The sequence below is a fragment of the Thermobia domestica genome, chromosome 12 (genome assembly GCF_964235325.1).
Source record: "Thermobia domestica chromosome 12, izTheDome1.hap1.1, whole genome shotgun sequence".
Lineage (NCBI taxonomy): Eukaryota > Metazoa > Arthropoda > Insecta > Zygentoma > Lepismatidae > Thermobia > Thermobia domestica.
In genome coordinates this window covers 117906299-117978387 of record NC_137465.1, presented here as the reverse complement: position 1 = coordinate 117978387, position 72089 = coordinate 117906299, and the positions used below count along the sequence as shown (strand labels likewise).

The window sequence follows — 72089 nt, the reverse complement described above, 5'->3', positions numbered from 1 at the left end:
AAATTTGGAAATTTAAGTCTTATTTAATAATAAAATAATGATTTTCCTTCAATTAGTGTCCCCATGTAAGTTGGAACAAGTCAGATTGAAATTTTCGTATGTTTAAAGCAAAAGGTATTTGGTTAGAATATAGATTTTAATTAAAAAACTCAAGTTTACATATCTAAATTAAAGTTTATTTATTAAATTTACAAAAAAAAATATATAATCTGTATTCAAATAACTTACAAAAGACTTACACAACATTTTCTTAATTTTGTTGAGTGTATAAACAGATTGTGACTATGGAAGCTTATGTAAAATTTACTCCATCGAGAGGCTATTCAAAAATAATGAGTAACATCTTAAAAATTGTTTTTGATAATGATTGAACAAATGCTGTACAGTAATAAATAGAAATGGTATTGAGAATAACCAAAGATATTTTTCATTGCGGAAGTTGTCTTTTGGTAATAGTAATAGAAAATTTGCGATCGTTAGGATTTTCCGCTTCGTTATCAGAGCTTCTTTTCCACTTGAAGGTGTTCTTCATATGAGCAGGGGGCACAAAAATATGTTCTGCGTAACCAATCACTGAAAGTTCACTCCATACCTGTCTCCTTTTCAGTTCGTACTGGAAATAATAAGCTTTTTGGTGTTTACCCAAGTACTGGACAAAGATATAACTGATCACATTTGAGTTATCCTCAATGCTGGGACAGATTTCACGGAATAAAAAAATCCCCCATTCTTTAACACTACAAATAGAAAAGTAATCATCATGTGGCTCCTTTGGAATTGTCACCTCCCAAGAGATTGAATCAGATTGTGACGATTTTTCACACTTGTTAGCTTTATGGACATTTACTAAGTGATCTATAAGGGTTTTCGGTTCAACAATGGTATTACAGTATTCTCCTGGACATCTAAAAGTTGGAAACTTCTTCTTTTTGGAATTCGGTTGTTTGCGTTGCTTAGGTTCTCTAGCTTCTCCGGGCTCCTGGTCTTCCACTTCCATCATCATTGTTCTTTTTTTATTTAAAGAATACAGTCCTATTAATAAAAATGAAGTAAAATATAAATTTCCTTTTTTGGTGATATAATAACTGTCTAAATAACATTAGTTACTTAAAAAGAAATTTTGTAAAGTAACATTTGTTACTACGAAATAGAGCTTGCAACTAATTACACTGAGTTAGGTAGTTCCATACGTAGCATCAATCACTAAACTAATTCCATGAAATTACTGGGAGGACGCCATTCTAAGGAACTGTTTTAATTTGATGCTAAGTACAGAAGACAGTTATGGTGCCTCAGCAATATAGATGTAACTTCAGATTAGCCAAATTTACACACTCTGTGGAAAGTTATTACCAACAAAGATTTGCAAGATATGCGACTTATTTTGTGTATTATTCCAGAAAAATATAAATATTTAGTTTCTTCAGTTATTAAATAGCTTTATTTTTAATAAAGGGAAGCGTCGTAAAGGGGAGGGCTCACCAGACAGAGTGGTTACTCAGCAGACTAGTCAATCACTGATAATATCTTCTTAATATTAAGGTACTGTACATTCGTGAAGTGTCCCCAAGGGATTTGTGCAAAGTTGATTCAAATCGAGAGTTCTCCACTGCCCAATGTATGTTGTACTAATTTTAGCGGCCCATACTGGTAATTTCCATATTTAAGAGCGTTCATATTGTAAGGATCCCCACGTTGCCGTACCAGGCAATAACCACGTGTGAGGCAATAACCACGTGTGAACTACATGTGTTGATAATAAACACAAACAAACAGTCGACGTTCCCGAAGAGGAGTCGATCACCATCGCCAACAGTCGGAAGGACGAGTACCCACGATGGAAGCCGACAAGACAGAATAAAAAGGACCTGCACACCTCGACCAACATCAATCTTTACGGATTGATCACAACACCTAAAACCCCTCTCACGACGCTTGGTCACCGAGAGGTACCTATCCTTATACCCACGACGCTTGGTCACCGGGTTCCTTTCCTCTTTCTCACGACGCACGGTCACCGAGAGAGAGATACCTAATCTACACCCCTCTCACGACGCTTGGTCACCGAGAGTACCTCACCTCAAAGCCCACGACGCTTGGTCACCGAGAGAGAGATACCTAATCTACACCCCTCTCACGACGCTTGGTCACCGAGAGTACCTCACCTCAAAGCCCACGACGCTTGGTCACCGGGCTCCCACCTAATCTTACCTAATATTAGTGGAATTTCTTATTATTTGTGTACATAGACTTTTTATAATAAAAGGTGAAGGGAAAAGTCCAAATCCCGAGTACATTTATTGCTCTACCCGAGAAATCTTTACAATATATATATATATATATATATATATATATATATATATATATATATATATATATATATATATATATATATATTATATATATATATATATATATATATATATATATATATATATAATATATATATATATATATATATATATATATATATATATATATATATATATATATATAATTCAATTGTAAACTACTATAACGCGCAAAAAATAACTTTTAATTTCTTTAGATGTAACTGGACATGAATGGATCAAGTACTGCTTTTCTGACACGTTACACATCCCAGCCACCATTTTGGATTCGGTACATTGGACTCAACTTTCAGTTTTGCAAATGGGAATAGGTGCAAATGATGCATAAAAAAATGTACAATTTTCTCGAAAATTCACTGGAGTAGCGAATTTTACCGTACCTTGTACTGTTTACAAGATATTGCATGTTAAATGTCAGACACTTCACGAATATTGGACGAAATAGAAAGTTGTTCGGGTTCCCATGCGTATTGTGCTAATTGCTGCAGACTATACAGAGGAATTATACATGCTTGTGAGACTTCATGAACCAATTCTGTAAGCACTAGTATACACGACAATAAGCACACTGGATGAATAAATCATTTGTGTCGTTGGGAGATTAACAACTCGAATTTTCATTTTGCCGGAGAACATTGTCGAGAGCATCAAAGAAATCACAAATAACGGGAATGCAGGTTCTTTCCAGGCATGCCTAATCATATTGTTGAATATTGGAGCACTGATCTCATTATGGATAAGTGCACGAAGCATTACGGATCTGGAGGTCTATATGAATGTGATCTATCACAACTCGCTCTCAAAATCGCTTGGCAAACCTTTTCCATTGACGGAAAAAGTATACATCTAAACTTGGCAAACCTTTTCCATTGAAGGACCACTGACGTATACAACTTGACGATCAGTATACAATAGATGAATAAATCCTTCCGAGCACTTCGCGAACAGGCATCGTAAAGCAACATCAGTTACGCTGGTGTTTTAGGTGTTGACACATGAAAACAAATTCTAACTGGAAAAATACAGCAGGTATAAACAAACTTTTTACAATATTGGTGTCATAATTCCTAATACATTTCTGTAAGTGATAGTTATTACTTCCATGTTATACTATAACACGCAAGTATTGCATTATGGTCAAAATGTCTAATGTATGGAAGATCCAAGATGGCGGCCGGGGTGTGTAACATGTGTGAGAGAAACAGTATTTGATCAAATTCATTTATTTTACATATGCCCACATGCATGTCCAGTTACATCTAGAGAAACTAAGAGTAATTTTGTGTGCGTTATAATAGTTTATAATTGAATTCCGGATACATGAAGGCTCATAAATATGGAAATTACTTATATGTGCCACTAAAATTAGTGCAACACACATTAGCCTGTGGAGAACTCTGCACCTGCATTAATTTTACACGAATCCTGAGGGATCACTTCACTAATGTACCTTGTTAGTGGAAATTATTGTGATTTGTTATCTAGTATATCTCCAATTCATATCAGGCAAACTTCGAAATAGGATTTTAAGTTGGAAAACAACCAATTTATTTCTCTGTATGTGTGCTCTTAGAATGATATATATATCTCAAGAATGATGGGAATGTGGATGAATTTCTATCGACTATTGTATATAATAGTTGATACTGTATTTCAGTTAAGAAGCTTTAGATCGGCAAGGGGATGCTTTGTGTAGTCACCCCATAGTGGCGAAATCGTAATTTAGCTCGAGATAAATCGCTTTCTAGCACCAAAACGATAGATAAAATAGACCCTATGGGCTGAACATAATCAGAATGGAAGAAAGAATAGCATGCACACTTTGTAATACAATGGACCCACGAGTTATGAATCCCTGTTCCGTAGCGCTGTTAGTAAATCAAAATGTTCCTATTCAAAATATTTTTTGACATTTTAAATTAGAATGAGAATCCTAGCTATATATAAAAATACATGAGCTGACAAATTATTGAGCACTTCTGTAGGGATACAATGATTAAATCTGGCAGGATTGTAGCTTTCAGGAACTAACCCACAGGAAAATTGCCAAAAGTAAATATTTTTAATTTTTAGAGGGTCTAAAGAGGGGATGAAGAATTTCCCTATGTTATTTAAATGGGTCTTTTTTTTTACCTATAATCTCATGTTTTAGGTACTTACAATTAGAAGAAAAACTTGAAATTTGTTATGCTTGTACGTTTCCATTAGCACTACCTAAGTAAATCAGTAAAAATGAAAAATCCAATTTTAGAGTGGTTTTACAGGGAACTGAAAAATCTTTCCCATGTTGTTTATATGGAATACATTTACATCCCCAAATTATCGAACACTTCCTGTAAGGCTACAATGATTCAATTTGCCATGATTGTAGCTTTTCTGGACAAACCCACAGGACAATTGCCAAAAGTGAATATTTTTAATTTTGGGGGGGGGGTCTAAAGGGGGATGAAGAAATTCCTATGCTATTTAAATGGGCGTTTCCTTGGGATACAAAATCTTATCTTTTAGATAGTTGAAATAGGAAAAGAAACGATAGAATTGTGGGTTCAAGAGGTGCGAGGCCGTAGGTCGAGCAAAGACAGTGTGTGGTGGCGAAGCCCCGGATGGGCAGATTCAGGAAATGTGAAGAGCAATTTCACGAAATTCACTGTTGATGCAAAGGCCGATAGATAAGAAATGCGAGGGTCTAGGGGCGGAGCCCCCAGCTTGCCAATATATATATATACATATATATTTAATCCGTTCGAGACAGAAATATGATATTGAATTATTTTATTTAAAACGTTTTTTTAGTGTTTTTCTGTGATGAAGAATATAGAATGGAGAAAACTTTATTCAATTTGAAGATAATAAGCAACATCAAATTAAGCAAAACAATATGAATGATAAAAATTTGCTAAAGAGAAAAACATAATTTTTGAACATAAAGCTCTATTAGATAATGTTTACGACTAACGTGTAAAAATATTGCTAGGTACGTTGAATTGTCGGTAGAAACGTGCATGTGCGACCGTATCTCGAAATATTGTTCAGAAGTTGAAGGAAAAATTGTTCATAAATCTTGTTGGTAAGCTGTGTTGTTCGCGAAGCGAGGGGTTCGTTTATTGTGTATTCACTGTATATAATTTTAATAAATGTGTTATTCTCCTTCAATATTCTATAACGGAAATGTTAAGATAGCAACCAGAGCCTAGAGCTGAATGACACTCACCAGGCTATGATCTATGCTAATTATGTAAAGCTGATAGGAAAGGAAAATGATATATGAATAAACAGAAATGCAGAGTTTTATAGACGCTTGCAGGGACGCGACTTTAGAAGTTAATGCGGAGAAAACTTAAATATTTTTCTAGATGGAAATTCGCTGTATTGTAATACAGCAACTTATGGATACATTAAAAATTAAATAATAATTTCAAGAAAGTAGTTACTTTCAAATATCTAGAATCAACATTAACAAAATAAAACCATATACACGAAGGAATCAAATATCACTGAAACCTGGGAATTCATGTTATTATTCAGTCCAATCTCTTTGTCTTTGCGAATCCTGCCGAAGAATTTGAAGCTCGAAATACATAAAGCTACAATTATGCATGCTGTGCTGTATGGTAGTGAAACATGACCACTTAGTTTGAGGAAAGAACGCAGAGTAAAAGTATTAGGGAATAAAATCCTGAGGTGAATATTCCACTCCAAGTGAGACGGGAGTGGAGAATGGCGGATAGCTTATAACGAGAAACTGCATAATTTATACCATTTACTTAACATTGTTAGGATCAAGTGGACGGGCATTTCAAGTAGCCTTTCATGTCAGACGTTTCTCGCATACAAAGAAGTCACTTACAACCACCAAGGTTTCTACACAGCTTGATTCGCACCAGGCCTAATCGCGAACGAAATCATTTTATGATTTTTCAGGCCGGAGGGATTGACGAGGGATTGAAAATGTATATATATTCTTGGCTGCGCTTTACAATTCCCTGTCATTATGCAACCCACATTACATATTTGTTATGCAGGCTTACATAAAAGGAGAAAATAAAGGTGTTGCTCCATATTTATTTATTTAATCATACTTTCAGATATTTTGCATAAATCTTGTTCTTTCTGTGCAATAAATCTGAGTACACAAGACACTTCATAATTCTCTTAATCCTGACAAGTGGACTGACACCACATTCGGAAAAACAATTCCATACTATCACGTGGCTGCCGATACTATCAGCCTCAATTTGCTCTCATTTATCCGCTGGACCCTGTGGTAGCTCTGAGAGATGGACCTCATATATGTAATTTAACTGTATTTTGGTCCTTTGCTTTCATTAATGTCTTCTTTATTAGTGAAGTAATTCGAAACCTCTTATCTTAGAATAACGAGAATTCATTCCGTTTGATATAAGCTAGTACCCACAAAGAGATTGTGGAAGTAGTTCAAGATCCCATTCGTTTCACATTTAATTCATTTTTGTAATTACACCTATAGCCACTATATGTTTTCGCATGTGGACAACATCGATTCCATAGGTTTTCTCTGGATTCATCAGTTTCCTCCCACATTCCCAATCCATCAATATATATTTCATAATAATTCACTTAGCTTAAAGGGCATAATCTGGCACATAAAGCTGGAAACTTAATTTCGCGTAATTTTACATAATTTCTCTACTATATAAAAGAACTCGTGACTGACGGACTGATTAAGCTTAATCAACGCCCAGGGGAAACCACTTAAGCTAGAATCTTGAAATTTGGACAAAGCATAGGATTTGTGATGTAATGTCCCAGGGAAAAAGGGTGGCAATTATTATCTTCAAATGTTCACATCTAAGAATCTCTGAATGTTGAAAACATGAAATTTAATATATGAACTTCTCATTTAAAATAATTAAGCAAATCTTTCATCATTTTTTTTTTTTGACATTTGCCTTTTTTTCCTTCCCTTCTAAGGGAAACATCAATAAACGCTTAAACAGGTCTTTAGTTATTTTAAACTAAAACCCTAACTCCAAATTTTCATGCTTCTAACTTTATTTGATTTCGAGATATGACCATCATATTTGAACAACTACAACCTCGACTCTTTTTTTCTTCCCACTTTTTTTCTTCCTTTGCAGTCGAAATATCCAGAAACGCTGCAACACGCAAAATCTAAATACTAAATCTCATTTATCTAACCTTAAAGGATTTCAAGGTATCTTCATCCTGTTACAACAATTGAAACTTAATCTTTTTTTACCCTTCCTTTATAGGGAAAATATCAGTGAAACTCGTGTCTAACTATTTTAAATAGGCAGCCCATAACACAAAATTTAATGTATCTACCCTTCAGGTGATTGATTTATTATGGCTGTTTATGTGATTACTTACAATCAATACTTACAGTAATATCATGCTTACATATTATTTTGACTAATTAATCGTATTTATGCTACTAACAGAATATACTGTAACTATGTGGGTGTTATTTATTTATTTATTTATTTTTAATACCAATTTTCTGTATAATTTACTGACAATGCAAGTCAGTAAATTACACAGAAAATATTATTGATAGCAGTGGCGTACGGATGGGTGGTTTCGATGTTTGTCTCTTGAGGAAGGTGATTATGGAAAAATAAACATATACGCTCTCTCTCTCTTTCTTTCTTTCTACACAACACAAATATATACATTGAAGAAGTTACAATGGCAAAACTTTGAGTTTTATCGCTTCAAACTAACGGAATAAAGAGCATTTAATAATTTAATTGTTGTATGTTACAGTTAGTACATTGATGACATTTCCTTTTTTTAAGTTTTAACTGAAAAGAACTTTCATTTTACTGGTGTGACTTCCCTCATGAGCCACCTCAGCTTGTTGCCGACATGACGAGAAACTTCATTACTCGAGTCGAGATGAAAAGTACCTTCTTACATTCGAGCCGAGATTAGAAACATAAAAATTCCCATTTAGTGATGAGAAATACGAGACCAAGACCAAGGCTCTCGTGGTTTTGGTTTTGCACTGGAGCCCTTGGCCTTGATCTTGCACACTCAGTCTTAAGCTAGGTTGCCACTTTACAAGAATCTTGTAGCTGTCATTAAAAAAATCTTGCAACCGCACAATATTTCTCCATGTAAACATTGTCTTGAAAGGGACAAACAACATTTTTTTTTCATCTTGCAAGGAGACAAATCTTGTGCAACTTCCTGGGTCCTTTTGTTTACTACCAGCTATCCCCCCCTCCCGCTGACATAAAGAAAAACGCAGTTTCACCACTTCCGAAACAAGGGATTCTTTCTGACGGGGAGGGAAAGCAGACTAAAATACACGTTTTTAATGAAGAGCTTCACTATTTGTCCACTAGAATGCAGTTCTGCATGGGTGAATATATCTTTCTTGCTTTCAGAAAGTTAAACAGTAAATAGAAAAGTCGGGTTACAAGATTTTTAATAACAGCTACAAGATTCTTGTAAAGTGGGAACCTAGCTTTAGTCTTGAGCTGGGTTGTCACTTTACAAGAACCTTGTAGCTGTCATAAAAATCTTGCAACCCTACAATATTTCTCCATGTAAGCATAGTCTTGAAAGAAACGTTTCTTCATCTTGCAAGAAGTCAAACCATGTGCAACTTTCTGGGTCGTATAGCTTGCTACCTGCTATCGGCTCTCCTGCTGACATAAAGAAAAAAAAAACGTTTCACCACTTCCGAAAGAATGGATTCTTTTGGACGGGGAGAAGAAGCGCACCAAAATACACGTTTTTAATGAGAAGCTTCACTATTTGTCCACTAGAGTGCAATTGTGCATGTGTGGAGATGTCTTTCTTACTTTCAGAAAGTTGTAATGTGTAAACAGAAAGATAGTGTTACAAGATTTTTTAAATGACAACTACAAGATTCTTGTAAAGTGACAACCCAGCTTTGTTCTTGGTCTTGCTTGCAAGAGTTTTAGAAGTCTTCGTTTTAAGATATCTTAAGCTTTTCAAAGGAGAATTTTACACTCTGGGTAAAAGAGATAATAAAAACAGAGATATCATTGTCCGTCTTAATGTGTCAATAGTAACAGAAATGTATTTTATAAATGTCATCTTGTACACCTTCATGTGAATATGATATGATAGTGTATTGTCTGTCAAACAAATAAATGGATGTCTCCCGCGGGATAGTATCTTGCCCCTTGCTGTTAGGAAAATAAAATACTACACATTACCCCATATCATTTCGCCAGTAGTTTCCTATTTTCTGATCAGTTCAAACAGTACTTCTGGACATCGTGGCAAAATATGTATTTGCTTTTTCGTGCATTATACGAAAAACACAGAGTGAACGCAATAAAAACGAAACAAGGAAAAAAATACAATGCGATGTAAAGTGCTTGGACACTCTCGAGAAATCACTCAATGTAGCGCTTTCCTTGCAAGCAGGTCTTGATGGTGTAATCGGTAACAGCGTGGGCTCAAGTTCATGTGGTTTTAAGATCGATTCCCCCTGAGGAAATTCTTCTTATTTTCTTTACAAGAATTTATTATTTTTTAAAAAAATTATCCAGTCATCCGAGAAAAGGAAATTGTGTAGAAACACAACATTTCACCTTTGTATCCACATTATCGCGAAGAAATATGATCATTTCTTGTAGTTCAAACCGTAGATAATAAGTTAGTGATTAATGTTTTTCAGCCTTTTTATAAACAATTTCCAGTGTGCTGTCGTCGGCAGAGTTCTACACTGTAGATTTTAAAGTCGCAAGTTTTTGAGGAAAACATTGTTCATCTATTATTATTATTATTATTATTATTATTATTATTATTATTATTATTATTATTATTATTATTATTATTATTATTATTACTATTACTATTACTATTACTATTATTATTATTATTATTATTATTATTATTATTATTATTATTATTATTATTATTATTATTATTATTATGAGAAAAGAAGGAAAGAAAAAGACACATACTCGAAGCTATTGATAGGAACAGAAGAGACTTTATGTCAGATTCTTTTTAGGTTTACATATGAACGTAATAATATTATTACACTTATGGATAGACAGATACAATTCTTATTTTATGAGAACAAGAAATGGAGTATAAGTATTTGTTAACTGGTAGCAGCAATGAATTTCGTTTCACTCTTCTTCTAGATAGGTTGAGTTGATTTTGAGTTTAACGTCCCTTTCAGCAGCAAGGCTATATGAGAGGGGACCTACTGATTAACGCGGAATGTGAAACACATGAGCTCCTGCCGGGAATCGAATCCGGACCTCTTTCTAGATAGGAAGGTGAGGTGACACCTTGAATATAATCGTTCTTGTGACTGGAGTTGTAAGTTCGATCACTATTTGTAATTTGTGTTATTTCTTTAATGCTTTATCAACGTTGCATGTAGTGTAAAATTTAATAGTAACTTGTTGGTGAAATCACGTGTAAAATTTGAAGACCGAGCTACTTGTATAAATTCGCACACAGATCGAGGTAACGAAGGTAGAGTAATGTGCGTATGTCTCTTGAACAAAGAAGTCAGTTTCTCTCTCTGGCCATCCTCCCTCGTAGAGCATTCTATAGCAAGGTTGTCTGAAAAACTTGTAGTCCACGGATCGATTCCCTAACAGAACCATTTATAATTCTTGAGCACAAGTATAAAAGGCAAAAAAATCAATGGAGATGCATGAAATTTAGAACTAATAAGTAAGACCGAACCAAAGGTATGGGTCATTACGTGATTTGTTTAAGAACAATAAAATGGGGGAAAGTTGTTTTGTCTGTGTCTAGGAATGGAGTATAAATAAAAGAAAAAAATACACTTCTGTCCAGAATTTTTGTCTTTCAAAATTACATAAATAGAAATAACTGTCTTTCTTATGATAGAAAATGTTAGATGTCTTCTTAGAAATATGCAAAAAAAGGAAACCACATATTTAAAAAAAAATCTGTAAAAAATAAGAAATAAAGAAGTTATCATTTAATGTTATGTATAATTTAATAAAGAAGTTTGTGTCATTTAATCACCGTGACTCGATAACTGATTGCGAGGGTGAATATAATGAATATTACTACAAAGTGTTACAAAGGTAGGGGCCGCAAGTGGCCAATTGGAAGCCGGTGTATGTAGCAGAGCAGCCTGAGGTGTTAAATGTAGTGTTGTCAACGGTTCGGCTCACGGCTGAGTCACCACCGAGCCGAACCGAGTCCATATCTCACACTACTGAGCTGGCTCGAGTCCCACAATCACGGTGTTTGTCCACCACAAAGTCCACACGACGCGATCTGCGATCCATCCCGGGACCCCAAGTACCGGAGATGAACACTCTACCACTGAGCCACCGCGCCCGAGAACTTCAATAAGTTGTTTTGTTAGTTTAGTTTTAGTTTACCTCGTGTCTTAGGCACACAACTATTTTTCGTGGGATTTAACAGAATCCGGCCATGTGCTATCGTAAGTGAATCAAATGATGGTCAACATAAAATTAGACACTGAATTTCTTACCTATTATAATTCATAGAATTGTGCTCCCTGATGTCTTCTACACACCGTTCTGGTTCATTATCATTCTCCTTGCTCAAGGTAAGTTTGAAAGAAAGACCAAAGACACATGGAGATTGCATCTGACTAACATTTACTCCAGTTTCTTGCTTTTATTAAGGAGGACTCGTGCCCAAACTCCATACACCTAGTGATAATGAAACTAGTCATGGCACAAGAAGGTTCTGGCAGCCACAAGCGAGCGATGGAAAATAAAATTACTTTTGAAATTGTGTTGCAATATTTTGCTGTGGAACGAATGTCTCAATGTAAACCTTCTGAATTTGAAGCCTTTACACTCATTTGTACCAAATAAACTTTTGTTTTCATTGTAAGTTTAGTGTAAGAATCTAAAAAGGGCAGTAAAGAGCAAGCAGGGAATGAATTTTCCAGAGTTGTATTAAGTTAAACATGAACCTTTAGAAAGTAATTATGTATGTTGTATAAATCGAAAAAAATTCTTCTACAGTTTAATGAGATTTGTATATTTTATATTTAGTTTTGGTTGATACAATACATTAAAGTTTAAATTCGCACTTCTTATGGCCAAGAAATTCAAGTGAAGGAAATAATGATTTTTTCCCCTTTCCTTCCATGTTCTAAACATTTTTCATGTAATACGGGTGCAAGACACTTGCGGGCACGATCTTGATCTTGGTGTTGAACCCCTAGGTCTTGGTCCTTTTCTTGCAGCAGGATTCCTGGTCTTCGTCTCGGTCTTTCATGCAAGACCAAGACCAAAACTCTTGTGTTCACCACTATTCGCGTTTCGTTTTCGACACCATACGAGACGAGAAATTTTTACTATTCTCATGCGGAACACTAGCAAGCCCAAGTGTTAGATCTCAGATTCTGTTCTAGTGTTACATGATCCATAGGCAAATATTTGAAAGTAGGGAAATGAGTGAAATAAATACATAAATAACAAAGAACAATATCTTAGGCGTTGCCTTATCAATGTCAGTGAAAGCAAATAAGTAGCAAAGAGTAACGCCTTTAATGCTAGCTAGCCCTGTCAATATGAGTGAAATAATTAAATAACGAGGACCAACTAGTGTTGGTAGGTTTCCTTAAGAAAATTTCCCTCCACTGACACAGAATTTTCTCTTCCCTTATAAAAATTTCCCTAGTTTGTTGAGTGTTCAATACCTGATAGAAGTTATGTGCTAATATTAATTCAGCTACAGTATATTAAAGGAAGTGCCAGATACATTTGTTTTATTTATTAGTATTTCCCATATGTTTTTTAAACAAAAAAGTAAAAATAAATACACCCAGCTAACAATGAGTACAAATTATGCTACTTTGAACATACACACATTGCTATTGTATTGGTTTATTTCTGAAAAAAACAAAGAAAAATGTGCGCATTTATATTGGCCAATCAGTCAGCACGAGCAGTTTCCTGGATTTTCAAGTTTTATCGAAAAATTCCCGTTTTCCCTTGTTGATAAATTTACGCATGAAATTTCCCTCCTCAAACTACGAACACTGGGAGCAACGTCTTGCCCCTGTCAATTCCTGGACCAACTGACATGTCCCTTCTCGCTTCAATGTCATCCTTGTTGTCACTAATCAGTTTAAGGATTAAAAAAAATGCTTCGACATTAATATCAGGCGTTTTCGATTATTTTTACACTACAGGTTAGACACTTTTAAAGTGTCTCATTTGTTTCAACATTGGAAGAACATTTTTAAAATATTCTTAATTATTTCATTCATTTTAATTTGCTAACTTTTGTTAGCTAAATTGTTAGCTGTTAGGAAAACATTTAGCTTTCACTTCTCTTAAGAGCAGGGGTAAAAGTGAGGGGGAACGCGGAGGGACGTCGTCCCCCCGCTTCAACAAAATATCCGTGGCGTCCCCCCAATTTCTATAAAATATCACAATGAGTAAAGATAGGCACGGGAGACGGTGGGATGTCATGCGTCCTCCTACCTTTTCAGATACTCTTTTACCCCTGCTTAAAAGTATCATGAATTTGGAACTATGCGTAAAAATTTTAATACTCCAACTTAAAATAAGTTTCAATTAATCAAGGAAGATTCGAATTTGATTTACTTGATTTAATCTGTGGATAAGAATATAGAGCTTTTCAGAGAGATGAATGAGCAAATATTTTAATAAAGATTTCGACAGACGCACAAATTAAATATATTACTAATTTTACATTACATCTGATTTGTTTGCCAGCAACTCTTATGAAGGGGAAGGTAAATTGGAAATAGGGATAAATATGTAAACGATTTAACGATAAACGTAACAATCAAAATAAAGTACCAATAATCATAATTATTCAGAGAAATATAAATTATGTACTTACCAAGAAATTTTTGAATCTCTAAGTATGTTCACACCTTCCAGCTAATTACGTTTAAGAGCACACACACAATTTCTTGCCCTGGATACATAATTATGTTTGTTGTTCATTATTTTGAATTTGTTTATTTTGTTATCAATTCCATTGTTATCTATGTAGAATAATGGGAATATTATTAGCATTTAGCAAAGCAAGAAATGTCCAAAGATGACACACTATCAATCAATATCAATCAATAGAACGTATTGAACTAAAGAAAATGATATACGTGAGTGTAAACTCTCATGCATAGTTTTCGACAAAATCAGGGAAACAAATTCCTTTGTAATTGTAAATCATGATGATTGGGGTGGAGCGAAAACATCAGATTTTCTAGTATCGAATTCTAGTAGGGCTCAAAAGATGCATATTCGCGTCCTTATCAATTGAAAAATAACGAAACATCACACTTTTGATCTTTAGTTCGCATAAACGGCCTAAAGTTTAAAAAATGATTTAAAAACACCAAAATTTACCTTTACGCCAGAAATATACACATTACTTTTTTTTTTTTTTATCATTTCTATAGCATCAAAGTACTATATTTTAGTTTGTGTGAGGTCATGTTTGTTAATAATTCGGTAATGTGAATGATTTTATATATACATTTTATTTTCATAATGATTTTGCTTCTCTTCGCCTATTTCTCAACTTTTTTTTTGATGAAATGGCCAAGAATTCACCACGAGGAGGTGGCTGCAGTTCGAGTTCCACCCACATCCTACCAATTAGGGTGTGCTAAATTATGTTGACTTAGTCAAGAACGTTGCATTAAATTCAGATTTTTTTTTAAAATCACATTTTGACATTGTGAGTCTTGAGAGCAAAGTTGCTCTAATGTAGCCATCTCTGTTTTCATGTCTGCATACTTTTCCTGCAGACTAATAAGTTTGATCTCTCTTTCAACCTCCTGAGTATGACATGGAAAATTAAAGAAGTCAAACTTATGAGAAGATTTGTTATGCATAAGTAATCGAGCACTGGAGGGGGAGACACCTTACAGTTTTCAATCTATCGGCTCACTGTAGTCCGTGGCATCAAAATTAATTTAAGGTACCATAAATGTTCTAACAGAGCAATTCAAACAGGGTAGTGTGCTCCATATATGGCTATAAGAGATCCTGGAACGACCATAATGCGTCGGTGACCCATCTTGTTGCCAACATTGAGGAAATTTCCCTTCTTCTTTCAATAAAAAGTGACATAACAGTGAAATCCTACGGTAAAGTTTTTTTTATCAAAATCTGCAACGGTTTGGAAGTTGTGAATGAATTTAGGATAGATTATGTTGTCATTTAGATTGAAATTTCGTTATGTATGGAACATTGTATGGACGGAAACTGACAGTCTCTTTACTTTTTTCTTGTAGGTAGAACGGGATGCTAAATCGAGAGGAAAGTATCAAAATTGTCCTTTTGGCTGGAGGACACAGTTCAGAAATAACAACCGTCTTTAAAGAGCGACATCCTAATCTCGAGCCGGTGACTAACAGTGATGTACGAAAATTAATCCGCAAATTCAGAGCAACGGGAAATGGTGATGATTTACCTCGACCAGGACGACCATGAAATGCAACTGATCCAGACACATCAACAGCTGTGTTGAGTGTATTGGCGAAAAGTCCTACAAAAGGTGTCCGACGTCTATCAAGTGAACATATGTTAGTTTCAAAAGTGTTCAATGAATCTTAAAAAGGGAAAAGTGGCACCCTTGAAAATTACAGTTGAAACAAAAACTGTCAAAGAATGATTCTGATAGACGAATGGAGTTTTGTGAGTAGCATTGGCCCATATAGCTCGTGATCCATAGTTTCCTCATAACATTGTTTTTAGTGATAAGGCAAATTTCTATGTAACAGGTGAGGTTAACAATCAAGTGTCCGGTACTGGGGTACTACAAATCTTAATTTAAGAGATACATCTAAAATGCAAGGTGGAGATAAGATAATGATGTGGAATATGGGGTGAAAAAATTTGGACCTGTTCTCATTGATGGAATCTTGTATGCTGTACAATATGGAGATATGCTTGAAAACACTGTTATGCCACTTTTGTTGAACGAGGAAGGGAGATTTCCTCAATATTGGCAAGAAGATGTTGCACCTCCACATTATGATCGTAATGTAATCGATGGCTCAATGAACACTTTCCCGGTTGCTGGATAGGTCGGCATGGACCAGTTGAGTGGCCAGCAAGGTTCCCAACCTAACTCCGTTGGATTTCTATCTTTGAGAGCACTTTAAAACTATTGTCTACCAGTGTAAAATTAATGACATTTTCCATGTGAAAAGGAGAATCATTACAACCTGTTAACAAATATAAGCGACTATGCTTTGCATAATGCAGAAGCACTTGATCGCAAAGTTAAGGATGTGCATAGAACAGAACGGTGGTCATGATGAAGATGTCATGTGATTGTAATTGTCTCATGTGTGTTAGCTCTTTTTTTCCTAGTTATTAAAGAATACGTAATGTGAGATATTACCAACCTTGTTTTTTACTTTATCCTTCAATTCGAAACTTCGCGCAGAATATTTCACAGCATTTCACACATAACACATCCTAAATCTATTAACAACTTGAAAACCGTTGCAGGTTTTGGAAAAATAACCTTATCGTTGGGTTTCTATAAACCAATGTAGACGTTATGCTTATTATATTCTTGTTTTGAAATAATTGACTTTTCTATTTATTTACTTTAAGTTGTAAGATAAAAATCTGTATTCTAATGTTTACGTTCAATTTTTTTTATTCCAAATTTTTCAAATGGCATTGAAGTTCAAGCTATTCATGCCAACTACAACTAACATTTCGTGACTGCACCGAAAGAAACATTCATTCAAGAATGTAGAAATTCAATTAAATTAATAACATTCAACGAAAACAAAGCATATTACGTAACGATAATCACTTTAACAAGAGGATACAAGTTGGGTTTATGCATGCCAAGAACAAATTGAATATTTAATAATAAGTTAGAAAATAAATATGCTAAAGTTAAGTATGCTAAAGACAGTGAATTACGTACAGCGTGCGCCAATGTAGTCGACAGGCAGCTACTCAGATACCTAGAAAGTAGCTAGACATATCTAAACCAACTTTAAACTTACCTAAAATTATAAGTTCCAAGATTATCCCAATATTACTATATTTTCACTTTCAGTTCACTTTCATGAAAGGAAGACGATTTATTAGAACGCTTTGATAACACCGTAAAATCTGGTGTAAAATTATTGTAAATGGTTTTCTTGAGGACAACACATGGCTTCAGGCTTCTCTGCCAGTTGGGTTTCGTGGATTAGGCATCCGACAAGTCATAGATTTGGCTATTCTTGCCTTCTTGGTATCATTCTATGGTTTCCGATGTCTAATTACAACGGTATGTTGTATTCTTTATTGTATACTTATATTTCTTTATTGTATACTTGTATTTTCTTCGAGCAATAGTTGGTTTACAAATAAGTACAAGCAAGTTTATTTTATAGAGGAAGAAAAAGAAGAAAATAATATAAGATTAATATAGGTATTTCAAATAAATAATTGAATGTGAATAGGTAACTAAGAACGACGAAAAGAAGGTTGTCATAGAAACAAACAAACACGATACAATGTAATGTGATATTCTCGCTGTTATGTTGTATGTGAGTTAATGTTTTTAAGAAGCATCTAAAAACAATAAAAAGATTTAACAAAGTAATTTAAAACCGGTCAATTTTATTATCTAACGAACCAGTGAGTGAATTTGTTACATAATAAAATCACTTCTCCAACAAGTTATAAGCTTCCATATCGATTCTGAAGTTAAAGAGTGCTCTTCTGTTTGATCACTGCTAGTTGGTTCAGAATTACCTGAATTTAGTACCAGAGCAAAGCAATCCACGTGGGAAGAACCTATTTTCAAACCACACTTCTTTTTACTACAGTCTTCAGACAGCCTAGAAGACAAGGATAGACTAATTGCTGCATCATCCATAGAAGCAGAAGCTTTTCTTAAGGCACATTGTCACGTTAGAAGAACTTGTAGCTGTCATTTAAAAAAAATCTTGAAACCCGATCTTTCTATTTACTATTTACATATAACTTCTTGAACAAGAAATGCATCTCCACCCATGCATGCACTGCACTCTAGTGGACATACAGTGAACCTCCTCATTAAAAACATGTATTTTGGCGCTCTCTCCTCCCTGTCCAAAAGAATTCGTTGTCTCGGAAGCGGCGAAAGTGGTTTTTACTTTTCTTTATGTCAGCGGGAGGGCAATAGCAGGTAGCAAGCAAGACGTCCCAGAAAGTTGCACATTGTTCAACTCCTTGCAAGATGGAAAAAATGTTGTGTGTTCCTTTCAAGAATATGTTTACATTGTGAAATATGGTAGGGTTTCAAGATTCTTTTATTTATGACAGCTACAAGTTCTTTTAACGTGACAACATGGTCTTAACGCTTTTAAATTACGGCTTTTTTGAGGTATTTTGTAGACTTTCACTCAATCATCTATTGCGTCAAGACTATTTATCGTAGGATCATGGTTCATACCCCGTTTTGTTTCTAGTAAAGCAGTGTTTCGAACTGCGCCCGTAAAATTTTCCTAAAGTGTACCAAATGTGGGAAATTTCCGCTCAAAGTGGGAAAAAGGGATTTTCTTTTTTTTAATCCCCTTTTTATCGCGAATATCTCCGCTTTGTTGTAGGATACGATCATGCGAATCCTATTAAAAAAACTTTGCTTTATGTTGAAGAGAATGAGATACAAAGAGTGGCCCTGGAGTGAATAGTTTTGATGCTACAGCCGATTTATATATTTTCCCTTGATAATACCTTTTTAGTGAATTTCTATACTATCACCATCATAATCAAGACTGTTCATTGTAGGGACATGAATTGTACCTCCTTTTTTTTGCCATGAACCAGTCTTTCAAACGGTGCCACTCGCATGTTTCTAGCCTGCACCATAGTGGAGAAAATTCGCAAAAAATGAATTTTTTGTCAAAAAATCCCCTTTTCCCCGATTTTGACAAAAAATTCCTTTTTTGCGACTTTTCTCCACTATGGTACACGCTAGAGACGTGCGAGTGGTTCCGTTTGAAAGACTGGTTCATGCCAAAGAAAATGAGATACGTATCATGATTTTAGATTAAATAGATATAATACTGTAGATACTTTACTAAAGTAATTGACCAAAAATGTGTAAAAAATGAAAAAATAAAGAAATCGAGATTTTTTTTTGACACACGTCTGTTGACTCTAGCAACATGAGTCATACCTCATTTTCTTCAGCGGCAGCCTTTCAGATGGTACTACTCAAATTTCGCTATCGTGTACCTGTGAAGATAAAAATGGGGGAAAGGTAATTTTTTCTTTAAAAAATCCCCCTTTTTCCAATTTGGACGACATTTTCCCACTTCTGGTACACGATAGGGAAATTTGAGTGATACATTTCGAAAGCCTGTATCATAGCGAAAGCAACGAGGTACAAACCATGATTCTAGGGTAAATAGTAATGTGTCAGGGATTTTTTGAAAAAAAAAAAACCTCAAATATATACCCTTTTTATAAACCCATCGTCCATGTTTGTGACGTCACAGCCCTCAGACAGAGCACGCGAGGCTACAAAATGCCCATAAAATATGTTCTATGATGCTTCCACATTTGAATGAATGCAAAAAAAAAAAAAAAAAAAAAAAACGGTCTAAAAAGCTTTACTAGAGACTTATAAAGCAAATTCCGAAGGTCAACGCCATGGCACAGGTGTTGTGCCATCATAATTTAAAAGGGTTAAAGCTTTACCTTCGTCCCCTCCTCAGTAATGTGAATTTTCGAATAGCAGTGGCCTTACGTTTGGGAGCAAATATTTGTGAACCTCATTAAAGTCAGGCATGTAAAAATCCAGTAAGTGAAAAGGGACTGCATGGACTCTCTTGCATAAAAAGTATCGGAAGATATCCCCGCACACTCAATTGTCAATGACATTATAATGAGAGCACTCATTTGAGCAGGCATACCGGGAACAAGCGAGCCAAATGGATGTAGTAGAACAGGTGGTAAAAGACCAGGTGGGATTACCTTAATACCTTGGAAGAAAGGAAAATCAGTGATCTGGGATTTTACATGCACAGACACTTTCGTCCCTTTCAACCTTCCTTTCTCCTCACTACAAGCGGGCAATGTAGCCAGTCGAAAAGAAACAGACAAAAGAAGAAAATACGGTAACTTAACAGAAAAGTACCAATTTGTAGTCATTGCCATTGAATCCAGTGCATCGTGGGGCAAAGAAGGCCTCAACTTTATAAAGAAAGTACTAAACGCATCACCCAGTTATCCAGTGATGATAGAACAAGCACCTTCCTAATTCAAAGAATAAGCATGGCAGTATTATACAGAGACTTAACTGAGCTCAACTGATTGTCTTGTGACCCAGCCTTACAATAAAGATACTCACACACAACATCTTTATAATACCAGAAAGAATTTGGAATTACTTGAATATTAACTGCCAAATTAATTCCAATGTTTTTAAGAAGAGTTGTCAGAATTTCGAAACTTATTCCTGCAGAATCATTCATCATGCTCTGAATGCCTCTATGATTGAAAAAGGCTTTGGCTTTGCATTCGACATGGACAAGACCAAGACCACCATTTTTCCTAGGTAAGCATGTGTACGGATACCTTACACGAAAAACATGTGAATACCAAAAAATCCAATTACCTACGCTTGTAGGTTTCTTTGCTAAGTATGGCATTGGACGAATCTGTGAAATATACCATAATTTTGAAAATGCATGATTATTAATTAAATAAACAGTGATAATAAGTACAATTGGCGTGACTTATTCGTCTGTAGAACTTGACGTACAATATATTATAATTTTGATCTATAGTATCTCTGATTCCAGAATTAAATTTAACACCAAGAATTTTTAAATAGTATAAAGATACTGTTATCCATCCACTGTAATTTTGCTGTGTTTGTGTGCCAAACTGGAGAAGTTAAGTTTTACCTACATTAATCATCGCACCAGAATATGCTGTATATTCATTCAGACAATCTTGTAATGTAGATAGATCTAAAGGATTATTAAGAAAAACAGTTACATCATCTGCATGGCTGGACACTTTCAGAGTTCGATTGTTGAAAGTAATACCTTGAAGGCGATTATGTAACGATATTACAAACAATGTCATACTTGGGCATCCTTGACGTACACTTCTTCTAATACAAACTGACTCCGTAAAAAAATCATTAATTTTTAACTTGGTTTTAGCTTCATCAAAAAGCACGCGAATGCACTTAATAAATCTTGCGCCCAAGCCAAGTTTACTTAATACTAGCCACAAGTATTCATGGTTAACCCTATCAAATGCATGATGGAAATCAATTATTGACAACAGAGCATTATTTCCTGAGGAATCTTCCAATATAGTAACATCTCTTATACACTGTATATTTTCTTCTTTCCAACGCAAGCATATTGAATGGGTCTCGCTAACAAGTTAGTGTAACTGGTTAATCTCTTATTTAAACATCGTGCCATTACTTTATAATCAAAATTCATTAGCGTAATTGGTCGATGTTTAGATACTTTTGTAGGATTAGCCTGCTTAGGAATGAAAACGGTTACTCCAGGCGATTTATATTTAAACGTTGGAATTTCACTAAAATGCTCATTTACAATTTTCGTTAAAGTTTCACCAATTATCGAGGAAAACTTTTGATAACATTCAGCAGAAAGACTATCTATTTCAGATGATCTTCCATTTGACGCAGTTATAACAGCTTGTCGCACTTCATCTTCACTAAAAGGTGATTCAATGTACTTCGCCGTATCAGAGTCTAAATCACAGGGAATCTGAGACATAACAGGGTCTGGAATAACTGTTAAAGTCGATCTTTTCTGTATAATATTATTGGAAGACTCTCTTGATATCTACTATTGAATTCCAACCTACTCCTTCATTATCTTTTATATTAGTAATTAATTTTCTACTGCCACGTTTATACTCTTGAATGGTACAAGGATGGGTTTTCCTCAGGATCAATGAAAGGAGCTTTGCTTCTAACTTTCATACCTTCCATCCGTTGCCTGTTTATATTCAGTAATTTGGCCTTGTATTTTTAACGTCTGTGATATGTTTTGGATAATGGGTCGCAGCATCGTGTGCTTCACACAAACATCTATAGTAAAAATAATAAGGTTTTCATTGATCCCTGCTTTTCTCCGAGGAAAACCAACGACAGTAACTCGCAACATGAGGTTTAAGGTACTGAAACCACCACTCAGTTATTGTTCGAAAATATTTTTGTTGAAGCACCCAATATTTCCATTTATTTTGAAATTTCTCACTAAAAAGTTTATCATCGGGAATAGATGTATTAAAATGCAAATACCCTCTACCTCTTTCCATCTTTAGACCTGGAACTCGACAAGAAACAATATCTTGAGCTTGATGATCAGAAAATACAGTAGGAACTATTTTCACAGAAAGGAGATTTCTAACTAAGGTTTGTGACAAATATATGCGATTTATTCTTGATGCACAATTGTTACGGATATATGTAAAACCACGTATATTAGGATTTTTATATATCCAACTGTCTTGCAGGTGTGAGCCCTGTACCAAATCACTCAAAGCTATAATTAAATCCTGGAGTTTGATCTTCAGCCCTCAAAACACAATTAAAGTCTCCAGCTATGAGAAAATATGCATGATTTGGAGCTAAGCTCTCCGCTACATCAATAGCAAAAAACATGTTACGTGCATTCCTAGCTTGCGAACCAGACGGTGATAGATAAATTTGTAATTTGTATGTTATCAATGCTTCCATTGTTTATCCTTTCTGTAGGGTGGAATAGGGTAGGTGAGAAATTTATATTATATTTCACAGCTACTGCCGTACCGGTACCATTAAAATTGAAATTATTATAAACAGTATAACATTTCCCCAAATCCAAATATTGTAAGCCGACTCCTTGTAATAAGGCTAAGTCTACCCCTTCTTTTAACAAGAAATAACGTAATGAGAATAACTTGATATTTGATTGCAAATTATTTATATTGATTGTAACGATTGTTAAAGACATGACAACGATGAAGAGAAAATTACGTATATGCACATAATTTAAAATCTCCATTCATAACCAGTAATGCTATTAAAGGAAAACGAATTGTCCATTCTGTTAATAAGATGTGATCAATGATTAAATAAAAAAGTCAAACTTTAAAATCAGGTATTTGTAAAACGCTGAACAATATTATTTTACGATTACAGAACTCGTTTATCATAAGATAGTCAAAGAAATTTCGCGAAATTTCATCAAATTGGCCTTTTAATTATACATTTTCGTTTAAATGATTCATTATCGGTAATTTGATATGTGTAAAATCAACATAATTAAGTAAGTTATAAATTATAATAACAACATTCCATAGTTTCAAGGTACATAATTCACTTTTTTAAATTTTTGTCTTTAATTTGGACATATGAAGTCTAATTATGATGATTTTAAGCAAGAAAACATATACATTACATATTCATCACGTAATATTGTCTTAAATCGATGCAGTTATCGCTTTTTAAATTTTACTCATGTATCTTCCGATGAAAGGTTAGATGGATCATTTTCGCTTATATTTGTTACTTCTACCTCACGAATTACCGTTGTTTTAATTAGTTTCTGAGCTAATTCATTTCTTTTTGAACGTTTCCTTCCTCTTCGATCCTGTAACTTGTACAGACTTTTAAGATCTTCATCTTGGGTAATTATCGTACTAGCACAACAAATTTGCCATTGCATTTGTTGATCATTTTGTCCCTGAACTTTCTGACCTTTTTCCCTTTGTACTTTAACTTTTTCATTTCTACACTTTTGATTTTCTACATTAATAGATACAGGAGGAGTACTATGTGCTAGAATATCTACTGTTATTTCTGGGAAATTGTTTCCTTGTCCAGTGGAAGCAGTTTCTAATTCATTTCCTGAATCGCTGAGAGATACATTATTTTCACTATATGAAGACTACTTATTAGCATTGCTTCACATAGAATTAATTTGAACATATTCTGGTTCATTTTCATTTTCATTGCTTACTTTTAAAGGGAGAAGAAGGAAATCCTCTTCAACTATTATCTTAAGTTTTCCTCTATTATCACTTTTTATTATATCTGAAGTAATATCCATCTTCATTTCACAATTCAATGTTCAACATTTCACAATTCATTTCACAGAACATTTCACAATTCAATTCTGGGTACGCTACCCAGTACTTTTGTTGGTTAATGTAAACAAGTGATTGATATCTTTTTCAATTCTACTCTTATTAATTTTGTTCCTGTCCGGATTGGATAAACATGCTTGGGAGAAAGCAATTCATCTTTAATACTGTACACTTTTCCGTAGCTACTCATAAAATTTTGAATAGCATAATGTGATAGTTCCATTGTTACTACATGTAATCTCACTATCATAATCTGAGAATCTGCCCATGTAACCTTTATTTCATGTTCATCTTTATCATCAACAAAGGTACATATTCCGTTTGATTCATTTATCATTCTTTCACACAAGAAAAACGATTTTAGCTTAACATATATACATTTTCTATATACATCAACCTCAATACTCAAAACCTCATCTACAGGAAAATTAAATCTACAATATAGCCAATCATTCTATATTACTTGAACTTGGCCCGTGATCAACTTTTCCAAAATCAAATTTCAGTGTATTTACTCGCTTGACTGACATATTTATGCAAGAAAGTATTAGTAAACCTAAAATAATTACCTGCAACAATTTTCAATTTATGTCAACTTGTTTATAAGACTATTATTTAGGCCTAACCGTAGTTATGAATATATTGACTCTGAGATTCAGCACTATGTACTGTGGGTCTGTATACGACAACTCCCAACAGCCAACTAAAAACGAGAACCCTTTTCCGTTTTGAAAATAATACCACCAGCGGCAGAGATACGATGAAACGCCAATGAACCACAAATATTACTTTCCAAAATATTTAAATCGCATAAGTGCGTATTTTGTTTACATTAAGGTGAGTCTAAAAACACTTCTAACAAGTATAAAAAACGCATCCTGGGGTGGGCGCGAAACAACAACCCTCTTATTACTAGGCGAGTGCTCTTTTAACTTGGCAACCGAGGCGATGAAGAAAACGTCCCTTGTAGAAGGATAAATCGTTGAGGTCTTTTGAATTTGGTTATTCAAAGTGCTCCTTTAACTGTGTAAATTCGATGATAACTGTTTGGGATCAGATAAAATCTGCTCGCCATGTAATTTTACAGCAAAATGACGCTCGTCTATTTACTTAATTTCTTGCTTCTCCCATATCCACTTTCAAATGATCGGTGACAGTTGCCATCTAAATTCAAACAATTATACGCACTCATCTCAAGATTTTCCACTTCATGCTGTAAAGGCAGGGTTACTCTTAACCCCTTGAGCTAACTTTAGGAACAATTCATCAGGAAAAAATAATCTAATATAAATAAAATAAAGAGTGTTTGTGCGTTTGTCTGTCTGTGTGCGGCCTGGGGACCAGACGTGTTGACCGACTTTTACCAAAATTTGGACACAGGTACATTGATCTAGGCCCCAAATCAAGACCAAGCGTTTGTTTCTAAATTTCGAACCATAGGGTCTCAGGGGATGCAGGTGTTTACCGGAACCGGCCTGGGAACCATGCAACTTGAACGAGAGTTACTAAATTTTAGTCACGGATACCTTGGTCTAGTACCCAGACCAACGCAAAGCACTTTTTGTTAAAATTCTAACCAGGGGTCTAAGGGGGAACATGTAAAAGTAGTAGAAAGTGACCGATATTCTGTCGAATTCATAGTTTTCGCGATTGCTGTAATCAATGGTGAAACTCTAATCGCATTAACTTCCAAATTCACAATATTTGGTTGCGGACCGAACATGTGAAAGTAATCCAAAATGACCGATATTAAGTGACAAATCCATAATTTTCGCCGTCGCTGAGATCAAAGGTGACACTTTCATTAACGATGACTTGCAAATTCACCTACCATTGTACGCTGGTCGGGGCCAACGGGGTGAGGATACCCAGACATGTAAAAAGAGAGCAAATTTACCGATATTAGTGTCAAATCCATACTTTTCGCGGTCGGTGAAATGAATGGTGATACTTCTACTGGCGTTGACTTCCAAATACTGCCCCCATGCGAAGAACGAGTATATTCAGCTGGTATATAATAATGACCGCACGCAAATGATTGGTGATAGTTCTTGTTGGTCAGTTCGCGATTCTCCGCAACGAATCGAAGGAATGCGGACCTAAATGAAGTCTTCGCTGCTATGCGGTGGTAATTTCAATACTCCGGCTCTAGATATCTCTTTCGACTCAACGAAACCCTGCCGCCAGTGGCACACTAGCGCCAATCCATCGACGCTTCACTATAACGACAATCGACATTTAATAGCTAGTTGGCCACTAGGTGTTGGCGACGTTTATGACATATGCTTTGAATTTGCACGTCGTAATTACTGCATGATATGTTATTGTTTCTGTAATTTTTCCTGGATTGTTTGTTATTTCGTTTATTAGTGTGCACTAATTTGTCTCCAGGTCCTCGAATGAATGAATTTTGGCTCGCACTTTGCTGTAAATAACTTTGTAGAAAGAAACCGATTCGTTCCACAGAGCAGAACTGAACTTAGTAAGATTTGAGTTATACTTTCAGGTGGTAGCGTAGGATAGAGGTAACGTAATGGACTTGCCAGTAGTTTAGATTTAAAGCATAGGTTCGAATCCTGGTCAAGACAAAGATATTTTTTCACAAAGTGATCGTGAGGAATGGAATAGTGACTTATGATACTGAACGAGCATTCCGTAAGAATGTGGAAGCAAACACCTGTATCATGATAGAGACGATTTACAAATGTTGGTTGGGACAGGGCAAATAATAACTGTGAGGGCTACTAGAGCAGTCCGAAAAACTCAATTGGTCTGTAGTATCCACCTTTCATGTTATTGTTTTTAGAACACTATACCTTTTGTTAAATATGTTTCAGGTAGAGTAACCGTTGATGTATCGGTACCGTTCTAGACTTCCAAACGGAAAATCTCGGTTCTAATCCCCATGAGGTACGATTTCTTTTTCTCATAAAACATTTGCTACCAACGTTGGTTAGAGAAGTTACAAGGAGAGAAACCGAATACACAGTGTGTGCAGTCTTCATCATACAGAGTAATGATAAGCAGTATACATATTTATTTTCGTCTCTCTTTCTCTCTATCCAACTTCCTTTACATTTCCTTATCATGTCTTGCATCTATCCTCTCTCTCTCTCACACACACATACAAATACACAATCTATGTAGAGGAAACACACAAAGTATCCTTTAAACATTTGTAACTTTCCATTATGATACAATTTCGACTTTTAATGTAGGCTTTTTCTCATAAAAATTTAGCAGTAAAATAGGGCTCTTTCAACTTTTTTCTGTCTTCTTTCTATATTTTATTTTTATTTTTTGTTTAGTTTGCATTAATACTCTGGAATGGAAGGTATGACCTACGCTACCTCCTACGTTTATTATAATGTATTTCAGATCTGTACGTTTAATGAACACTACCGAATTTGCAACCGAACCACGCGAAAAGACAGGATGTGCGTTAAACTTTTGTCAGGATTCGAGATGTGCCTCTGAACTTTTCAGTTTCCATGGATATTGAGCACTTAATTTGATCACCAACTTTGGTATTCATTTTGAAAGTGACTTAATGAATTTTTTAAGCATCCACTACGTATTTATTTGAATAGTTCTGACAAAAATAAAAGAAAACCTTATTTCTATATTACTGTTGGTTTTCTGGAGACGAAACGTTATAATGTTAGGTTATTTTCTTACTACGTTTAAATCCAACATTTTTTCTGTGCTGCCTTTTCTTATTCATCTTCTATCTCCTTTTTTCTCTCTCTCTGTCTCACTTCCGTACTACTAACAGGTATCTATTGGTTTCAATTTTCCATTGAGGTATGTTTAAGTGTCTCTGTACATTAACTTATGAATCTCGTTTCGTCTCATTTTTATTTTTTCACTTTATTGACACTAATACATATATATTTTGAAATTAGAATTGTGCTCATGTTGTTGCTGATTTTAGTATGGGAGAGAGGAAATGAGGAGAGAGAGGGGAGTCTCTCTACCAGACACGATTGTGGGATAAGAAGGTATATATTAGATGGCCTCGCTGCAAGGTGTTAGTTGTCGCTTTTTTATGTTGAGTGTATAAGTTCAGTAATTCACCATGCATTTAGCCAATCAGAAATGTATTTATAACGAAGACATAACAACATGAATTGTGAAATCTCTTTTAGCGAACTGTCGAAATATTAGAGTCAACAAACTTTACCGATTACCTCGAAATCTCGGTAGCCAGAATTAGCCCGGGATAGGGGACTTATATATTAATAAATGGCAATCTTAGCAAAATGCAGACGTATTTTCGTGTTAGAGAAAAAAAAAGGAATTAAATCTCTCATTTCTAGTTGTATTAATCTTGTAGTTCTGAGTTTGTGTCAAAATTACTGACAGAAATAAGAACAATGAATTATGATTACTTTGTAGAGCATTCCACTTTATTATCACAAGAAATTCATCTTCCGATATGCTTAGTTGTAAAAAATTATAGAGTATATTGCTATACTATGTAAAGTATGTGTACTATCGCTGATTTCTGATGACAATCAGAAACAGAGGTAAAAGATAAACTTTCAGTAATAATTCACTATTAAGGGGAAGTATAACTACTTTTATTTTAACAATTTTTTTGGCTTAAAATGTTTGTTCGGGTTTACCCCCTCCCCTCAACGTTGGATACGGAATGCGAGAACATATGTAGAACATATTTAGAATTATTGATCCCAGATATATTTCTCGCATCTAGACCTGTGCGATATGTCATGATATCTATATCGTTATTGACACATATCAACATTCGATATCACAAATATATCAACATCGATATATCCATATCCTTAATTTTCGATATCGATCTTGGGGGCGGGCATATGGGGCCACTAAGACTTGCGATGGGTGACGAAATAAAACTTTAGTTTTTACAATAATGTCTTCCAATGACAAATTATTTATTATCACAAATAGCAATGTAAATAAATCCATTTGTAAATTTGCAATATTATATACTGTAATTTCTTAGGCGCCAAAACTTTTCTCTTTCCGAAAAAGAAAAAAAAGGAAAGAAAGGACCTATCAAAAACAAGTGCTTTGAACTTTGACCTAGAATTTATCATAAGAAAGTGCTGTTGTTCCTCTCTCTCTCTCTCTCTCTCGGAGATTTCCATCCCATTTGGCTTTTGGGACTGCTCATTGACAAAAACTGCACACATGACAGCTAGATGCAGACATGCTCTTAGTCAGAATCAGAGATTGGGAAAGGAAACGAGTTTTCAATAATAATAATAATAATAATAATAATAATAATAATAATAATAATAATAATAATAATAATAATAATAATAATAATAATAATAATAATAATAATAATAATAAAAATAATATAACAATTGGGTTTACAGATAGGGTGCCGTGTGTTTATCTTGCATGGGAGACCCACAAATCTACTACGCTAATGGTGTCCCATAGTCTTTGTTTGTCTCTCTTTCCGTTTTAGTCTAGCAGCTAGGAGAGTCCTGTTGAGAGTTTGAGAGCCAGAAGGTTTGTTTGTTTTACCGAGTTCTACTATCTTTAATGTTCTAAAAAAAAATTGGTCACATGTTCTGAATCATGGTCATTATTGTGCAATGGCCGCCATCTTGAATATTCCTTTCGTATTCACTACATTTTTCTTAAATACATCTAGCTCAAGCTGTAATTGTCGCAAAGTTATCAGTTATACCTCGTTCGATTTGCAAGAGTATAGGCTTTTAGGTGACGTTATTCACTTGTCAGTAATACACACAAGAGGGAAGTAAAGGAGGGAAATTTTGAAAATTTCCCTCAAAATTTCCCTTTTACCGATTTTTTGCTATTGTTATATGGCAACGCTGGGCTCTAGGCGAGAACGAAAAATTGCATACATTTCCTGTAATGTGATAAATATATGCTGAAAGTTTTGTCTTGATTGATTCACTAGCAGAGGAGTAATAAAATATTTTCTATTTTATTATTTTGGTCGCTCTAACAATCTTTGGATTTAATGAAAGTACTTTTGTCACATAGAAAGACCTCTAGTTCAGAGTGTAATTGCCGCAGAGGTACAAATAATATTTCGTTTTATAATTTGTTTGATTAGAGTAATAAATGGTGTGGATTAATCTAACATATGTGCCATTATACCTTATGACAAGGAAGTATTAGGGAAATAAATATAAAATTTACACGAAATATTTTTCTTTAATGATGTGGAAACACTAAAAGATAGAAGTGGAACTACTAGAAATTCACTAAACATTAATACCCAATATTTAATTCACAAGTGAAGACATAGATTTTTTAAAAATCGTAACATTTCATGTTTTGTAATTAAGAAATGTGTTCCAAATTTGATAACAAGTGATATTTTCAAACAGCAATTTATTCTTCTTCTTACATAACAGTCCACAAATGTCTGATAAACTGACACTTTAATCCCACATTTACACACATATTCTTCACTTTACATTTACAGAATGGACAACACTGTATTTGTTTCACTCTGCAAGGACAAACATTAACTTTTGCACATGTCTTGCACATACAAGGAGAGACAAATTCAGGAGGTCTGAAATATCCAGTCGTTATTATTGGCTTAAGATATCCTGCTTCTTCTATGTAACCATACTCTTGTGGATTCAGTGGTTGGGCTTCATCCAGCACAGTCATCCATATGTAGCACTGAAGATATGCACGCTGTATATGAAAGACTATCGTTGTTGATGGTGGACATAGTTGAGAAAAGTTGATAGCTTTTGCTTTGTGGTATTGTTCAAATCGTACCATATCACAGTTTGTTTTTGATGAACCAAGTACTTTTGCGATAAAAAGCTCGGCATTTTGTATCATTCCTTCATCCAAGGGAGTAACCCCAAAATTGTTCAACAGGGTTCCTGATGTCATTGCTGTTTTAAGTGCCATAAGTTTTGTCTCAACCTTACTTGTGGTATCGCAACCACTTAAACTGTGAACAGCAGGAAGAACATATAAAAGTGTGTCGTCCATGTTCTCTGTCATTTTGTGAAGTGGTATGTACCTCATAGATGGTCGTGTGTCTTTGACAACCCACAGTTCTTTCAGGCCACATTTTTTATAACTCTGTTTGAAATGATATAGTGCGGAAATCATAACATCTGTATCTACTGAAGCAATCATAACTCTTTCAATGTAATCAGTTTCGACCACGTGTTGAATGTGTTTCATGATTCTATTATCAGCTTCCTCACATTCACAGTAAAGATCTGCTACCAAACTAACAGATCCTTCGATTAATTTCAGGCATAGCTTTGGGTTATGTTTGTGACCTCCTCCCAAATACAATATATACAATTTTATAGAATTTCCTTGATCGACAATCCACTCAATGAAGAGTTCTTGCAAACTGCTTTGTTCTGGCTTGAAGCCCAAAAAGTATCCATGTTGACAGGAAGGGGTGCATTTGGGTTACTAGGAATCACATCAATAGGATCAACGTTTTCTTTTTTGTTGCCTCAGTCGCTCCCAGTTTTTGATACTTTTATCTTGATACAAGTCAAACACTATGTTAGTGCGCAAACAACCTTCGGAGAGTTTTAAAAATATTTTCCACAAATAGTCAAAGTAGTCTCCAAACGTCTTACACATAAGTCGTTTGACATAGACTTTTCGCACGTACACCATAAAGTCAATCACTATTGCTGCTATCTGCGTTGGTAGATGACTAACTACATCATTCTTATTTAAAAAGTGTTTTTCAAGTTCTTTGCTGAGTTGTGCTTTATCTGCTTTCCTTAAGAAACCCATCATCTGTTAGATAATACGATGTAGATGTAAACTCGTATTTTAGTACTGTCTCAATATTGAAATTTCTTGAACATGCTATTTCTATGAACCGAATAGCATTATTTGTTTCTTGGAGTGGCGTCTCGGTTGCAGATATGTGTTTATTGTCTTTGGAAATTGTTTATGTATGGTATCTAGAATACCTTTGGATTTGTCAATAAGCCTTTCTTGAACGAAGTTTTTGTAGCTAGTATCTCCTTTTCCTTGTATAGAGAGTAAGTACTCAGCTATTACTTGATCAATTTTTGTTCCACTTATAATGTTAGAAATTCCACAACTATCAACTTTCGAAAAGGGATTTCCTCTCTCAAGCACAAGAGTTATCATCTCTGAAATATTTTGCTGCTCTTGAATTGTTAAAGACTTCGAAAACTCATGATGAAGAGCATATTCATCGTCTTCATTAAGGCCACAAAACCGTCTCAAAAAGTATGTTATATTTTCTTTCTCATGTTTGACAAGACCGTGTTTTGTCACGGCTTCTTTTCGTCTGGTTACTCCGATTATGCGTCCAGATCTCTTGGCTGGCTTAGTGTAGTGTTGCTCTAGTGCTTGATCCAATGCAACGCTGCTAAATCTATTGTTACTATGTTGAACTGTGGAATGACCGTTCTTAAACTCATTATAGATCAGAGGATGTCCTTGTTCTAGTTTTAAGCAATCGTGCTAATATAGAGTACACCACCGTGCATAATTTGTTCTGTCAAATGAGAAGAAAAGTGGCAAACACTCTCTTAGGCTGCACACATGCAAGTCCCAGTTATTTTCTTGTCCGCTCGAATTAAGTCTCGGAGAAGAGGAGCAAGTGTGGAGACAAACTGACCCCAGTAAGCAAACATTTCACTTTTTTGTGCTCCACTTTCTCTAAATTTCTCAAAAAGTCCATTTTGATGGCACTCAGGTTTTCGATAGCACATTTAGTTTCTTTAGATAAACTTTGTTCTTCATACACTGATAACTGTATGCGTTTTACTATTGAGAACAATTTGGAGTATTTAGTTATGTTAATCTGTTCCATGAACGCCTTCCACTCCAGTGTTTCCATTATTTCACAAAGCATTCCTATTGCTCTAACTCCCCTGCTATAGTGGTTTCCTTTTAAAGCGCTTTCAGCAGTGTGTGGACCCATGGTTTCAGTCTGAACAAGAATTTCGAAAGCTCCACTGCTCTTGAGGTATAGACCAATCAGGGGCGTCATTTCAGACTTCGCTTGGGGGGGGGCAAGAGTACCACCGACATAAGACTTTCACGTTTTGTACTATTATATTGGTAGACAATCTTTTAAAGTATATGTATTTCTCAAACTCTTGGGGGGGCAATTGCCACCTCCTGCCCCCCCTAAATGACGCCCCTGAGACCAATACATGCAAGCACGACTTTATGAAGAAGAAATCCTCCAAGTGCAAGAAATATGTTGGAAAACTTTTCGGGTTGAAGAAGCTGAATTTCTTTAGCTATATGATATACGCCTTCGTCACACCACAGTGAACTCTCTTCGACATTTAACTGGTGCAAGATATCTTGGAAATTACACATTGTTGTATAAATAGAGTCATACTGAGTTGCAGGATAGGTAGTATTAGAGTATATCCCGTAATGGTCCTGTGAGATGGGTGTTCAGACAGAGCGCTCATAAAAGCGTTTCTAGAGGGAATCTCAACTTCCTGAGGGAAATCTAATTGAGGTACGTTGAATTTTTTTAAGAAATCTTGAAAGAAACCATATGAGATCTAAATTTCTGCCTGGCTGTTTTATTTCATTTGCTGTAATTAGGTCATTGCTAGGAACGAAAGTACTGAGGATACTGAACCTTGTTTTTGGCTTTGTGTAGTACAATAGTTTTTGGGCATCTATATCTTTAGTTAGAGTTCGTGAAGTGACATCAATGCCAAACGGTCCCAGATATCTCTCTGGACTATCAGGTTCTTCGAACGAGACGTTAAGTTTATCACTCAGATGATGGTCTTGAAACAAGACAAGTACTGTGTCGTGTGTTCCATGCATTCCTGAAAATGTAGCTTCTTCTCTGTCGAAATTGTCCATAGCACCTCGAACAGGAATGTTGGGTTTTATTGATGGAGGTATGGGAACACGGCGTCCTTTAGCCCTAATAATAGTCCTGTTTGCTAGCATTTGATCTTGACGTAGTACATCATCATAACTACCTAGTACATCACTTTGAGATATAAACCGTATTTAAGCTATCTTTCGTAAATTTTGGACTTCGGTCAATTCTATAGATTAAGAGTAACAACCAGTACTTTATAAGGAAGAAAACCTGGAATCACTTACCTTTAAATCATTAACCTTCGCTTTACTGAAGGCTTCGACGTTCGACGTCGACTTTTGGTCAGCCAAGACTCCAACAGTGCTGCCAACCTATGTACCAAGAAATTTTCTCTTGTATTTACTGTGCTACAGAGAAATAGAAACTTTTAAGCGTATTTTCCACATTTTTTGATCCTTCCCATACGCACTTCTGGCAAGCCACCTAAAGGCCTATATCATTAAAAGTAGATCTTGATATTATTTGTATCTCTGCGGCAATTACACTCTGAGCTGGAGGTCTTTCTATGTGACAAAAGTACTTTCATTAAATCCAAAGATTGTTAGAGCGACCAAAATAATAAAATAGAAAATATTTTATTACTCCTCTGCTAGTGAATCAATCACGACAAAACTTTCAGCATATATTTATCACATTACAGGAAATGTATTCAATTTTTTGTTCTCGCCTAGAACCCAGCGTTGCCATATAACAATAGCAAAAAATCGGTAAAAGGGAAAATTTTGAGGGAAATTTTCAAAATTTTCCTCCTTTACTTCCCTCTTGTGTGTATTACTGACAAGTGAATAACGTCACCTAAAAGCCTATACTATTGCAAATCGATCGAGGTATAACTGATAACTTTGCGACAATTACAGCTTGAGCTAGATGTATTTAAGAAAAATGTAGTGAATACGAAAGGAATATTCAAGATAGCGGCCATTGCACAATAATGACCATGATTCAGAACATGTGACCAATTTTTTTAGAACACTAAAGATAGTAGAACTCGGTAAAACAAACAAACCTTCTGGCTCTCAAACTCCCAACAGGACTTTCCTAGCTGCTGGATTATTTCCTATGCTGTTAGGTGTTTATATTAAACATTCACATTATGTAACCTATTCTCTTATTTCTAAGTTTTTTGAAAAAGGAAAGAAACTGCTTTCCTCTGATATCTATTTCTTACCATTCACCTTGTTTTTACTGCTGAATTAAGATCATTTTGTAATTTTTTGTGTCATCCAGTTCCCTCACAATAATAAAACCGTCATTCTTAACAATTTACTTTATTCTCTTTTTTGCAGTTTGCCACACTGATATATTTGTAACAGAATTGAGGTTTGATCCAACGCTTTTCGAATTCTGAACCATTACAACGGCCGAGCTTTTTGGGTTGCCTTCTATTGCAGGTGGTAATGAACTTTTGGAGTCGTATATACAGGCTATCCGAATTGTTACTGATAATGGCATCTTTTAATTATTTTAAAAGTAATAATCATATTGCAACAAAATTTGACTCGAGCTTACATTAGAGGCGGTATCAAAAAGTTCGTGAAATCACGTAGAAGAAATGCACTCTGGAGAATGGTGGTATTAGTCCTTCTCTACGTAGTTCCCGTGCTTAGCGACACATTTTCGCCAGTGGTTCTTCACTTTCCGTAAGCCCGTTTTGTAAAAGTCCGTTGTTTGGCTTTAAAACCACAGTTCAACCTGAGAAATGACATGGTACGATTATGAGTGTTATATTCCCATGTAGAACTATTCAATGAGTCAGAAGTTCAAATTCAACCATCTTATACTCCTGACAGTATTCATGCAGGCCTATAAATTTATGGCATCACAAAGGTTGCATATCTTCCAGGCGTGTACGACTTTGGTTTTCCTCATTTTACACCGAGTTGTACCGCGAGTGGCACCAAACCATGATCAAAATATATTATAGGCGAGTTAGTGTTGCTTCTATGGTGGAAACTAGAAGTTGGTCACCCAAATATAGAGCAAAAATAGTTGAATTCGAATATTTTCCACGCGCTTTTCGCTAGATATTTGAAGGGCGAAATGTACCCCTATTGTTTCTTATTGTATTGCTACAGAAATGTAATTCACCGAATGAAACTATTAACTAATTACTGACATTAAATTTTATCAAGGATACAATTTTGTCAACACGGCCAAACTCTAATTGCCCTGCTTTCGCGAGGAAATTTCAAGCTAAATTTTAATTTATATTCGTTATTCTCGTTTTATTTTGTATGCTTCATTTAAATATTATACGGAGATGGCAAAAATGACCATTTTCTCTGCGCCAGTACCTATTCTGCAAAGGAAAACAAAGAATTTCTTTTAAAGAACATATCAATAATAGAATCTAAACATGATCATTGTTATATACAAAACCATCTTGAAATAAGTGGAATTCCTCACATGGGTTGGGAGCTATGTGATCTGTGTTGGGAGGAGAGATGGCGCTGTAAACTATAAGTATTGGGGAGCTCTGCTCTCAGTGTTTATTCAATTTTTATTATTTACTTTACAATATTTTGGGCATATATTCCGAAGTTGGGCGTCCGCTTTCGCCACGTTTTTTCGCTGTTATCTCCTTTCCACACTTTCTGCAATTTGTTATTAGGTTCATTAATCCGTGCTCTTCACAAACTTTTAAAAGATTTTGCTCGTTATCAACGTATTGCTTCACAAATGTTAAAGCTGTTAGTTAATTCCCCTTGTACATTCGCCATGTTGATAACATAAATGTTCGTTTCTTTCCCACAATGCAACTAATCGGTTACCTTGCGCCAAGTAGTTCCCTCCGCTCACCGTATAGTCCCATGTTTATAACCGCTTATATATAAGAAATAAACAAATTTTTCGAGACTCTTATATATGATCAAGCACACAAATGATCAAAGTATCCATATCTTTCCTGTAAATTTTAAAAATTTTGCTGTAAACGGACGCCCAACTTTGGAATTTAACCCATATTTTGGACAATTTTGTTATTTATTACAACTTTAATATACTATGATTCAAGTTATATGAATTCATGCGCCGCTTATCCTTCCGTATTACATTTACAGAGTGAAAACAATTATACTTAAAACCGGCTAATTCGGCCATATTGGCACGAGCCATTTTAATATATAATTGTATTTTAAACAATTTTCTTTCAAAACAAGTTTAGTGAAACAGTCTACAGGGCTCTAAGGCCGGGACTTCCTTTATATAAATCTCCCGTAAGGGAGGTAACTGGAACTGGAACTGGAAATAAGTGGAATTATGTTATCTCTAATTAACACTTATCACCTTTTAGAAACGAGAAGTTAATCAAGAACTTAAAGAAGTTTACGAAAAGGTTTTACAAGGAGTTTTAAAGGTATTATCTAATTATAAGTAGTTGTATTATTTTGAAGATATAAAGGACATAATCACGAATCTTTAACCTACCTTAACTCAAGGAAGTTCTAATATTAAATTTCCAGATGTAAAACTTTATGAAATATACAAAACAAATGAAAATACCTAAAAACTTTTGTACGAATTATCCATTTCTGTTTCAGGATATCTTGAGTTATTATAAGATTTCAGATATTTTCCTAGTGTAAAGTAAATGTATCACAGTGTAGTACCCAAAACTTGTTTTACATACCGTACTCCAATGCGTAGGGGAAAGTGGTCGATTTCTGCGCACTTAAGGAAAAATCGTTATTTCTCCGTTGTTTTTGTAAGCATAACCACATAATTTTGCACAGCCATTGTTTGGTATCTAGTAGACAAGATAAACACGAAGTTTGCGTAATAGCTCACACCAGTACTCGATAATAGACAAAAAGTCTGAACTATACATCTGCGCAGAATTACCCAACTAGGTGGGTAATACTGCGCGTAATATGGGATAATTCTGCGCGAAGAAAATATATGTTTAAAGCAAGAAAACATTTTCATAACAAATAACGTACTTATATATATATTAGGATGTCCCTTATTTTGAGTAATTTCGTGTTGCGATACGCACCCCCCCCCCCAACGTATTCTATGTGACCATAAAGACGCATTAGTGAAATAGCAGCTCTCTACGAGAATGATAACCCGTGCCAACTTAACGACAAACTCATGAAATGGAGTTTCCACATTAAAATATAATTTAGAATTTCCAACCGTGATAACGGAGAAAATAAAAAAGACAGAGAAACGAAACTTTGCACGAAGTAACTAGAGAAAGGATGACATCTATTCGTGTATTGACAAACAGCATCGGATCAACAGTGTTGCTAACCTAAGACAAAGTTGTGTTTTTGTAAATGGAATGACCTAAATTGAATTTCATAATTGTAAGCAGCAATGTAAATAAAGACAAAAGAGATTGTAAAGGCAAATCAATGTTGCAAACGTTTCGAGAAATAATGTGTAATATGTGTTGGCGCATACACAGAGAGAGGTACTAACGTTTTGTACACCTTAAATCAGATATTGACAAGAATTGTCTGCGTTGACTCTAAGTCTAGAAGCATCCACTGAACAATGTTGCCATCAACAGAAGGGAGAAGTTGAGTTTGGAAGGGAAACAATAACTCGAAAGAGGTCACTAGCGCTGTATGCTTTAAAACGTATAATCTACGGCGGTAGAGCATGAGGAGTAGAACCATGGTTATGTGAGATCAAAAACAGACTGAGATATACGATATCTTGTAAAAGCTGACAAGTAAGGTTTGTAAAAGGTAACAACGCTGCACAGTGGGTTGTAATCCCAACAACCTGGTTAAAATATGAAAACAGCGTTCAATTTGCATAGGTTTATGTACTCGTGGGCTTTTGAGGACGCTGATAGCCATGAGGAAATCAAGAGTAAAAAAGCCGCTGCTGTGCAGCGTTGCCATCTTTTACAAACCTTAGTTTTCTGCTTTAACAAGATACGGAATATATCTGTCAGTACGTGAGTTATCAGTCTCACATAACCACTCCTACCCCTCATGCTCTTCTGCCTTGCCTTATACGTTTTAAAGCATACAGCACTAGTGACCTTTTCCGAGTTATTGTATCTTTTCCAAACTCAATTTATCCCTTCTGATGATGGTAACACTGTTCAGCGGATGATTCTATACTTAGAGTCAAAGCAAACAATTCTTGTCAATAGCTGATTTAAGGAGTACAAAACGTTAGTACTTCACTCCTTGTGTGCGCTAACACATATTACACATTATTTCTCGAAAAGTTTGCAACACTGATCTGTCTTTACAATCTCTTTTGCCTTAATTTTCATTGCTGCTTCCAATTATGATATTCAATTTAGGTCATTCCATTTATAAAAACAACTTTGTCTTGGGTTGGCAACACTTCATCCGATGTTATTTGTCAATACACGAACAGATGTCGTCCTTTCTCTAGTTGTTTCATGCAAAGTTTCGTTTCTCTGTCTCTTATTTTCTCCGTTATCAGGGTTGGAATTTATATTGTACTGGGGAAACGCCATTTCATGACTTAGTCATCAAGTCGGCACGGGTTAACGTTCTCGTAGAGAGCTGCTATTTCACTAATGCGTGTTTATGGTCACATAGAATACATTTGGAGGGTGTACGTATCGCAACACGAAATTACCCAAAATAAGGGACACCCTAACACACACACACACACACACACACACACACATATATATATATATATATATATATATATATATATATATATAAATTGAAAATATAAGTGCTGTGTTTGTGACTCCATCACTCTTGAACCAGCCAATCGATCTCAATCAAATTTTCAACATAAATGAGGTTCGGACTGGGTGTACGAACCAAGCAAAGGTATTTTGCTATGCTGCACATATATTAAAATTAGAAGGTTCTATAACTGAATATATATTATTTATTAATAACTGGATCAAACAATTAATTAACTGTAGGAACACATTAAATTCAAACTATGGAAGCGGTATTGTCCACTAAACACTGTACGCACGACGACGGCCACACGTTCACCAAATAGGGACGCGCACACACAAAAACAACTTGTCTAACGGCTCTTTTTTAAAACACACTTGTCCGCCCAAAAGGAAGAAATTCCGAGGGTTGACAAAAGTGAACCCCGGAGCCCTCTGCAGGAGGGAAAAATTACTATTTAAGGACCAGATCTTCAAGGAAAGGTGATTGGCCCGAACGTAGCCCCCACCTTGAAATGCTCGCGTTTCAAGAACATGAATATTATAATGAGAAATGTAATGCAACAAAATAGAAAACAACACCAATATGTATATACAAAATAAACGAGTAATGAAAATCGAGACACTAAATATGAGAGAAATAATATAAGCATAACATGAAAAAAAAAGAAAATATGAAAATCAAAACACGAAATATGAATAAGAGTATCATGAACTATAACGCGCCCGTAAAGAATCCGGTCAGCAGAGAAAAAAAAAAAACCGTCATCAATCGGGCGCTTTGGGTGCGGGACATCTAAATCTTCTTTTATACAAGATCTCAGCTCAATCCTCCCCAACAACCCTTACCTTTTATTGGTTCAAGCAGTGTTTCTTTCTCCTTCAACTTTCAGTAGAAAATAGCGTACAAAAATTCGGCTGCAAAAATATAACACAAACATACATACACACAAATTTTGGAAATAATCACACCAAATCCTTGATTTTATTGTTTTTATTATATTCCAAAAGTAGATAACAAATATTTTATTAGAATAAAAAAAAAACAAATAAGCAAAATGCGTATTTGAATGCGATGTGAAACAACAAAAATTCCAACGATTAATAAATATATATATATAATATGACGTATTTGAACGTTACGTTAATCAACAGCAATTCCAAGGAGAAATTTAAATCTTTTATTTAATTCTTTGTATATATACGAATTCTTAACAGTTCTTAAAGCTATCTAATGACAATCTGAAACAAGCAAATGTCAATCGATACTGATTCACAAATTAAGGGGGGGGGAAACCTCCACCTAACCTTATGTATTATATAATTGTACTTTAATTTCTTTCTTTTATTGAAAAATTTGAAAAGCAAATCAAGACTGTATAGACAAGAGACAATATATGAGCGGTCACGCCACACACTAATATCAAATGGTACTGGGATTGATCCAGTCAATTTATTAATATTAAATTTTTCAATTACTCTCTTTCTAATCCAAAACGTAGTATTTCCAGACGACAATGTAATGTTTCTCCTTCTTCCAATGCTGAAAACGTTATTACCAAGGATCGAGCTGAGATTTAAAGTAAAAAAACGGTAATTGAATACGATAACAGATCAGACAACTTCGCATTTATCGAACAACGGAAGAATCCTGCTTAAAGAACGAATACTACTAGACAACCAACAAGAACTAATGAAAACATATCCCTAACAGTTAACGAGGGTCACAAGGAAGTAAAATTGAAATAGTTCTTACCTTCTCAATAATGGTCTTATACCTTTCTTTACCAACTCTGTCTCGCTGTCCTCCTCTGAATGGAAATCGACCTTCGTTCTGGCTTACTAAACCAACTCCAAATACCACAAATAAGTAAGGAAAGACGTAAGATCCTCTCAAAAGGAATCAAATAACGTATTCAAGTAAACGGAATAAAGTGGAGTATTCGAATTTATATCGAATCTTGCTGCAATCAACGATCTGGTAATATAAGTAGTTATCCAAAAATCATTCACTTTCAATTCTTTCTTTTCAATACCAGAATTGAATTGCACTAGGAATTAAAACAATCCCTTGATTTTCACGACCCCACTTTCTTGCTCCACTTAATTTTTTTTTTACAAGAGTGTTTCGGTTCACTCTTTCTTTTTTTACTTCCAGATATAACCGTTATTAATAATTATTAAACTTTGTCTCCTTTGAACCAAACATGCAAAATTCTCACGAAGTTACTAATACCGATTGCACAAACTCGTGTTCGTATTACGATTTCACGTTTCCTCTTGTTCACACTAGCCTCCATTAGACATCTTCACACCTTACAATTCCGAGCGCAACTCACCTTTTATTTTTCTCTTCTTTTTAATCGCCAGGATCTTTACTTTTTCAAAAATTTTAAAAATATGTTACAACAATTTTTCTCTCTTTCCTTCGATGTTTTACAATATAAGTTAAATTATTTTTAATTCTTCTGATTTGTAATAAAAGTCGTCCTGACGATTTTCCTCCAACTCAGATTCAGTGGCGGCTTTTGTTACAATTTCCCCCGTCTTGAGGAAAAAAAAGACACATCTGGCAGCATCATGAACTCAGGATACAAAACAATGCTAGGAACATAAAAATTCTCATTATTATATTGCATATATTAGAAATTTCTGTTAAAAATTAGAGAAACACATTAAAATTTATTTTATTCTTTAAAACTTTCAAGCACCTTATTTCAACTAATAAATTTGCATTTATTTATAATTAACATGTCAAACTTATCTTTTTATATGTAAATTATTACTAAAAGTAATATTCTTGGAAAGACTTATTTGAAATATACAACAACTTACGTATACCTTAATAAAAGTTTATCTTTGGAAATATTTATTTACACAATACAACTTACTGATGCCTTTAAAAAAGTTTATCTTTGGCCAAAGATAAAATACATTTAATACACACAAAGATACTAAAACACTATTTTGTCAGTTGATACCGAGCATTGCTGTCTATTTAAGCGTTACTATCATTCTGGTTTCTCCTCTGAAAATATTTCTTCACTTCGGAAACATGAGCCCTTCTATATGACTCTTGGTCATCATTTTCATTCGAAAGTAAAAGTGTATTGGGTGTAAGGAATCTCCTAATCACAAAAGGTCCGATCCATTTGTCGCTAAGCGACTTAGATATATTTTCTCTTATGGACGATTTTACATGACTTCTAACTAAATCTCTGTCATTAATTTGAACAACAACTGGTCGTCTCCTTTGATTCATTAGTTTTTTCCTCTTATTCCAAGTCTTTTCCATATTGGATAGGGCAGTCTGCCATAACTCCCTACCTGATTTAACTTCAAGATCAAGATCTGAAATGTGCCAACGGTTTTCTAATGGTGTAAAATTCGGACGTCCATAATAAAGTTCCATTGGAACACCTTTCAGTCCTGAATGTTCGCAGATGTTTAAAGAATACTGGAGTTCTGGAATAAGATTTGACCATTGTGTTTGTTTATCTGAGCAATAAGCTCTCATCGCCGATTTCAGAGTTTTAATGAATCTTTCCGCTGGATTCGCCTCTGGGTGGTATGGGCTAATTCTTATATGTTTAATACCCAGTCCAAAGAGAAACTTAGAGAAATACTCCGATACAAAAACCGAAGCATTATCAGTTGCTAGAGTCTCCGGATACCCTAGACGACTGAAAATGTCCATAAACATCTTAGCTAACAAGGTGGAAGTAATCTTCTTCATTTTCTCTAAGACTACGAACCTGCTTGCATAATCGACCCCTATTAAAATGAACTTGTAGCCCTGTGAGGATGGGAGTGGACCAATAATATCATAAGCCCAACAAGAATTTATTCTTTTTGATATTTTAGATTCTAAAGGACCCATCTTCTTTAAATTCGATTCCTTAACACGCTGACAAATATCACACGATCTCACATATTGCTTTACATCCATCACGACATTATTCCACGTAAATCTTTTCATGATTTTCCTTAAAGTTCGAAAAGCCCCAGAATGAGAGCCCGTAATTCTATCATCATGAAAATATTCAATAATAATACGTTGTAGTCCTTTTGGAATCACTATTTTGAAAGGATTTATGACAGAATTCGTTCTTTTCATCAAAATCTTATTATTTAAAGAATAACCTGTAACTTGTTCACCTGTTTCTAATCTTTCTATTATTCTCGATAGTTCAGGATCTTCCTTTTGCAAAACATCTATTGGCTCCCTAACTAATGGCAAACGCCAAGTATTTGCTATTTTCATATTATTCCTAAATGAAGGCAAACCAATAGGACTGTCACAAATATTGAACTCAAAAGGATCATGCATCCGTGTTAAAAAATCGGCTATAATGTTATCTCCTGAGCGGATGTGGTGAATAACAAAATTAAATTGACACAAGGTCTCTACCAAAGGGCCATATTTCAACAATCTCTTTGAGTTGTTTAAGATCCAACTCAAGGCTTTATTATCGGTATATATATCAAATTCTGAAATTAAATAATGTTTATATCTTGAAATTGTTTTTACGAGACTGATAAACTCAATCTCGTAAATACTCCTATGTTTGTCTGCTTCCGAGAGTCGTTTACTATAAAATGCGACAGGGACAGCTATACCTTCATCGTTTTTCTGAGCGAGGACCCCTCCAATCGCACGTCCTCCCCCGTCAACATGAACTATGAATCTTTTATTTAAATCTGGTGTTTTAAGAACTATATTGTTAATCAACAGATCTTTCAACTTATCCAGAATCTTTTGTTCCTCACTTGTCCAAGTAAATTTTCTATTAATAGACTTAAGCTCACTTAAGGGAACCATAATTTCCTGCAATTGAGGAACAAATTTAGAGTAATATGAAAAAAGTCCTAATATCTTCATTAAACCCCTTCTATTCCTGGGTGGAGGTATATTTCTTATCGCAGACACTCTAGATGGATCTATTTCCATAGTGCTACCGTCTATAATATAGCCAAGGTACTTAATTTTCCTATAAAAGAACAAACTCTTCTCTGGAGAAATTGTTATATTATATTTTCGAAAACGATCAAGCACCTTAATCATCAATTTCTTATGTTCTTCTATAGTTTTTGTACTTAAAAGGACATCATCAAAATATATGCGTACACCCTCACTAACCAAATCTCCGAGAATCTTTTCCATTGCCCGGGCGAGTATATTACCTCCAGTCTTAATTCCGACCGGAATTCGAGTAAATTGATAACTACCCTTAGGTGTTACTATGGTAGTTATTTCTCTGGAGTCTTCATGGAGGTAGATTTGTAGATATGCTTTCTTAAGATCCAGTCTGGAAAACACTGTATTACCCGCCAAGGCAGTCAAACATTCCTCGAGATTAGGCGAAGGATATACGTCATTAACAATCAATGAATTCGCTTTACAGAAATTCCCGACTAGACGATGCGTACCGTCTTTGTTTTTCACGAGGAAACACGCACTGGCATAATTAGAATGATCGACTTCGACTAAAATCCCTTGATCAATCAATTCCTTAATTTGAGAATCGAAAACCTGTTCCTTTTGTCGAGGTATCGGAAATGGTGTTTCTTTAAAAGGTTTTTGTTCTTTCAAGTATAATCGACCAACGAAGTCTTTAATACATCCTACTCTTTTATTTATAACATCATTATAAGATGTTTTAACCTCAGATACAAAATCCTCAATATCCGAACCCGAATATTTCCAAGTCTTAAGTTTATCTTCCTCTTGAGTAGGTTTATTCACCTGTGTGTTAATACAATCACTTTTAGTAGGTTTATTCACCTGTGTTTTTAGTTCAGGTTGGTTCCTCCCCTTGTGAGTTAACTCTGGGTCTAAATACTTTTTATTTCGATGTAATAATTTGTAAAAGTTATTAGCCTGTTCTAGATCAATGTCCGAAGCTTGCGAATCACTCTCAAAATTATCCACCGGAGAAACGTCCTTCTGTGTTAATGGATTCTCCTTTAATACCATCTGGTTACAGGTGACATCATCACTCTTCTTTTCAACTTTCCTTTTCTTCTTTTTATTCTTTTTACTCTTCTTTTTCTGTTCAACACAAGAAACTATATCTTCTTCCCGAATATTCATATCCTCAACAGGTGACAACACCTGTTGGAATGCCTGGTCCCTTCCACGTTGATTGACGTTCACAACACCACTGGGTTCAACTAGATCTTCCATCCGGCCTGGGACTACTGAAGCAAAACCATAATGCGATGTGTTAGTTGAAATGTTACAAACGTCTGCTTCAATCCCATTATCGCATATACTTCGATCCCCTATAGGGTTCTCCTCCATATTACGAACCAGATCTCTAAGTTCTTTAAAGTTGGAATCACTTGGAGCAGTAATATGCAATAATTTCCGTTCAACGTCATCTAAACTTATTTCACATTGCACACCAATGTTCTGAAATCGATTCAATTTCTTCTCCGAACGAAGATATAACGAAACCATATGTTCTTCATCGCCATAGGATACACCAGGATGTGAGTACAAGAGATCATCACTCTCTTTCATCGCTACATGACCATCATCCTTACGACGTTCTCTATTATCCATCATTACTGAAACTCGACCATCCGAACGTTGGCCATCACGATCACCCGATGGTAATCTGGAAAAATTTCTCTGTTTCGATTTAAATTTCGTAGAACTTCCAAAAGATGTTTTAGAACTATCCTTTCGAAAGTGGCCTACCACATCTCCTGATTTAAATCTAGATTGCGGATCTCGATGGTCAATCCGATCGCCAGATCTAACTTCCGATGAAGATTGTCTTAAGGTTCCCGGAACCTTAAAGTTCCCGGAATTACTATTCTGTCTTGACTGGTCACCCCTATCTCCGGATCTAAATCCTGCATAATCACCATTCACATGATTAATTCTTTTAAATTTCAATCGAAGACGTTTACTGCCATTCCTAAGCACTAAACAATTCGATGCATAGTCTATGTTCGATTGAGTTCCACGTAAGAATGGTGTGCCTAATATACAGTCACATGGCAATTCATTCACCACTTTAAATTTAATTTTTTCAAAGTGTCCGGAAAAATTTAGAAATAAAATAATTTCCGCATTCGTCGAAAATTGTAAACCAGATGCTGCATCTACAGTTCGTTCGGGAACTTTTCTAATATATTGAAGTGCACCACACTTTTTCACCAACCTATATGTTGTTAAATTAAAAGATGACCCACTATCCAAACAACAATCAACTCTCTGTCCATTTATAATTCCATCGATAAAAGAAGCTACTGTATCACTTCGTTCGGAAGGAATAATCTCTCGACCTGGAAAACACGGTACTTCAGACTCGATTATTTGTCTCTGAGGTTTTACAAAATTTTTATCTGACCCCGAAAAATCATGAACGGAGAATACATTATGTCCTGAAAACTTTCTATTATCAAATTTCCGAGAAGAACTAGGAATAATATTGTTTTGACCTTTACTAGATGTCATTCTTCTATTAAAGTCTAATTGACTACGTTGTCTTAATACATATCTCTCAGAAATTTCAATCAGTTCTGATCGGCTTTTAGGAACATAATCATCTAACATTCTAAAACGTATTGAAGGGTTCATACCATTCAATATTAACTCAACTAATTCGCCTTCAGACCCTACAAATCCTAAGACCTTAATTGAATATATAATTGACCGAACATAATGGTCTACTAATTCCGAAAGACCTTGCCTACGAAATATTTTCTCCGATATTAAAGTATGTTTAGAAACAGAAGTCATAAATAATGAGGTAAATCTCTTACAAATTTGATCCCAATTTAAATGATTTTGTAGGGCACACTGTATTTCTCTCAAACAGGCTCCATCACATTTCGATATAAGGACAGTCAGAATCATTTGTATTGAATAACTAGTGGAATTCAACAACTCTTCAATTCTATACAAAACCTCAAAGGTCTGTAAACTATCTTCACCACTAAAATTTTTAATATCCCGGAACCTTTCCTCAAGATATTGACTAGTTTTATTAAAAGTATACTTTAACATCAAGTTCCCTTCAATACCTTGATATAAATCTTGCCTAGAAACTCCAGCTTCATTTGATTGCAAATTATTAGGTTGTGAAAACTGAATATCATTACGCTCGGGAAATCTGGATGTCAAAGGGTTAAAGAATGTAGTGTGAGCAGTAAAACCTTTCGGCGTTGAATTCCTAATCTGAGTTACTCTTTGATAATAATTACGCATATTTAAATATCTATGATTTTGTGCCTGACTACTCGTATTATTCTGATTTGGCATTTCAAATTCAACTCTCCTAGAATAGGGATTAACGTTATTTACAGATGAAGCATTGACATCTCGACTTGCCCTTGACAAATTAGAACACCCTGTATTATGCTCACTAAGATTAAGGCTAACGTTTCCCAACCTTGAATAATTATTAATCCCCCTTATATTCGATGGAGGTGTAAGAGACATTGAAATTTCACCAAAATTACTATTACTATTATCGGGAAAGCCAGTACGATCAACCGTAACGTATTCCGAAAATTCCTCAGGAATATCAATAACCCAATCATTCAACTGCGAAGAACACATGATTAATAATATAACTAACAATTTATACATAAATATTAATATAAACAAATAATATATTATCAACAAAATACCTAAAGTACGGTAACACTACAGAGATAGTACCACTACACCAGCAACACCACTCAATATCAACTGAACAAAAGTAACTATGACTGCGATCAGAAATTTCGTTCATAAATATGAAATCCTCATAAATATTAATGCAAATTAAATCCAAATACTTATTTATTCAAGTTTCTGATTATCAATTCCGTGAACAAACTGTTTATTAATACTTAATACTTATTCACTTAACATCACAGTCCAAAGCAACCGAACTCTACTAAGGAGTAAACACTTATGCGGTTAAGTGTACAAATTAATCTTATTTTGAAAAAATAATGAACGCTATTTCTAAATAAACTCGTATTTTTTTTTTACTACTAAATGAATCAAAAAAAAACTCACTGAATGAACCGGAGTTGCGCTCGGAACTAACTTATAACGCGCCCGTAAAGAATCCGGTCAGCAGAGAAAAAAAAAACCTTCATCAATCGGGCGCTTTGGGTGCGGGACATCTAAATCTTCTTTTATACAAGATCTCAGCTCAATCCTCCCCAACAACCCTTACCTTTTATTGGTTCAATCAGTGTTTCTTTCTCCTTCAACTTTCAGTAGAAAATAGCGTACAAAAATTCGGCTGCAAAAATATAACACAAACAATAATATAATATATTGTGTGTATGTATATACACACAAATTTTGGAAATAATCACACCAAATCCTTGATTTTATTGTTTTTATTATATTCCAAAAGTAGATAACAAATATTTTATTAGAATAAAAAAAAACAAATAAGCAAATGCGTATTTGAATGCGATGTGAAACAACAAAAATTCCAACGATTAATAAATATATATATATAATATGACGTATTTGAACGTTACGTTAATCAACAGCAATTCCAAGGAGAAATTTAAATCTTTTATTTAATTCTTTGTATATATACGAATTCTTAACAGTTCTTAAAGCTATCTAATGACAATCTGAAACAAGCAAATGTCAATCGATACTGATTCACAAATTAAGGGGGGGGGGGGAAACCTCCACCTAACCTTATGTATTATATAATTGTACTTTAATTTCTTTCTTTTATTGAAAAATTTGAAAAGCAAATCAAGACTGTATAGACAAGAGACAATATATGAGCGGTCACGCCACACACTAATATCAAATGGTACTGGGATTGATCCAGTCAATTTATTAATATTAAATTTTTCAATTACTCTCTTTCTAATCCAAAACGTAGTATTTCCAGACGACAATGTAATGTTTCTCCTTCTTCCAATGCTGAAAACGTTATTACCAAGGATCGAGCTGAGATTTAAAGTAAAAAAACGGTAATTGAATACGATAACGGATCAGACAACTTCGCATTTATCGAACAACGGAAGAATCCTGCTTAAAGAACGAATACTACTAGACAACCAACAAGAACTAATGAAAACATATCCCTAACAGTTAACGAGGGTCACAAGGAAGTAAAATTGAAATAGTTCTTACCTTCTCAATAATGGTCTTATACCTTTCTTTACCAACTCTGTCTCGCTGTCCTCCTCTGAATGGAAATCGACCTTCGTTCTGGCTTACTAAACCAACTCCAAATACCACAAATAAGTAAGGAAAGACGTAAGATCCTCTCAAAAGGAATCAAATAACGTATTCAAGTAAACGGAATAAAGTGGAGTATTCGAATTTATATCGAATCTTGCTGCAATCAACGATCTGGTAATATAAGTAGTTATCCAAAAATCATTCACTTTCAATTCTTTCTTTTCAATACCAGAATTGAATTGCACTAGGAATTAAAACAATCCCTTGATTTTCACGACCCCACTTTCTTGCTCCACTTAATTTTTTTTTTTACAAGAGTGTTTCGGTTCACTCTTTCTTTTTTTACTTCCAGATATAACCGTTATTAATAATTATTAAACTTTGTCTCCTTTGAACCAAACATGCAAAATTCTCACGAAGTTACTAATACCGATTGCACAAACTCGTGTTCGTATTACGATTTCACGTTTCCTCTTGTTCACACTAGCCTCCATTAGACATCTTCACACCTTACAATTCCGAGCGCAACTCACCTTTTATTTTTCTCTTCTTTTTAATCGCCAGGATCTTTACTTTTTCAAAAATTTTAAAAATATGTTACAACAATTTTTCTCTCTTTCCTTCGATGTTTTACAATATAAGTTAAATTATTTTTAATTCTTCTGATTTGTAATAAAAGTCGTCCTGACGATTTTCCTCCAACTCAGATTCAGTGGCGGCTTTTGTTACAGAACACAATATGAAAAGTTGATATTTGAATACACGAGTATATTTATCTATTTGCATCAAACAGTAAACGAGAGAGCTTCACAATGGGGCGCTTTAAATCCCCAGCAGCTGTTCTTACGGTGACAGTTCGCACAAGTCCATCACTACTATTATGGATATCCTTGACACGACCTAGCCTCCACTGTAGAGGGGGGAGGTGAGGTTCCTTTAATAGCACCAAGTCTCCTTCTTTGAGATTATCACGTCGGATCCACCACTTTGGCTTCTGCTGTAGACGGGATAAATACTCTTGAGACCAGCGCTGCCAAAAGTGTTGTACCATTTGCTGCACTAATTGCCATCTCTTCAGGTGGGACATTTTCGTCAAGGTGAAATCTTGTGTCGGAACAGCAAGCATCGGTTCTCCTATAAGGAAATGTGCCGGTGTTAGCGCAGATAGGTCATTAGGTTATTCAGATAAGGGGATAAGCGGACGTGAATTCAAAATTGCTTCAATCTGGGTCAAGATGGTGTTCATCTCCTCATAACTCAGAGTTACATTACCTACAATTCTTTTAAGATGGTGTTTCACACTACGCACACCAGCCTCCCACAAACCACCAAAATGAGGGGAAGAGGGGGGATTGAAATGACATCTTATGCCCTTTTCGCTCAGGTAGGATGAAGTCAGCTGGTTTTCCTTCGTATGCACACTGTGTTGGATTAGGTCTCTGAGTTCCTTATTGGCTCCTACGAAATTCTTGCTGTAATCACTATACATATCACTAGGGAGCCCTCTTTGAGATACAAAGCGTTTTAACGCCGCTAAAAATGACGCACCGCTTGCGTCAGACACTAGCTCGAGGTGTATTGCTTTAGTAGCAAAACATACGAAAAGAACGATGTATGCTTTGTATTCGGCTTCGCCCATGACTGTTTTTCAATAGCAACGGTCCCTCATAGTCTTCACCTGTGTGAGAAAAGCATCTACTAGGGTTTACACGAGCCGAGGGTAACGGTCCCATAATTTGATTTTCTGTTCTGTTCTCGAACCGATGACACCTTACACATTTTCGAATGATGTTTCTTACTAAATTTCTCGCACCAATAACCTAGAATCTTTGACGAAGAATAGACAAAACTAGTTGAGGACCCCCGTGGAGCGTATTGAGGTGCTTCCTCTGAATTAAAAGCTCTGTAAGCTTGTGTTGTTTTGGTAATAAAACCGGATGCCTTTGACTATGGTGATTTTTGCATTTTGTAGTCTTCCTCCAACACGCAAAAGGCCCTTACTATCAATGAAAGGAGTCAGACACAAAACACGACTTTTGGCTGGGAGGGGTTTTCCATTTTTCAAACATTCCAGTTCCTCAGGAAATGTTTGCTTTTGAACTTGTTTCACTAAACACCTTGAAGAACCTTCCAACTCTTCTGCTGTTAATGGGCCTTGAAGCTTCTGAAGGGGATTTCTGCAGTTGTAGACAAAGCGAAGACAGCAGGCTACAACGCGTTTCACTTTGAGCAGAGATGAATAACGGCTAGTGATATCATCCACTGTAGCTGCACACATAGTACTGACACACCTTTTTCTTTCTTCCGCCACCTTGTCAGATATGAGGGGTGGTCCTGCAGCCGTTGGCAACACTGCATCATACAACTAGTTGGGACCGTTCCACCACAATGAATGACACAATAATTCACTAGGGTTCACACCCCTGGAGGCACAATCAGCAGGGTTTAGCAAGCCGTCTACAAAACACCATTCCGCTGCACGAGCTGTTTCTTGGATTTCCGCGAGACGATCCGCCAACGTTTTCCATTTGTCAGGGGAAGAAGTAATCCATGCTAACACAACCTGTGAATCGGTAAATGCTTTTACCTTTTGCATCTCAAACACAAGGGCGTTTGAGATTGCGTTGAGCAACTTCGCCAGCAATAATGCAGCGCACAACTCCAATCGAGAGAGAGAAACAGTTTTAATTGGAGCCAACTTTGTTTTTGCAGCAATTAGCTGCACACTGACCGTTCCGTTTGAAAGCTCGGCCCGCAAATACGCCACTGAGGCATAAGCCCGCTCGCTGGCATCTGAAAAGCCAATTACTTGGCATTTTTGAGTGTTGGGAGGTATGATGCACCGCTCAACCTTTGCTTCCTCTAATAGGGACAGTTCCTTGCAATATTCTTTCCACTCCGCACACATTGAACTAGGGAGGTTTTCATCCCATCCCAAGTTTTTCTTCCACAACGACTGCAGAAGCACCTTCGCCTTGATGGTTACCGGTGAAAGGAAACCAACTGAATCGAAGATTTTGGCGATCTCAGATAGTATCATGCGCTTGGTCCACACGTCGCGCTGCAAGGAGGAAGAAACACTGAATCCAAACTCGTCACTGACTGGTGACCACTGCACTCCGATGCACTTGATGGTATTGTCATCGTTGAAGTTAAAAGGCACAGACACTTCGCGCATATGAGACGGTACGGCTTCTAGCACTTCCAGTTCACTGGATGCCCATTTTCGCAACTCGAAGCCTGCTTTTTTCAGCAACTGAGTTAGCTGTTGTTGGAGCTCAATCGGTTCGCGCACAGTTTCACAGCCACCCAGAAAATCGTCCATAAAGAAGTCCCTCACTAGTACACTTGCTGCCAAGGTATAATTTTCACCGTCTGCTGCTATCTGTTGAAGGCACCTAGTAGCTAAAAAAAAAAAAAAAAAAAAAAAAAAAAAAAAAAAAAACTAGCAGAAGCAGTTCCGTATGTCACCGTTAATAATCGGTAGTCTTCTACAGTAGAGTTCGCGGAATTGTGCCACACAATTCTTTCAAAATCAACATTTTTTCTGTTTACTATCACTTCCCGATACATTTTGGCAATGTCCGCGCATAAGGTTACTTGATGTTCACGAAATCGCACCAAAAGTGGGAAAACGTCGTCTTGTAGCTTCGGGCCCACTATTAGCCGTTCATTGAGAGAAATCCCGGATGTTGTCTTCGCACTGCCATCAAAGACCACTCGTAATTTTGTTGTTGAACTCGTGGGTTTTAGAACTGCGTGGTGGGGGAGGTAACAGCTCTTCTCAGGTGCCACGTTCTTCTCTTCTGGGGGAACAAGCTCCATGTGCCCCAACCTCAGATATTCTTCCATGAACGCAGGATATTGTTCCTGAAGTTGAGGTTGTTTTGCTAACTTGCGTTGACAATGTAACAATCTTCTGACTGCAATGTCACGTGATTTTCCCAAGGGCGATGCATTCTTCTTGAATGGTAATCTCACTACATAACGGCCATATTCGTCATGGTAGTGAGTATCTGCAAAATGTTTTTCAGAGTTTTTCTCTTCTTTGGACAAGTATTTTTTGGGAGTAAGGTCTTCTAGCTCCCAAAACTTACGAAGGGTTGTGTCCACTTCACATGACGCACGATATGCCGCCACTGTTACGGCTCCACTTGTGGTACCTATGCTACCAGAAAGCACCCAACCAAGGACAGTCTCTAGAGCTACGGGTGTACCCGGTGGTCCAACACGCTTTCCACCGAGCATTAATAATGGAAACACATCCGCTCCAAGAAGCACGTCAATGGGGCCCACTATATTGTAAGTGGGGTCCGCTAGCTTTAACCCTTTCAAATGTGGCCAATGTGAAGCACTGGCACAGGGTTGCTTTGGGAGATCAGATGTTACCTTCGTCACTACAATCGCTCTCGTTTCGAACGTTTCGTTCATCTGACCTAACGGTTGAAACTGCAAGTCCACCATAGCTTTTGCAGATCCTACCCCTGCTCCCGTTATGCCCGAGATCACCACATTGGATTTTATTTTTTGTAGTCCGAGCTTTTGCACGCACTTTTCGGTTACAAAACTAGTCTCTGACACACAGTCTAACAGAGCTCTGAAGGGATATGACACACTGTTTTTCCCTTTATTTTTACAATCGCTGTGCACAATAAAACATGCGGCACACTTGCTTCGGAAGCAAAATGTGACGTGACACTAGAATCATGCTCTGGTAACGCATCATCTCGTTCAAAATGTAACATTGTATTGTGCCTTTTTTCACACTTGCGGCAATTTCCGGATGAACAACTGTCCTTCCGACAAGACTTGCGCATACAATTGAGATACAAGTTCTTTTCTTTCACGAGAGCGATACGCTCCGCCTCTGAACGTTTGACGAACTCGGAATACCTGTATAGTGGATGGTTTGAATTACACAGGTCACACAAACTTTGGGTCCGTTGTGCAGTTGTCACATGAGAAGATGCAAGCCAGAAATGTCGCCAGCTTGTCGAAAGATGGCTGTTCACTGGAATTTAACGAAAGTTCCCACTGCCTTCGCGTCTCACTGTCTAGTTTATCCTCGGTGTGATAAGCTAAAATCACGTCCCAGTGCTCCACTGGTTGCTCAAGCACTTTCAGCGATCGAGTACACTCCATCGTTGTGTCAATTAATTTGCGCAACGCTGTTGCCGATTCTTGCTGAATGGGTGGTTGCGTAATTAAGCGTTTGAGAATTGAATTCACAATTTCACGTTTATTGTGATACCGCGCGTTCAGAATGTCCCATGCTTCTTTGAAATTACTGTTCGTAATTTGCATCGCCTGAAGGAGTTGGGCTGGCTCCCCCTTCAGGGATGTTTTTAGATATTGCACTTTTTGAGCACCAGATAATTTATCGTTGCTGTGTACTGAGGCTACGAACAAATCGTGGAAGGAAAGCCACTCGAACAAATTGCCTGTAAATGTGGGTAACTGTATTTTTGGCAATTTCACCTCACTACTTTGCTTTGTTTCTGAAGAAGAAACCGAATTGTTTTCCACAACTTGTAAATCCCTTAGCACCACACATATCTCCAGTAAGCTGTTGCCCATCTCCGCTAGCTCTTCTTCTTTTTGAAACTGCTCGTCATTTGAAATGGTTGCAATTTCATCCAGAAGCTTCGAACAATCCCGTTGAAGGTCACTGACCCTTTTCTGGTGAATCGCTATGAAGCTGGTTTCTGTTGTCGATAAAGCAGCGATCGCTTTCTTCTCCCGCGAGATTTTCGCTTTGAGAGTCCGTTTTTTGATTGCTAGAGCTTCCATAGTTATTTGTTCACACGACACAAAAAATTTTAATTGAAATTACTCACACTCTGTCTGTAATGACTGTGTCCTACACTGATCCACGACCGGAGGACCATTAAATTTGTACGAACCAAGCAAAGGTATTTTGCTATGCACATATATTAAAATTAGAAGGTTCTATAACTTAATATATATTATTTATTAATAACTGGATCAAACAAATAATTATAACTGTAAGAACACATTAAATTCAAACTATGGAAGCGGTATTGTCCACTAAACACTGTAGGCACGACGACGACCACACGTTCACATCATAGGGACGCACACACACAAAAGCAACTGGTCTAATGGCTCTTTTTGTCCGCCCAAAGAGAAGAAATTCCGAGGGTTGACAAAAGTGAACCCCGGAGCCCTCTGCAAGAGGGCAAAATTACTATCTAAGGACCAGATCTTCAAGGAAGGGCGATCGGCCCGAACACTGGGGGTGATTTTTTTTTTTTTTTTTTTTAAAGCAAATCACTTTGACGGTAGAACTTAAACTTCTTTCACATTGAGGCGGCGATTTGCAGTCGCCAATTGCGGCAGTTCGCCGCGTGAGAAATGTACCCTTTTATATTACGCGGCGTTTTGCCGCGAATGAAAAATATGCGAACATGGTTGCTGTACAACTGAAGAAACAAAACCTTGTGACTCTGTGGTGGTTGCAATGGAGAGATGCAAAAAGTGTCTTCTACTTGCCTTGTTAAGACAGTCAGAAAGCAAAAAAAGAAAAACTTTTTTTTAGAGAAATTGTATCTTGAAGGAGATTTTTCTATATGTTTTCACAATTGATAGACTTGAGCAAAATAGCGGCCAGGTCTGGATATTTAAAATACCATCCCGATATTCAACTATTGTGACTGGGAAAACCAGGATAAAGTCTAAGAACAGTCGGTGATTGAGATCTATCCCAGAACCCCAAGTCAACACTCAACCACTGAGCCCAAGGCTGGTCTGTAGGTATTATTATTATTATTATTATTATTATTATTATTATTATTATTATTATTATTATTATTATTATTATTATTATTATTATTATTATAGTTATAGTATTTCAGGTTTATTCGTTTGTTTTAAGTGTTCCGACTATTGACTCGAGTCTCTTTAAAGCACTGCTCTAGTCCTTGAATTCAAGGGACTATTCAAGGAATTACACCCACAGAAGTGTTAAAAGTTATAAAATATATAAAATACGGTATATTTATCAAATATCACATAATCAAAGTGATGCTAAGTTACAGTATTATTACTAAAATCCGGATTACGAATTTTTATGTAACAAAATATATATAGCAAAGTAGTACATAAATATATAGCAAAAGACTGTAAAATATGCAATATTGTTGAAATATTTGATAGTATATATTTCAATTTTGGAGCACAAGAAATTTATAGAATTACAAGCTCATTTGCCCAGCGCTGCCCGCACATATATCCCAATCTTCCATTAAATAATTAAAAAAAAATAATTTGTATTGATTTGGACTCTTTTTAATCAACGACCTATGGATTCGACACTTCGGTAGTATCGGTCGTTTTCGATTATTTTTACATATTATCTTTTCTCATATATTGTATGTAACAAGTTTGGTTAAAAGCACTCCAGGTGTTCTAAGCTAGAACATAACCACATACACAAACACACTCCACACACACACACACACACACACACACATATATATATATATATATATATATATATATATATATATATATATATATATATATATATATATATATATATACGTAAAACACACACACAGCCATATTATCACAACCACTCTCTACTCTTTCCTGGCAACACTTGCTACCTCCCCCAATACCCAAGCGGCAAATCGCCGCCTATATGTAAAGAGCTCCATTGCTTTCAATGTCTCGCTTCGCTATACGCGGCAATCTGCCGCGCCGCTTTCTAGCAGGGAGAGGCGGATGTTTTTCCTCGCCGCGAAAATTTGCGGCGACCGCCGCGCATATATGAAAAGCTCCATTGCTTCAAATATATTTCTACCTTGTGCGACAATTCGACGCCGCCGCGAGCCGCAGTTCGCCGCCAAATGAGAAAGGGCTGTTAGGGTAGGAGTAGGGGATGGAAAATGTACAAAAATAAATAAAATTTAATAACTCTTGAACCACCTGACCGAACTCGATCTCATTTTCAACATAGATGAAGATCGGACCTGAGGTAGTTTCTGTCATATACTTTGACGGTGCAGTTTAGGGGAGGGGGAATGAAAGATATTTTAAAATGATCGAAAATGACCGATATTAAAATGGAGTCTATAGTTTTAGGGGTCGCTGAGATAAACAGTGACACTTCCGATGCTATTTAAATCCAAGTTCAGCTCAGTAGCTTGGCGGAGGGAAGAGAAGATATATAAAAACGATAGAAAATGACAAATATTATTGTCGAACCCATAGTTTTCCAGTTCGCTGAGTTAAATACTGACACTTCCGGTACCATTTACGACCAAGTTCAGCTTCGTAACTTGGGGAGAGGAAGAGACATAATAATAATCAAAAATGACCAAATATTAGTGTCGAATTCATAGTTTTCGGCGTCGCTAAGGTGAACAGTGATACTTCCGATCCCGTTTAAATGCAAATTCAGCACCGCAATTTGGGAGAGGAACGAGATATATAAAATTATCGAAAATTACCATTATCAATGTCGAACTCATGATTTTCGATGTCATTGAGATGAACAATGACACTTCCAATGCCGTACCACGCAACATGAGGGAGAAGGAGATATATAAGTTTATTGAAAATGACCGATATTAGTGCTGAATCCATAGTTTTTGGGGTCTCTGAGACGAACAGTGACACTTCTGATGCCGTTTAAATTCAAATTCAGCCACGCAACTTAGGGAGGAGGAGGGGAGAGAAATATAAAAATAATCGAAAATGACCGATATCAGAGAGCGCTTTACTAATCGTAAAAAGTGAATGACTAACGAAATATATTATTATTATTATTATTATTATTATTATTATTATTATTATTATTATTATTATTATTATTATTATTATTATTATTAAGATTAACCCAACGAAGTGGGCAATTGATGCTAGTAATCCATATTCACAAGTGAGACTTCAAATAACTTGAAATTCGATACCGTTATTTTGTACAGTAAAAGCTCCTTATTCGCGCTTCCATCATTCGCGTTTTCACTATTCGCGGATTTAAAAAAATGCGACCCAATACCTATATTCAAGGCTAAAGATTTCTTTATTCGCGGATATAATCAGTACGTACATACGTAATAATAAAAAGGATCCAATAGGTATCCAACCGAATATCCTTTGTAAACGCCGTCAAATGGACTAATAAAATGTAAAATAGACCTTATTACAACTTTGCCTAAAGTATGTTCTTAAATGATATCGCCGCTTTATTGGTTCGGACTTTGACTAAGCCGCGTTCGCCGCGATCGGTGTTTTTGAGAATGTAAACAAACAGAATGAAAGCAACCTTGTTACTCAATGAATAAAGTATATTTTTAAATGCCGCCACATTATTAGACGTTCCGTCTTTTGGTAAGAGCCGTTTTGCGTGTTTTATTGTTTCGTCTTTCCATTCGTTACAAAAATTGTGATCGAGTAGCACGTCTCTACCGCTGTCTTCCTAATTTATACAGTAATGTCAACTAAAAAAGAAAAAAGAAAGAAACGACTTTCGACACGAAAAAAATCTGTGTTACCGCTTAAAGTAAACATAGAAATGCTTGATCGTTTACGCCTTGGAGACTCGTTTGCATCCATATCACGCTCATTCAATGTCAACGAATCAACTGTACGCTCGATAAAATAAATCCGAAGATAAAATAAGGTCGTCTGTAGCTTCAACTTCACTGTCAGCGAAAATTGTTCGTGATCCAGCAATAGAAAAAAATGGAAGTGGCGTTGTCATTATGGATCGAAGACTGCAACCAAAAAAGGGTGCCCATGAGTGGTCCAATGGTCTGGGAGAAGGCAAAGCGTCTTTACGCTCATTTTAAAGAACCTGATAGTAGTTGTAGTGGTGAATGTACAGATGGAGGATTTCAAGCATCGGAAGGTTGGTTCAATAAATTTAAGGTGAGACAATCCTTGCATAACATTAAAATCGTTGGAGAAGCTGCATCTGCAGACACTGCTGCAACAGAACGATATCCAGAAGAATTTGCAAACTTAGTAGCTGATGGAGGATACAAACCTGAGCAAGTATTTAATGCAGAAGAAACTGCACTGTTTTGGAAGAGAATGCCAAACAAAACATTCATTTCTAAAAGCGAAAAGTCTGCTCCTGGATTTAAGGCAGCAAAGGATACAGTTACACTGCTGCTATGTTCTAATGCATCTGGAGATTGTCATTAAACCAGATGCTTTACAGATCGTTAAATCCTCGGGCTTTACAAAATCAAAACAAGGACGACCTGCCAGTGTTTTGACGTGCTAATAAGAAAGCGTGGGTTACAAGCGCTATTTTTTGTGACTGATTCCTGAATTGTTTTGTTTCTGAAGTTGAAACTTAGTTAAAAAAAAAAAAAAAAAAAAAAAAAAAAAAAAAAAAAAAAAAACATAATTTAGACTTTAAAGCAGTTCTAGTTTTGGACAATGCACCAGGTCATCCTCGCGAACTTGAAACTATGCATCCAAATATAAAAGTGACATTTTTACCTCCCACCACGACGGCTTTGCTTCAACCTATAGACCAAGGAATAATCCAGGCCTCTAAGCTCTATTACATTAGACAGTGGTAGAGCGTTCACCTTAGGTGCTTGGGGTCCCGGGTTCGATCCCAGCCCCGCCAAGTGAACTTTGTGGTGGACAAACACCGTGTGCGTGGGTTTTCTCGGTGTTCTCTCGTTTCCTCCCACTTTCTTCATTCCACCATTTCATTCATTTCTCATAATCACCGTCTCCTTTAGCCTAACCGGCATAACCGTGGGACGTAAAACTCAAAGATTTCATTTCATTTCTATTACATTAGATAAACCTTCAAAATCGTATTGGATAATATGGAATGTAATCCTGATATGAATGTTATGGAATGCTGGAAGAAATTTGACATAGCAAAATGCATCGTAAACAAAAAGAATCATTGGAAGAACTAAAGCCACATATATTGAAGTCGTGCTCGAAAAAAACTGTGGCCTGTTCTGACTGCGGAAAATGACGAAGAATGTGTGCAAATTCAAACTTTGACTGCAAACATAGCCGAAATTGCGAATGGAATAGGACGAGATGGGTTCGAAGAGATAGAATCAAGTGACATTCAGGAATTGCTTGAATCGCAAGATGAAGATTTGACTGAAACCGACTTGGAGGAAATGTTAAATTCACAGCCCATTGAAGAAGCACTGGAAACGTGACATTTAATTTAAAAAATCTTAGTGAAGGTTTAAGAATGGGAAATGAGCTTTGTGATTTCTTTATGAAAATTGATCCATCTATGGAACGAAGTCTTATTTTTAAGAGGCAAATTGCTAATGCCACTGCTGAGTATCAGTCTGAATTGAAGGAGCTTTTAAAAACTGCCAAGCAAGAAAAAATTACAAAATTCTTGAAACTATTGCCTAAGCCTGAAGATAATAATTAATCAATATGGTCAACAACTTCAATTACAGTAAATTGATTTTTTTTATATATGTATTTGTTTTTTTTTATTTTGTCACCTAGGAACGTGTCCCCTATAATCCCATGTAAATTACCATTCCGTATTCACGGTTTCTGTATTTGCGGCATATTTATGGAACATATACCCCACGAATAAAGAGCTTTTACTGTATTTATAATACAGGTCAAAAAGTATTTATATCAATTGAGTTTACACAAAAGACATAGACAGTTGAACCGTTTTCAGTTTTCACTCAAATTATTCTAAAATGTTAAGAGGTTTGATTATAATAACTATTATTTTAATTTTCTCTCTCTCTCTCTTTTTTTTTTTTTTTTTTTTTTTTTAGTCAATATTGCTAAATGTATAACCATCTTCATAATAGCTATTCTCCCATTGTTGGCAGGTTACTTGCTGCAACTGAAAAGCTTCGACGCTCGGTGGTTCTCAGCTAGTCTCTTCGTCTTGACGTAGCAATTTTCTGTTTTAATACCTTCGTTCAACTAGTCCCCTTCGCTCCCTCCCTCTCTTTCCTTCCACAATATCTTCTAGCACGTCCCTCATAATACAGTTCCTCCTCAGCCAATATCCTAACCAGTTCCTCTTCCTCCTCTTAACAATATCTAAAATTCTTCTTTTTTTCCCCTACTGATATTTTTATTAACACCTCATTCGTTGTCCGTTCAACACAGCTAATTCTCTCCTTTTTTCTCCATGCTCATGTATCGAAAGCCTGCAATTTTTTAATCACTTTTGCGTAATGTCAATGTTTCTGCCCCATAGAGTACATATTGAAATCAGTAAAACAAAATCTCAATATTTAATTGGAAGTTTGATTAATGCAAGGTTTAGTTAATCGTGGTTGAAAAGAAAAATCTTACGCCTTTACAGTGTAAAAATAATTTTGCAATTTATGGTATTTCAATAATCTGTGTCATCTTGATTTTCTTTCATGCGTCTCAGGGGTAGCCTCCCCAGTTTGGGAACCAAGGAGTGTTGGATCTATTAAAAAATATAAACAGATTACGAAACATTGTGATTTAGGCATATTTGAAACATTATATTACATTACATTGTATTTCCGTTATTATTGGCGCATTGTAGAATTTATTATCCCTTATATTCATAGTAAAATTTACCTATGAAAAGCTCGAGATTTCTTAAATGCAAGACTTGCAAGAGTATAGCATGCAAGTCCAAGACCAAGACCAAGACCACCCTGGTCTTGGTCTTGCATTTGCTCATCACTAGCCGTGAGCAAAGGAGGTATAAAGTGCATTTTGCACCTCTACTAGGGATTTGAACTGGCGTCCTCTAAGGTGATCATCCAAGGAATTGAAAAGGTGATAATTGGACGGAGCAATGTCCGGGGAGTATGGCGGATGCAATAGTGTTTCCCATCCGCGGCGAAGAATGGTGTACCGGGTCATCCTATCTACGTGGTGTTTAGCGTTGTTCTCTAACAGGAGGACCCTTTACGATTCAGAAGTGCTGGCTCCAGAGTTTTGAGTTTTTCTTGAACACAGCTCAACTGCTGATAGTCCAGGAATCTTAGCATTTTTCTTCGGAAAAATTAGAAGCCAAGGTTTTTCTTCACAAAAACGTTCATTAGGACATTCTAAATGACATATCAAAAGTCCCAGACTTTCTGATTTACACTTCCCCTTTTTTCGGGAGGTGGAAGTGGGGGAGGAAAACGCAATTTAAAATACAATCAAATTCAGCTTATTTGCATGTTAACCTAAATATTCCGAATAAAAAAACAAAATTTACCAGGAACGCTTAGCACATTTGCTTGTAAATGTTTCACAGGAAATCCAAAGAATATCGGGTCGGATTTCTTAAATATGACGTCATCAAAATGGCCGACACCAGAATTTGTAGTGTTTTGTGGGAATGTTTATAACTTTCCGCAGAATAGTGGTAAAACCGTCGCTTTTGTTTCAGATTGAAGATAATTAATTACCAAATGTATGGAATGAAAATGTTGTCTGTATCGTTAATTTCTTTCGAGATACAATAACAAAAAAAAAAAAACTAGTTCTTGATTACCTGGTTTTAAGTGTAAATGCAAATAACTCAGTAATCATAAAATATTTCAAAATATATCTTCAAACAATAGTTGTAGAGCATTATAAAGCCTTTCCAACGGTACCTATACCTGCATTTTTTTGAAATGTAAGGAAGGTATGTTTTTCTATTTAATAGACCGATTCTTGTAAAGACAATATAAGCCTACTTTTTTTAAAAATTTTGAAAACAATTGGGTGTAAGATTCAATATCGCATTAGCATCCGTAAGTCACACACACCCCAGACACAGATGCAAAAATGAGGATTTACAATTCGGCGATAGATTCTTATCGTTTGTAGAATGAGAAATGTAAAATTCAGAGTAATAATCAATAAGAAATGTAAACTATTCAACTTACCTGAAATAGTTTAGTTATTGAGTTCCTTTGCAGATTGATAAATAATAATTGTAATTATAGCAGGTTCACCTGGTTTGTCACCTCTATTTCTTCGGCGTCCATGAATATTTCACGTTCAGAGATTCCTTCCGTTGGAGTAACATTCAAACAGGATTGTATGTGACAATTTGCATAAGCAAGAGAGCAAAACAGACCGAGCTTTCGACATTCACACACATTGCCGCATCCTTTAAAACACGAACAGAAAATCATTTTAAAAGGGACGGTGGAGCAGGTGGCTGCGTTGATCGAATTGGTACTAACAAATTGTCTTTCATAACCCAACCCTACTCCTCAGGATTTAGTTGGTTTCCAAGCCATATTTGTACGTGGTAATAAACCCGAAACAAATGTTGTTGTGCTGCAGCTGAAGTCGGTGGTAGGGCTTTTAAATCGAAAGACTTATTTCTCTTCACTGATTTGGAGAAATAATGATAACGGTAATCATTTAGTGAAGTGTAATTTGCAGATGCACCGTATAACCCCCCCCAAAAAAAAAACTGTATGCCATTTTCAGTTATTTCTGCATGGGAAAAATTACTTCGATTAAAAATTTCTACGACATGTTTTAAATCTTGACGTTTTTGTAACAATTTCAAACAAGCTGATTTCCCCTTCTGAAATATGGCAGATGTTCCATCACAGCCTGGAAAAGCATGTAGAAATAAAATGTGATTTTTGCATACACCTTCTAAACTCCTTGATGAGTAAATCTTCGGCTCTGTCTTTCCTTTTCCTGGCTTCAAGAAAAAATATTCTAAATTTGGCGGAGTTCTCGCTGTCATGATTACTAACAAATCAATATCCTCACCAACAATAACTGTAGAATTAGAATTAATTTTTGATATCGTTAGTGCGGTTTCTACAATGAGGACATCAGCATCATTCTCTGCTTGTTTGACATCAATATTGGCAGGCATGAATTTATCAGTGAGCAGACCAATCAACCTACTTTTGTTGTTTGCATTGGCGAGAAGGTTTTCTTGGCTCGTAGTCGCAACCATGTTTCCATTAAATATAATTGTTGTTGATGCTGCTTTCGAGCACCGTCGAAGTTGCTTCATGCCTTTTACATTTTTGTGAGAATTACCATATCCATCAAATACGATGACAGTGTTTTGACCGAAGTGTTTTTCCACATATGCCACATATTTATCACAAATATCCATGAAATATTCGTTTTGACGCCACACCACTCGATGAAGAAGGAACCCTCCATCAATGACGTAGTTTGCGTTTCCGAGATCAGGATGAACATTAGTCGGGTTGAAGATGTTGAATAAGGATTATTTCTTCGTTTTTCTCATTTTAGTTGCATCAGAAAGAGCCATTGGGTAAGGAGCCAGTTCGAAATTTAAACATGCTCGAAGGTCATCATCTGCTCTTTTGATTACGCTGAGTCGTTGAAACAGCAGCAGTGGATCGACAGGCACAATAACATCATGTACCTTAAGGTGACTGTTCACTGTTTAAAGAGAAAGAACCCTATTAGTACGAGAATACTTTATGTCATGAAAATTGTCACAAACTTTTCTTTCCATCATGGTTGCTCCAATGTTCAGTGCATCGTAGCAGTTTATCTTCTCCATATTACCTGTAACCCCTGTTGCTATAGACATGATCACTTGTACGTTTGGGAAAGGGTTGTGGGCATTGAACCACTCTGATACTTTCCGAACATCTTCTTGGTCCCGTTTGATTCGAGATTCTCGTGCATCTATATCCTGTTCTTCACTTGCAAACGAAATCCCACAAAAGTTTTCTAGTCCTTCAGAAATGTTGCTCGCACTTAACAAACCAACAACAAACTTAGTTAGGACATTCCATTTTGTACTTCTTCCATGCACAAAGCCTCTTCGTATCTTTGAAGGCTTCATGAGTGACTGTTCTATTACCATATCTGTTGGAGTTCCACTAAAAAAATTGTCTGATCGCTTAACGGTGAAAAAGCTTGCAGTAAATTTTCTATAGATGTCTCCATCCATTAAGTTCTCCAACTTTACCATGTCTTTGTCAAACAAGTTGGCACTTTTAGCGTACAAAAAATGTCCTGTGGCGTGGAAATACGGAATCATCCTCTTCACTGCAGACAAATATGCCTTCCAGTCACCCATCCTCTCTGCCCTAATAAACTCTTTGAGGATTAACACAGTGTCTAAATACTGATCCCATAATTGTGCAGTTGGACCTCTCTCTTTTAGTTGGTTATAGTTACAAAAATGCAGGTGCAGGTACCGTTGGAAAGGCTTTATAATGCTCTACAACCTTTATTTATAGACGTATTTTGAAATATTTTATGATTACTGAGTTATTTGCATTTACACTTAAAACCAGGTAATCAAAAACTAGTTTTTGTTGTTGTTGTTGTTGTTGTTGTATCTCGAAAGAAATTAGCAATGCAGACAACACGTTTCATTCCGTACATTTGGTAATTAATTATCTTCAATCTGAAACAAAAACGACGGTTTTACCATTATTCTGCGGAAAGTTATAACCATTCCCACAAAACACTACATATTCTGGTGTCGGCCATTTTGATGACGTCATATTTCCGAAACTCAACCCGATATTCTTTGGGATTTCCTGTGAAACATTTACAAGCAAATGTGCTAAGCGTTCTCGGTAAATTTTGTTTTTTTTATTCGGAATATTTAGATCAACATGCAAATAAACTGAATTTGATTGTATTTTAAATTGCGTTTTCCTCCCCCACTTCCACCCCCCGAAAAAGGGGAAGCGTATATCAGAAAGTCTGGGACTTTTGATATCCCATTTAGAATGACCTAATGAACGTTTTTGTGAAGAAAAACCTTGGCTTCTAATTTTTCCGAAGAAACGCCCATTTTTTGACTAAAGTTCCTGGACTATGACAGTACACAGTTGCATTGATGCTTTGACCAACTTGTAGCAGTTCCCGATGCACGATTACGCGAGCAGTCCACCAAACACACAGGAGGACATTCTTCTGGTACAGTGCGGTTTCAACTGTTTTGAAACCGTTCATGAGATGCTAACCAATGAAGATGGCACCGTGAAGCTTCATACATGACCCACTTCCCATCACATGTCAACACCCTGTCCAGAAATTGCACCTTCCTCAGACGGGACAGCAAAGAAATACAGGTGTCTGCTCACGTTGCCTTCTGGCCCGGAGTCAAATCATGTGGGACCCATCGACCGAACTTGTAGTGATTCCCGAGTTAATGGAAGTACTGCCGAATGATTTCTACACTCACACTGCATTGTAATCCCAGTTCCTCATACGTCTGGCCACTATTTGCTTTAATTTTGGCCTGAAGATCTTCATTTTGTACATGTGTTTGTTTTTAGGCACGTGGTGCATCTTCGAGTAATTTCGTCACCATCCTTAAAATTGCTAGAACACCGCTGCACTGTCCGCGTAGTCACGACACCCTGTAACGATTGCAAAATCGTTACATTTTGGTTCATAGTTTCATTGTGGAAAATTACTTTTTTGTTTTCTTTTTTTTTAAAAATAAGAAGTTTGTTTTTGTTTTTGAAGAATTGTTTTGTTATATGTTGTTGGATTGAAATGAGAGTACTTTCATTGTAAAGAGCGTGAAAAAGGCTTTAAAACGATATATATATGTCTATATGTTAAACTGGTAATACTTGTAATACGGCAGAGAATCATTTTTTTTTTTTTTTTTTTTTAAATACACAACCACTTCAGTTTAGCGCAGGGGTCTGGAGTGACGTATGTAATGAGTTGGGCACTGCGCAGTAGCGAGAGTCTTGCTCCTATATATGGCATTCTGATCCGCTGCGCCTCATAACTGTATTGTAGTTTATTGAGCCAACACGGGTTGGACTCAAGAAATAGACATCATTACTTCGCGCCGAAAATTGTTCTTTTTAAAAAAACGTGGTCGAGAGTTCGTTATAGCTGTGCCTCGTTTAACTATGTGAAGTGTGTCTTAATTACAACTGTGATTCTAAAACTCAGTTCTAAATTACTAAGAGTTTTAGAAATATAAAATTAAATTGTGTCTAAATAAGTTCTGTAAAGTTAAATAAGTTAAAAGTGAAAAAGTTAATTGTGTTTCTAGTGTGTGGAGTAGTGATTAAGGAAGACGTATCTTGCAAGTGAATGAAATTAATAAGGTCTAAAATTCCTCTTAATAATACTTCCGTGTTAAACCCTTTTAAAGGCTTAAAACTACGTTAAATTCCTAACGCTGTTTTGTGAGAGACGGAACACGTGTATTACGTCATCGAGTCTAGTGCGTTTCTTGCTTTCGTTGTGCCACAGAAGGTCGAGTAAGAAATTTAACTGGGTAACTTTAAATGGGGGAAGAAAAATAAAACGTTAAATCAAGTATTAAAATTCCACTTTTTAAATTGCATACTCGCGTAGTAACTAATATAAGAAGGATTTCCATAACTTCTTTTCATTCATTACTAAACTTTGTCGGTAATTAATGGTAATTAAAATTACTAATTACTTTTAATTTCGTTCTATTTAATTTTAAAATCTAAAACAGTCTCTAATGACGTATTTAAAGTTTTGAAGAACTAAAGTAAAATATAAATTGGTATTTCCTGCTTTGGAAATAGGTTAACTAATTTACAGTGCTGTTAATGAAAACGTCACTAGTTACCTAGTTCAGTAATTAATTGCTGTTAAATGCATATACTTCTATTTTAGCTCTCTTGGATATCTCGGCTAGGTTTCAAACGTAAAATTGAAGTAAAACGAATAATTTTGATTAAATCTAGAACATACTTTCGGACCGAATAAATTTTTTGCTTAATTTTTAAATTCTTGAAATATTCGCGTGCACTGTACTGTATGGAATTGTATTGTAAGGAACAGTCCTTAAACCCAAGAGGATCTGGAGTTGAGAAATGGTAACTACCTCTGCTATACTGTCACTATTATTTCCTGCTGTATTACGGTAAGTGTGAAGTAGTAATGCTAGTTAAAAGTATTGTAGTTAGTTAAATAGTTTTATAGTAGTAAAAGCACTGCGTACATTCCTTAACTAAGAATTACTGAGAGAATTAAAGAGAGAAATAGTTCAAAGGTTAATTTTTAATAAATATACGAGGCTACTTCGAAAGTCACGATACCTTTTTGTTAAAGTTAGATTAAATTGATTGACGTGGTTGTTATCTTGCTGTTTATGAATTATAGAATTCAACTTAGCGTTTAATATTTAATGAATTGAGAGTTTTGATTGTGTTATCCTCATTCAAAATCTATTTATTGTAAATGATCTCTGCCTTGCAAAAAGTAACTGTAGTTGTTAGAGTAAAGGTTTTTCCATTAAAATTTTGAACACCTCCTTCGAAATGAAGAACCTAATAAGAATTTGTTTAATTGTTATAACTACTCTGAAGGAATCTGAATTGCATTAAATATTTTAAATTAACACTTCTGGAATTTCATTAAATAAAATCTGTAATTCTAATCACCCACCTTCACTCAGTTTAGGGAGTAAGATTGTTTGCTGGTGTGAATGGTACCTAGTTGTTATTTACTTGCTATAATAATATCTTTTTTACAGGATTTGTCCAATCAGGTGTGGTTAAGTCACTCGGGGTCACATTTAGTTTCCTTTTTAACTATTTCAGCTAATAGATGCAGGAAACATTCTGACCGCGATACCGAGAATTGTGACAAAAAAGATAAACTACAATACAGTTATGAATTTTGGTTTCGGTGATTCAAAACTTAGCCTGTAGATTAAGTCTATTGTAAGGTCACCGACCATTGTAAATAGAATTACAGTAACTGTGATTATTTTCATGATTGAAGTTAAATTCCGGATTTACGAAGTTAAGGATTTAAAAGTTAAGGTGTGTAGGATCTTTCATTGTGGGAGTCATTTCCGTAATTTTGATTGGGGGATAGGATTTTTAGGTCCTAAATTAATATTAATCTCCGCGTTTGCTTTTTTGAAGTCATTGTTGGTTAAACACAGTTCAGTTGATGATTGCATTTATATTTTTGCTAAAAATTTGGTTTGCTTATATAGAGTTTGAAAATTTCAGAGAAATTACTTGGAATTTATTAAAAATTATCAGAGTTAGATCCTTTGAGAAACAGTTTGAAGTTTCATAGCTCCATTAATAATAAAAACACGAGTGACTTGCAACTACACAAGCTGTCAGCTGTGGATGCTTTCTATTTACAATTGTTGTTCAATAAAGTGAAATTTAATAAAAATTTTGTCAACCTTTATTTGTACTGGCTTGCGTGCTAGAGATTGAATGAATGAGTTTCATTGTAGAAGTAGTTGTAGTGTAGCTAAATTGGAGTATTTATATATTGTCATAATTGAATTTATTTTTGTGTTACTACTTCCTTATTTAATTTGTACTGTGTGTTTAATTTACATTTTGTTTATTTATTGTGGTTTAAACATGGAATTTGACAATCGATCTATTCTTTCAAATGCTACTTCAGTTAATATTGAAGACCCTATGATAGAAGTAGTTGAAGTTGCTGACATGTCGACTCAGTTTTTACAGGAGAATATTGTAGCGCCACCTAGGTTCGAAAATGATATTGTTTACCAACTAAGCGATGAATTGGATAAACTGAAAATAGAAAATGGGGGTAATAGTAAAGGCGCAAACAGGTGCTTTGCAGGATTAGGTGCTTCTAGTAAATTACCGCAAAATTCTGAACCTTTTAGTCGAGTTGTCGATTCTCATCGCTATGCGAATAGAAATTTTACAGTACAACCTAACTTTATTGATAAATATCTTAGTCATAGAAGCGAACAGGCGGTAAGGTTTGAGCCTGGTAGGTCGTTTGAAGTTAATCATCAAGAACCATTTGATGAAGGTCATAATTTAGATAATCCTAATATACCAGTGGCGTTTAGTGGTTTAGGAGTAAATGATTATTGTCACATGCCAGATCAGAATCAACATTTAAATAAGAAGGAAATAAAATTTGATAATTTAAATCAAGAAAGTCAGGGAAATGATAGAAAATTTTTTGTTCCGCCTCCTCCCTTGTATTATAAGGGTGCTATCCCTAAGGTAAGAGACGTTAGGTCTCAAATGAAGTCTAGTGGTCACAATATTTGTAAAAACGACTTTGAAATAGAAACCGAAGTAAAACAAAGGGTACTTAACCAACAAAATTCAGGGAACCTTGAACAACCGCCTCAGTATGTAGACAGAGTGGGAACTCAAGTGTTTGATGGTATTCCTAATACGTATGGACATAGTCACGAATCAGTAAGGTCTCAATATTGTGAACCTCCTAGAGCCTTTATGCCTTTAAACACATACAGTGTTCCTGAGAGACTTCCGGTAGCAACAAACTGTGGGGATAATTGGAATCTTTTGATCCTTTAATAGATCAGTATGTTTTCAATAAGATTAGTGTTCTTATTGACACTAAACTTAGTTCTTTGAAAAAGATTGATGGTAATGATAGTTTTCAAGTATTTGAATTGATGTTTATTTTAAACGATCTTGTTTTAAATTACAACTTCCCTTTAAGAATGATCTTGTATGCAGTTTCTGTTAAAACTTCAGGGTTGTTGTATACAGAAATAATGAATAGTCTTACATTAAATAAAACTTGGCCCGAATTAAGGATGACTTTGTTGAATAAATTTATTTCTTTAAACGTTAGGGGATATTTAATAGGAGTTAAAGTATATAGGCCAATGAAACCTAGTGAACATGTGATGGAATTTATAGATGACGTGTATAATTCAGCCAAGGTCTTAAATGTAGGGTCAAGCGAGTTTGAAATCTTGGAAATTATCATTCATGGTTTGAATCCTGTGTATAGGTATAAATGTTTTTCAGATAGGATTCCACGAAACCTTACTGAAATGAAAAATATAATTGAGCAATTTGATTTGTACAAAAGATCAAAAAGGGAATACTTAGAAATTAATTCATCTAAAAACAGAAACTTAAAAACTTGTTTTGTTGCAAATGAAGATCAGGAGGTAAGGGTGGCCAGTAGTGGTCCATCAGCTGAGAATGCTTATAAAGGCAATAGATTTAAGCTTAATTGTCCTAATGGAGGGAATAGGTTTAAGGATACCATGAATTATAGATCTAATAATAATTCTAAAAAAGTTTCTGAA

General features: G+C 35.6%; 3 protein-coding genes across 3 annotated transcripts; all 3 read right to left on the bottom strand.

Moving 5' to 3' along the window:
• Positions 1-154: 154 nt before the first annotated feature.
• On the bottom strand, positions 155-16929 carry LOC145665779 (uncharacterized). Its single transcript, XM_081732904.1, has 3 exons — positions 16714-16929; positions 14190-14337; positions 155-1032 (listed from the first exon to the last, which is right to left on the bottom strand). The coding sequence occupies exon 3, from the start codon at positions 1001-1003 to the stop codon at positions 428-430; it is 576 nt and encodes a 191-aa protein (XP_081589030.1). The 5' UTR covers positions 1004-1032; positions 14190-14337; positions 16714-16929; the 3' UTR covers positions 155-427.
• Positions 16930-51290: 34361 nt separating this feature from the next.
• Positions 51291-51752, bottom strand: LOC145666090 (uncharacterized). The gene has a single exon (XM_081733183.1). The coding sequence runs from the start codon at positions 51750-51752 to the stop codon at positions 51291-51293; it is 462 nt and encodes a 153-aa protein (XP_081589309.1).
• Positions 51753-52478: 726 nt separating this feature from the next.
• LOC145666088 (uncharacterized) lies at positions 52479-54577 on the bottom strand. Its single transcript, XM_081733182.1, has 2 exons — positions 53818-54577; positions 52479-53518 (listed from the first exon to the last, which is right to left on the bottom strand). Exons 1-2 carry the CDS (start codon positions 54575-54577, stop codon positions 52479-52481), a joined length of 1800 nt encoding a protein of 599 aa, XP_081589308.1.
• Between the last annotated feature and the right edge of the window lie 17512 nt (positions 54578-72089).

Coding starts and splice junctions, on each gene's coding strand:
- LOC145665779 (XM_081732904.1), bottom strand. CDS start 1,003: ATGATGATGGAAGTGGAAGACCAGGAGCCCGGAGAAGCTAGAGAACCT.
- LOC145666090 (XM_081733183.1), bottom strand. CDS start 51,752: ATGGGCGAAGCCGAATACAAAGCATACATCGTTCTTTTCGTATGTTTT.
- LOC145666088 (XM_081733182.1), bottom strand. CDS start 54,577: ATGGTGGACTTGCAGTTTCAACCGTTAGGTCAGATGAACGAAACGTTC. Junction 53,519..53,817: donor ACGAGTGGTCTTTGATGGCA/GTGCGAAGACAA, acceptor TTTTTTTTTTAG/CTACTAGGTGCCTTCAACAG.